The following is a 61,494-nucleotide window of genomic DNA, read 5'->3' as shown; positions in this document are numbered from 1 at the left end:
TAGAAGTATCTGTGAAAAATTAAAAAAAAAAAGAGTTGGGTAAAACTATACCAGCCCCCTGTAACCTGAAAGAAAGCAGGGATTGGCAAAGTTAATTCAAAGTGGATTGTAAGGTCCAAACATTTAACAGCATGAAGAAGATGTTATATAAAGATCAGAAGGATAATTTGTGAAGAAGATGCATAGTAACTCCCACTAACCTTTGGGCATCCACTCGTGTGACACCTGAGTCTAGCAGGGAAGGAGAGAGGTGAGCAGTTGCCCACGAGGGCGCCAGGGCCAGAAGGTCTAGGTTTGAATCCCTTCTCCAACTGCCTCTTAGCTGTGTGACGTGAAAACATGACTTCTCCGTGCCTTGCTTTGTTCATCTGTAAAATGGGTTAATAGTCCTTTTCTAGGTATATAAGTGGAAGAGTTAGTATGTATACAAAACTAAGAACGGTAACCAGCAGATTGTAATATTACTGTTTGTTATTCAACAAATGTGGGCTGTTTTTATTATACAGAAACAGTATTAGCAATAAAAGGAGAACTTTAACAGACATACTTGTAAAACTCTGGGGGGAGGAGTGTGGGAGTCAGTGTCAGTTATTTGACCTCCCTGAGCCTCAGTTTCTCCTTCTGTGATGTAGGTAACAAGGCTGCCTTACTCACAGTGGTGCTGGTGACATTCACAGACGTGTTTACAGCCTGCTCAGCACGCAGGACTCTGAGAAGTGTTTGTGAGCCATTTTGGAGGGGTAACCTTTGTCCTTTGATGGGGTCTGGATTTTTGTATGGCCTGAATTGAAAACTAACCAAGCATGACCGCAGAGTCACACGGTGTCTCCCTAGGCTGCGGTGGCTTCTGTGAGGGGAGGGGAGGGGAGTGGAGCAGAGGTGTTAGCTAGTGCATCAGGACCTGGGGTCATCGTTTCCAAGGGGGGCCGTTACCCCATTTAATCTCCAGGCTCCCCTGGGAGAGGGAGGTAACCCTTGACAGGTGAAGAGAGTGAGGCTCAGCCGGGAGTGTCTGGGGGCTTGCCTGGCTCCTAAGTGGCAGAAGGAACATTCAAGTCTGAGTGAGGGTCTGACCCCAAAGTCCAACATCCTTAAAGCCTCCTGCTCATACTAGAAGGTGTTTAGAGCAATGGGACAGCCCAGAAATAGTGTGTGCAACCTCTCAGGGGAAACTCTTGTGGTCAGCCGCCAGACCAGTCCACTGTAGTTGGCAGCAGTCGAGGGATGGGACACCAGCTTTGAGTGGAACATGCCGGCTTGACCTCGGGATGTCTCTCTCTGTCTCTCACACCCCCCACTGGACGTGAGGATTATGGGAGCTCGTGGGATGTGCCCGGTGCCCAGCAGGGGCTTGGTCAGTGTCCCTTTCCCCTCCAGCAGCCCCTGCCCAGTCCTCCCCGCCAGAACCCCGTCCTACCCCAGTGCCCTACGCTGCAAGTTTCTGAGGCATTTGGGTCACATGTTCCCCTTTCCTCCTCCAGGTGTGGCAGGTGTGCTTGTGGGACACCCGTTTGACACAGTCAAGGTGAGTCTGTCGTCACCATTTTCTTCTCAGGCCTTGAGAGGGACCGTCAGGGTTAGGGTGGCTGGAGGCTCCTTTCCAGTTACAACCTCAGGACGAAGTTCAAGGTCTTCCCTTGGGTTTTAGAATAAAGGTGGAGTAAGAGCTCTCCAGGATGCCCACGTGGCAGCTGCTTTTCCATGGGCCAAGTTGAATCTCCCTTGCAGGTTTGTCCTGTGTCTTTGGCTGAGCCACGTTGGGTTCATGGCCAAGTCCATCCTCGGGCTTGGCTGGCTGAGCCCAGGGTGCTGAGGAGCACGTTTCCTCCCACCCAGAGCGAGGACACCCACACTGTGCTGATGCAGAACTTCTCTAACGACTTCTTGAAAGAGAGTTCAGAGAGAAAATACAGAAAAATCCAAGCTTGCCAGTATTTCCCACTAACATGCTCTTCACAGGGTGGTATTGTCATTATTGAGAAAGTGAGCAGTTGTGTCCCAAGTGCCAATGTGCACCTGTGAGGTGTCTGTGGCCAGGGACCTAGGGAAGGTCCCTGGAGGGTCGGTCGCCCCTACTCGGGACCTCAGGCCCTGGGGCAGGTGCCCAGTCGGCAGGTTCCCCCTGGATGTGCCCCATGCCATGGTAAGTGGGAGTCCCGGGTCCCAGATGCTCCAGAACAGCAACCAAGAAATCCATGTCCTCCAGTTGGAAATTCCCAAATAAGTGTTCTCAAACTAGCCATGCCAGGACCGTTGCTTGCCGTTCCTCTGGGACCCAGGGCAAGCTGTAAGCAGCGGGCAAGAGGCCAGACCTGTTTGCTATGAACACTGAACTTGGCACCTTTTCTCGGTGGAGGGAGGACAGAGCCAAAAGCAAGACATGTCACCCCGAGCTGGGTCTCAGGTAGACTTTCTGTCTCCTCTTTTTTCAGTGAGCCCAGGTGTTAGTTGGCAGAGAAAATAACTTGTTATTTGGGGGCTGGCAGCCCCTCTGCCAGCCGGTTTGACACATGACCTTGAGCTAGTCACTCCACCTGTGGGCTCACATGTTCCCATCTGCAAAATGAGGGGTTGGGGGAGACTGTCAAGACCCCTCCTGGTGCCGGGTGTGCGACAGTGTAGTTTGTGTTGGATGAAACGCCAGCTCAGCAGGCAGGTCTGGGGAGGAGGCTGAAGGGCCAGGCTTTCCTGGCAGACAGCGGCCCCCGAGCTCCCTATACAGGCTTGCCAAGAGTGAGGCCCTGGCAGAGCCCGTGCGTGCAGCCTGCCCGCCATGCCCACACTCCGCCTAGCCAGGCTGCCCGTGACACCCACCCGCAGGCCGGAGCAGCCCAGGACAGCCTGGCGGTCTCCATGTTACGCTGTGTTTACATCTTGTGGTCACGTGCTGTGAATGCCTCTCACAGCTGTGTCCAGCCAAGAAGTGCCTTGGATTCACTTCCTGTGCCCAGCTGCTCGGAGGCTGGGCTTCTCTGAGCTACGCACCCGGGGCCTGGCCAGACCTCCCTCCGGCTCCCGCCTGGTCCTCATCCAGTCCCTGTCAGGCCGGGGAGCACCTGTGCGCTTTCGTCCCAGAGGCTCCTCGACCATCTCAGCTGCTGAGCACTTGGCCAGCACCTTTGGGAACACCCGGGTGCAGGACCCCTCCCCACCTCACCGGGTTTCTATCTCCCAGATCCTACTTCCCTGGCACCTGCAGGGTGGTCTTTGAAAAGATCCATTTGTGACTCTGTGACTTTTTTTTTTGGCCACTGTGGCCCGCCACCAGCATCACATCTGGGCAAACCTGCCTTAAAAAGCCGAGCTTTTTATTACGAAAGGGGAGAAAACCTGCCCCGGTTACCACCTCCTTGCCCCGCCAGTCCCACCCACTCGGAGCTCCCTACTGGCGCGCGGCGCGGTATAGTAAGGAGCGCCTTCCCCTGGCCCGATGCAGCGCCATGTCACCGATGGCCATGTCACCAATGGCCTAACTGCCCCACTGTCTTCTGTTACAGACGGTAAACATTCTCATTAAAAGACAATTGGCTCATGCCTGTAATCCTAGCACTCTGGGAGGCCGAGGTGGGAGGATCACTTGAGCTCAGGAGTTCAAGACCAGCCTGAGTAAGAGTGAGACCTCGTCTCTACTAAAAATAGAAAGAAATTAGCCAAACAACTAAAAATAGAAAAAAAAAAAAATTAGCCAGGCTTGGTGGCACATGCCTGTAGTCCCAGCTACTCGGGGGGGGGGGGGGGGGGTGAGGCAGGATTGCTTGAGCCCAGGAGTTTGAGGTTGCTGTGAGCTAGGCTGACGCCACAGCACTCTAGCCCAGGTAACAGAGTGAGACTCTGTCTCAAAAAAAAAAAAAAAGAAAAGAAAAAAGACAATTGGGAAATACTGGGGGGGGGGGGGGGAGCCAATTCTTCCCTCCCCCAGACAAGTCGGTGTTTACATTTGCACGTTGCCCTCAGAATCCACCCTCCACCCTGCCTTGTGATATTTTTAAAATATGTTGTAATCATCAGGTACATACACCTTTTTTTGTTGGCTCTCAATTACAAAAGTGTAGGCTGTAAAAAAATTTTAACCATAATAGATACATAAAATAAAAAGAAAAAAGCCAGTTCTTCATAGACCCTTTCCCCCGCCTTGCAGATGACTTCCGCTGCAAAACAGAAATGCACACAGACCACCCACTGTATTGTTTGCTCTTGGCATAAGTGGGGTTGGTTTACTTTTTGTTGTTGTTTCTTGATTTGTTTTGAGACAGAGTCTCACTCTGTCACCCTGGGTAGAGTGCAGTGGAGTCATCACAGCTCACTGCAACCTCCAACTCCGGGGCTCAAGCCATCCTCCTGCCTCAGCCTCCCTAGTGACTACAGGCATGTGCCACTATGCCTGGTTCTGCTATGGTTGTTTTTTATTTGGTTTTAGTTGACGTTTAACACATGTAGAAAAGCGCAGACAGACATCCTAGGCGTAAAGTCTGCAAATCAGCAGAAGCTGCCACCCAGGAGAAGCAGCCCATGGCCAGTCCCCTAGATGCCCCCACCCTCCTAGCAACTCCTCCCTCTCCTTCTCCCAAGGCTTCCACTGTCCAGGCTTCTAACACCATGGGCTCCTTGTGCTTGGCTTGAACTTAATATAATTGGAACTGTACCCTGGAATACATCAGGGGGACACCCGAGTCTATGTCAGTCTGCGCTGTCCTGCTTCACTGGACACTACAGTCAGGGACAAGTTGCTTTCCTCTGGGAGGGTGAGCTTTCATCTTGACCGATCGAAGCGGTGGCCCGCCATCCCAGGGCAGGGGAGGGGCAGGGTGGGAGGGGCTCGCCTCGGGGGCTCCGCGCCTAGATGTGATGTTGAAATTTTGTGTTGATTTAACCGCCTTTACTTTCTGAGCTAGGGGCTGTCTCCATCCATAGCAAAAGTGTAACTTTGTTGTAGATGAGCGTAAGCCTCACCCTGGAGAGCGCTAGTAAGTACAGCCCAGGTGAACCTCTTCTCCGTCTGTCCTTGCTGAACCAGACTCCTCCCCCCAATCCCCAGCGTTCCCTCTGTGACTGGCAGGGGACAGGGAGGGTGTGAGGCGAGCATGGGCCCAGCACAAGTCCCGGGATGGGGGCTTGGGTGGGGCTGGTCGAGAATAATCAGACCCCTCTGGACCGGGGGTCTCCGTGTGGGGGTTCCCCAGTCTCGTGGGGAGCTGGAAGCCTCCTGGGCTTATGAGCAAATGTCCACTCTCCCAGGGGTGGGTCCATTTCCATCAGTCCTCAAAGGAGATCCTGTCACCCCAAAATATTAAGAACCCCAGCTCTAGGTACCATAAGCCGTGGGCCATTGGGCCACAGTTCATCCCCCAGACTTGGTCCTCCAGAGTCCCAGAAAGCCAGGGCTTGTCACAGACCCAGGGTCAAAAGCGCAGTGGAGAGAGGCCTCTGCTCACTTTGGTGGCAGGCCCGGGCATTCAACAGTGTCTGGGACCTGCAAAGACAAAGACACTGCCCAGGTGACATCGAAAATCTGACCCAAGGAAGGGACAGCTCTGCCTCACATTGTTCTGCTAACACAGCCCTCTTAGTGCCAGTGTTGGGGGCTGCAGGAGGAACAGAAATGGCCCGACAGGGACCCCAGAACTTTGAAGGGAAAGTGAAACCCTCACATCACAAAAACTTCACCTGAGCCAGAGCTCACGTTGTTACATGTCGTTAAAGTTCAACAAGTGTTTTGCTTTTCTCCTCTGAAAAGCCACCCCCTGCCCTGTAAGTGCCGTCAGAGAGCCGGTTCTGTGGGTGAATCGCTGCAGGGTACACCTGCTGCCCGCGACAGCAGTGGCTACCAGCTGCTGAGGTCCTCAGGTGCAGAGATGGTACTTTTTGGTAACAAAACATTTTTCGTAAGTGCATTCACCAATACAAGATCCACCTATTCTGGTGGAGAGAACTGGAAGAGGTTCCAGAATCTGGGCTGAAGCCGGCTGTTCCCCTGCGAGGGCTCTCGCCTGCCAGAACCCCACCCTGCCCTCACCTCACCCACACCGCAGCTCAGGTCCCTGGAGAGGCTGCGCTGCAAAACTCCTCTGAGCCTCAGTCTTCCCCTCTTGGAAATGGGGGCAACGTACCCATCAAGGCAGGTTATTCCGATGTGAGAGGCTATTCCGAGATAGGGAGGGTGGAGCCCTCTCCGCTCCCCCGCTGCCAGGCACAGGGGTGCTCGCTTGTGGCCCTGGCTGTGATCATGATCTTCCCTGAGTCAGATCTGGAGAGCCAGCTCTTGAGATGGTGACATGACCTAGTTTACTGCCACCCCCATCACACCGAGTTCAGGAAGTAGCCCTCCTGCTCCACCAAGAGCAGAGATAAGCTCTCGGGCAACAAAGGGCTCTTTGACATGTTAAGAAGTTCTGGGCCACTGGGCTCAGAGGCGATTGGGCCTGACCAGTGTCCCAGGCCCCAGAGCTGCTGACATGATCCCCAAGGAGGCTGTCAGCTCTTCTCTATTAAGTCATGACCACTGTTCTCCCAAAAGGCTACAGGCAAAAACCAGGCAAGAGTTCCGTTGCCTCGATGCCAGCCCCTGACAGTTGCGTGGTGGACATTAGGTCGGGAGCTCCTCTGGCTCTGGTTTGGGACATTAGTCACTCAGCAGGATGACAAGTGTCACCTGGATGATGGGTTGGTCTCTGGAGGTAGTTCATGCCCCACTCTGAGTACATGGTGCAGCCACAATGAAAACGAAAGGCTTAACCTTGACTTGTCTGAGACCTTGGGGACCCTCTGCCCTGTCTCCAGCTGGCTGTCCCTGTAGCTGTTGGCCCACATACACCCCTCCCTGAGGAGGCATGGGTGGCTGGCCCTGCCACATCCTGGAATTCCGAACACCACAGAAAGCTACTTGGGTCCCTGCCTCACGCATCCGGCCGTGGGCCTCCTCGAGAGACCCTCCGGGCAGTTCTGAGCGCCGGGCCAGGGGAGCTGGGTGCTCCGGCCTGCCCACCTTTCACGGGGCCCTCTCCTTGCAGGTGCGGCTTCAGGTCCAGAGCGTGGAAAAGCCCCAGTACCGAGGCACCCTGCACTGCTTCCGGTCCATCATCAAGCAGGAGAGCGTGAGTGGCCTGGGTGGTTGGTGTGGAAGGGTGGGGAACCAGCCCCAGGCTGCCACCCTCTCCAGGCCAGAGAGCAGGAAAAGAAGGTGTCAGAAGGGTGACAAGGCGAATTAGGACATGGGTTGTGATAAAATTCTGCTTGCTCCTCAGGAGCACCTGGGGTGGTTGGGGGCTGCCCACCTGCACGGAGGGCTGAGGCGGTGGCCGGGCACCCTGGCGGCCCTGACGCACCTCTGTCCCGGCAGGTGCTGGGCCTGTACAAGGGCCTGGGCTCGCCCCTCATGGGGCTCACCTTCATCAACGCGGTCGTGTTCGGCGTGCAGGGCAACACGCTGCGGGCGCTGGGCCGCGACTCTCCGCTCAACCAGTTCCTGGCGGGCGCGGCGGCCGGCGCCATCCAGTGCGTCGTCTGCTGCCCGATGGAGCTGGCCAAGACGCGCCTGCAGCTGCAGGACGCGGGCGCGGCGCGCGCCTACCGGGGCTCCCTGGACTGCCTGGCGCAGACCTACCGGCGCGAGGGCCTGCGCGGCGTCAACCGGGGCATGGTGGCCACGCTGCTCCGCGAGACGCCCAGCTTCGGCGTCTACTTCCTCGCCTACGACGTGCTGACACGCGCGCTGGGCTGCGAGCCGGGCGACCGCCTGCTGGTGCCCAAACTGCTGCTGGCGGGCGGCACGGCGGGCATCGCGTCCTGGCTCTCCACCTACCCCGTGGACGTGGTCAAGTCGCGGCTGCAGGCCGACGGGCTGCGGGGCGCCCCGCGCTACCGCGGCATCCTCGACTGCGTGCGCCAGAGCTACCAGGCCGAGGGCTGGCGCGTCTTCACGCGGGGGCTGGCGTCCACGCTGCTGCGCGCCTTCCCGGTCAACGCTGCCACCTTCGCTACTGTCACCGTGGTGCTCACCTATGTGCGGGGCGAGGAGGCCCGGCCGGAGGGCGAGGCTGTGCCCGCTGCCCCGGCTGCTGCTGCGGCTGCGGCGCCCTCCCTGGCCCAGCCCTCCAGCCTGTGACGCCCGTCCCCCGACCTGCTTCCCCAGGCGGGGCTTTTCAGAAACCCGGCAATGGCGTGAATTGGCCCCTTAAGGGATTGCTCAGCTCAGGTGCCGTGGGCTGTGGATTCTATGAGACCTTGGTTGAATTTCGCTCATCAGCTGGGTGACCTTGGCGACGAACTTCACTCTGCTGGCCTCAGTGTTCTCATCTATGAAATGGGGACCCTCCCACATTGTGTAGTCAGGAAGCTCAGAGACGATTCCCCATGCCTGGCTGAGTCATGGCTCTGTGCCTGGAAACGTTACTGGGGTACCTCCACCCCACCCTGGCATCCTGGGCACCCCATCTGTGCTCCTGTCCTGCAGGCTGGTTCCCAGGGGTCTCTGATGAGCCACCAGCGGCTGCCCGGGGACTTGCTAACTCCCCAGACCCTCCTCCTGGCTGAGCTCCAGGGAGGCTTCTTGGCCACCTCCCTGATCTCTGTTAGGGACAGCGGGCAGCTGGGAGTGCCTCCTGGTGTCACAGGACTGGACGCTCTGCCAGTGCACCCCGGCTTCTCCATACGGCACTGCTCCATACTGCATGGCCGGCTGCTGCCCCTCCCACCGGAAGGAGGGTAGATCCGGAAGCCATGGGGTCTGCTGGAGGCTCCACATCAGCCGGGGGCCTGGGAGGGCAGCGTGCACAGGCCAGCGGGGGGTGGTCTCCGCAGTTAAATTGTGATACACCTGTGGCAAGGGGACATCCTTTCACCCTCTGGCCTCAGGTTGCCATCTGTAAAATGGCTGGGACATGGGCCAGCTGGTGGATGCCTGGGTCCTTGGCCCACCACCATCAGCCAGAGTCCCCAGGTTGTGCAGAGCGTTCAGAGAGAACAGCATGGATCCCCCCGCCCTGGGCTCCCACAGCTCAGACCACAAAGAAGCCAACGGTCAGGTGGTCCACTCCCCAGCAAAGTGCCCGGGGTCCCTGTGAGGGCACAGGGACGGCCAGTTGTACCTGCTGGGGCAGGAGAGGGCCCCAGCCTCAGCTTCCCGGGAAGGTGGCTCATCTCCCAGGAGGCAAGCCGCGCTCAGTGAGGACGAGCTCCAGCTCTGTGTAGTGTGATGTTACTGTACAGAAACCTCTGAGGGAATAAAATATTCTTTGGTTTTTTTAAGTGGTGAGGTTTCCTTTGTGCATTGTAGGGGAAGGCGCTTCACTCCCCACCCTCACCCTGGAGTCATAGGGGCTGGCTCGGTGGTCTGTGTGCCCTCGGATCCTGCGGCTTAGCCATGCGACCTGGGGCAGGTTACGGATACATCTGAGTGCCTCAGTTTCCTCATCTGCAAGGTGAGCTAAGGAAGGCTTCAGCCTGTAAACATGCCCAGCCATCCAGCAAGCGCCCCCATCCCAGCAATGGGAGGCCTGCGGTGAGGGGGACGGGGCGGGGAGGGGCCTGAAGCAGCCTCCTGCCCGAAGGAGGTCTGAGTGGAACGTCCGTCTCAGCCGCCTGGACCTAACCCAGCCTAAGAGGTCCAAGAGGGCTTCCTGGAGGAGGGCTTCCTGGAGGAGGGCTTCCTGGAGGTTTGCCAAAGGCAGGGGGGCCTCACTGCCCACCCCACCGAGTTTTGCTCTGCCTTCTGGAGTCAGCCCTGGGCACCCAGAGCCCCCGCAGCGACCAGCCAGGGAGGCTCTTTCCTTCCCAACTATTGAGCAAAAAAGCCCTGCCCGCTGACCAGGGAGGGGACCCCACCGTCCCCCAGGAGGGCCCCAGCTCCCTGGGCCAGTGCACCATGTTTAATCACAAGTGCCAGACTCTGACGTCGAGCTCATGCAGTGTCCAAGGGTAGGAGACCAGGAAGGGGCTGGCTGGTGACCTCCGGGGTCTCCTTGGCCTCTTTCTCCCCTGAAAGAAACCAGGGGACACTCTGGGAGTAGGAGACACACCCTGGCCTCAACCTGCTCCTCTACTAGCTGGGTGGCCTTGGCCAGACCCCTCACCTCTCTGAGCCTGGGTGGCTACATCTCTAAGCGACAGCCTGGGTGGGGCTTATGGCCACGACATCTTCAACATCCCATCACCCTCCATCTCCCACACCTGTGCTCTCTGGAAAGGTCCCAACATGACCCTTCCTGGGAACCAATGTAAGCAAAGTATCCACCCCTGCTGCTGCCTGCCCATCCCCCCCAGGGGCTCCGTCCTAGTGGGATGATAAACAGACAAACTCTCCAGAAGTGAGGAGTGCCGCCGCTGGCTCCCTGCCGCTTCTCCATTCAGTGACCTCTTAGTGGTAGCTCGAAACTGGCCACAGCGGGGCAAACCCTGGAGAAATCGGCAAATGCTACAAGTGGGTCCCCCACCCCCATCCTCACAGCCGATCGTTAAACATGGCCAACACATCTGGGAGGCAGGGAGCAGAGGGTTTTTTAAACAAGTTTATTTTCCATTTCATTTTCTCCCTAATTTGAATTAATTTTGTTTGGAATAACTGATATATGAAAGTGGTAAAAATAAGAATCCAAATAGAACCCAGGCTGTGCAGGGAAGAAGAAACCTGCCCACCTGCCGCCCTCCCCGGCCGCCCTCCCCGGAGTCAAGGACGGGCTCAGCACCTCCTGGGCACGCCCAGCACTGGGGACGCCCCACAGAGCGTGGCCCTGGGGCCGACTGACCTTCGCCTTCTTCACAGTTATCTTGGAGGTTGTATTATTAATAGTTTCCCAGGACTGCTGTAACAGAACACCACAAACGGTGTGGCTAAAACAACAGAAATTTATTCCCTTGAAGTCCTGGAGGACTGAAATCCAGGCGCAGGCAGCTTGGTTCCTTCTGGGGGCTCTTGAGGGATAAACCGTTCTTTGCATCTTCCAAGCTCCTGGTGGTAGCTGCCCCTCGGTGTATGACAGATCACTCCAGTCGCTGCCTCCGTCTTTGCCCGACCTTCTCCCTGAGGTCTGTCCCTGTGTCCTCTCTTTTTATGAGGACACCAGTCCTATTGGATTAAGGGCCCCTACTCCAGTATGACTTCATCTCAATTAAAAACATCTACGAAGGCCGGGCGCGGTGGCTCACGCCTGTAATCCTAGCACTCTGGGAGGCCGAGGTGGGCGGATCCTTTGAGCTCAGGAGTTCGAGACCAGCCTGAGCAAGAGCGAGACCCCATCTCTACTAAAAATAGAAAGAAATTATATGGACAGCTAAAACTATATATAGAAAAAATTAGCCGGGCATGGTGGTGCATGCCTGTAGTCCCAGCTACTCGGGAGGCTGAGACAGGAGGATTGCTTGAGCTCAGGAGTTTGAGGTTGCTGTGAGCTAGGCTGATGCCACGGCACTCTAGCCCGGGCAACAGAGAGAGACTCTGTCTCAAAAAAAAAAAAACAAAAAAAAACCCAAAAAAAACCATCTACGAAGACCCAGTTTCCAAGTAAGGTCAAATTCACAGCTGCCTGGGGTTAGGATTTCCACATATCTTTTGGGGGAACATAATTCGACCCACAACAGGGATTTTTTTCTTTCTTTTCCCTTTTTTTTTTTTTTTTTTGAGGCAGAGTTTTGCTCTGTCGGCCTGGCTAGAGTGCGGTGGCTACATGATAGCTCACTGCAACCTCCAAGTTCTGGGCTCAAGCCATGCTCCAGCCTCAGCCTCCCGAGTAGCCGGGACTATAAGCATGTGCCACCATGCTCGGCTAATATTTGTATTTTTGGTAGAGATGGAGGTCTCACTCTTGCTCAGGCTGGTCTCGAACTCCCGAGCTCAAGCCATCCTCCCGCCGTGGCCTCCCAGAGTGCTAGGATCACAGGCTTGAGCCACCTCACCGCCACCTCTCCTTCGCATCCAAATGCACCCCAAGCCACTATGCAGAGTTGGGAGTTTATTTTGTGTCTAGAGGCCATTGGCAGGTTTTACCCAGGGGAGTGACAGGGTCTGACTTCTGCTTTAAAGATCCCACAGAAGGTTAGGAGGCAGGCAGGGGTGGGAGGCAAAGGCCCCTGGGGGTGTCTGAGCCAAGGGGCATCTTGAGGCCAAGAATAGAGGGCCCCAGTGGTGTGTGGGCAAGATCACTCTGGGGAATAAAGGGCAGAAGAAGATGAAGGCCTTAGAGGTGTCAGGGGTGCAGTTAAGGGAGGCGAAACCATGTGGCAGAAGCCAGTCTGAGGAACTCTGCAGGGATCTGGAACCTTCTTTGAGGCTCCTTCCTTGACTCCTTAGAGGAAAGTGCTTTGAAAGGGCACTGCTGAGGCAGCCGTCTCTGGGATGGGATGGGGGGCTCAGAGCCTGGAGGGGCAGGGAGCAGGGGACAGCCCAGCGAGGGCTGGGTGGAGCTCTAGGCCTTGGCTCGGAGTCCAAGCAAAGCAACACATCCTCCTCCCATGCAGTTTGGGGGACACTTTTGAGTCTGAACCTGAGAGACTGTTTTGCCGATTTCTCTAGTGCCACCGCCGGCCCGTAGAAGCAGCCTCTGCCACCCCACCCCGGGTCTCACACACACTGGCTTCCCTCCTCTTTTCTTTTGGTCCCTTTGGACGTCAGGTGCTCGAGCGAAAGAAGCATGGGCCACGCCACCACCGGCCTGGGCCTTTAGTGAGGCATTTCTCATAACATGAAATGCAGCTGGGTGGGAGTGGTGGCTCGAGCCTGTAATCCCAGCACTCTGGGAGGCCTGGTAGGAGAATCCCTTGAGGTCAGGAGTTCAAGACCAGCCTGAACAAGAGTGAGACCCCATCTCTAAAAAAATAAAATAAAAATAAAATAAAATGAACCTAGGACTCCCTCGTCCCCCCTCAGCCCTCCCTACACGGTTCTTGTGATTGTAGGGATGGCTCAGCCCTTTGCACACCAGCCCCCCATCCTCTCAACAGCCCTACAAGGTCAGTGCTGGCACTCCCATTCTGCGCAGGAGGATGTCAGTGGGGGAGAGCCCCGTCCAAGGTCACACAGCCAGTTTGTGCTGGGGCTGCAGCCTTCACCGTGCCCATGCCATCCTTCACCCGGCAGCAGGATCAGCCTGGGCCAGCCCCCTAGCCTCCAGGTGGCCAATGGGCCAAACTCTGGCTGGAAGTGAGAGACACACCTGGAGTCACAGTTCAAGCACCAGAGGGGGATTTAGAGAGAGAGGGGACAGGACCAGGACCCACCATGTGCTCCTTGGGCTCAGCTTCCTTGCTGCTCACTCCTGACTGCATGGCACCCAGCTGCCCAGCGAGAGGCAGATGCACAACGCTGGGTCCAGAGCCCACTTCTCAGGGCCCTGGGAACGGCCTGGTGGGGCCAGTGTCCGTCCCAGCCAGAGATAGGGCAGAGGCTGCAGGGGGCTGGGCCTATTTCCCTGGGCCCCCTGGCTCCCCTCTGGCTTGACCTCTCCCAGGCCCGTGGGGAACGCCAGCCTCCTCGAGCCCACCTGGTCGCACCCTGTTCCCCATCTGAAATGGCGCTGCGCTGAAGCCCTCCCAGCCACGCTCTGCTGGGCTAGCTGACACCATGCAGGCTGTCATGCTCCATGAAGTTGGAGTGAAAGGTGAGTTCGGGAATTCTGGCTTGAATGTCCCCATGGATGGGGGGGACATTCTCTGCAGTGGGACACGGGCCAGGGAGCAGCCATAGGGGAACATGGTGAGCTCTCTTTAATGTGGTGACAGTGCTTGCTCTTTGCTTATCCCCCCAACTTCTACCTTAGCTCCAAGAGGGCCAGGGGGTGCAAAATCAGTCCACTGTAGAATGAATGAATGCATGAATGGGTAGACGGATGAAGGCAGAGGCCGGTTGGGTTTTTGCCAGGCAATACAAAGAAGGAAAAGGAAGGCAAGAATATAGGAGACTGGGTAGTCAGGACGAGGATGGTGGACGCAGCCCTCATTTGGGGGCTGGAGTGAGGCTGGGGGCCCTGGGAGGGCAGGAGGGGCCTCGGGACTCACCAGGCAGAGGATGGTGAAGGGGAACCCCACCGGCTGCCCTGTAGTATGAAGGTGAGAAAGAGAGGACCCCTGCCCGGCCCTCCCATCCAACCTGACACACTGAATGCCCTGTTTCCCCTGTCCAGGCCACCTGGGTCCTCAAGCGTCCTCCTGCCTGAGACCTGCTCCTCCGGCTCCCCTTTCTCACACCAGGTGCCCACTTCAGGGGCTCGCACCTCCCTCTGGTCTGGGGGTGCATCGGGCTCCCTCCCAACCCCAGACCATGCTCAGGGGGGCCTTCGGAGTGTGTCCCCTCTCCTGCATGGGCAGCACAGACGCACGCTTCTGTGTCCCTGTGACCGGCCCCCCATTGGCTGGGACCCCCCCCTACCTGGAGCCGGGTGAGCAGATGACCCCACATGCTGTGCCGGTGAGGAGGGTGAAGTGCCCACGGTCCCAGCACATCCATCTGGCCCACTTCCCAGGCCTTTCCAGTCCGGCCCCCTGCCGTGTCCCTCAAGGCCTTGAGCTGTCCTCCCTGCGACACGTGCTTCCTGCCCACTCCGCCGCCCCGAGCTGCAGGCCTCAGGGGTGCCTGTGGAGGGGGCACAGAGGCGAGAGACTTCTTGGGACCATCCCCCGCCTCGAGCGCACTGTGCGGAGAGGCGCTGTGATCTGGAGGGGTGAGGAGCAGCTCCTGCGAAGTGGGGGATGGAGGGAGGGAGGGGCCCAGGGAGGGTGGACAGCAGCCGGCACCAGGGAGCAGATGGGCTGGGGCTGGCACGTGAGAACGCACAGGAGAAAGCCAGACACAAGTGTCAGGCCAGCTATAACCTGTCACACCTCCTCTTCCTCCCCAGTCCCTGACTGCTTTACTCACAGCACTTAGCTTACCCACCTTTCATCGGAATGTCTCCTCTATTTGACATAACGCAAGCGCCACTGGGGCAATGTCATTAGAGCCTAAAACAGGGCGTGGCACATAACTGTATTTGTCCAACGAGTGAACCCAGGAATTCAGGATAGGAAAGCTCTGAAACGAAAACTGCAAGAAGGAGGTGAGAGACAGGACAGCAATCACTCAGGAAGGCTGTGATTGAGCTTTGAGGGTGGGAAAAACTGGATTTTCAGCAGGAAAGGGTGAGCCACTAAAGGCTAGAGGGCAGTGGTGAGACCCCGGTTAGATGTGTATGGTGGCTGATGTCCGCAAGGCCCGAGAGGAGCAGCTGAGGCCAGAAGGAACTGGGAGGCAGGTGGGCAATGGGGGAGCCCTGAGGGCCCCTTCCGTGGCCAAGAGGCATGTCCAGCTGGGGCAGAAAAACAGAGACAGGGAGGCCCATGTGCTGCTTTGAAAGGGGGCTGGAGGTGTATTCAGGCCAAGGGACCAATGGCAAGTGGAGTATAGTGGAACCCAGGCAGGCCTGGGTTTTGAATTCTGCTGCCTGGACTTTTGCAAGTAAACCTCTAAGCCTGTTTCCTCACCCACACTATGGTGATAACGCTACCTTGGTTCCTCAGGGTGCTTTGGAGGAGTAAATGAAGTGACATGGGACTCTGGTCACAGTTAGGTGCTCAATAAATATGAGTACAGCCAGGTGGAGATCTGGGCAAGTGCAAAGGAGAGATGCTGGTTCCGTTTTTATCCTGGGCTGCCTCCAGAAAGCAGCTCCAAAGCCCTCGGTTCCTTCCCATCTACAATCCACCAGTGCACACTTTGACCACGGCTCCTCCACAGCAGAGCTCTACTCGGCCACCTGGGCTCACGCAAGCCTGGGACTTCCCACCTCGGCAACGTTTTGTCAGCAGCCTCTTCTGTCACTAGCAAAAAGAAAAGTCACATGTATTTAAGAGTCTTGCTCCGCAGCACAGCACCTCAGGCACAAGGGCTCCAGCTAGGGGAGGAAAGTGCTGCGCTGCACTCTGCTTTTGGCCAAATCCTAAGTAGCTCTCGGTATGTATTACTGAGTTCTTATGAGAGGCCACCCCAGTTAGCAAGCTTGTCTTTTTGGCTCCGCAGCTTCCAGGGCTGACACAGAATCACAGGCTCAGCTGCCCAGGAACTTCATTTGGGCTGTGCTCGCACTTTCTGAAAAGTGGGTGAGGTTCTCCTTAAAACGCCTTCTGGCTCATCAGTCCAACTTGGAGCTGCAAGGCCACGTTAAGGAAGCATTTCTTGCAGGTGTGAGACCGAATCCGGAGGGTTTCCATTCCTGTGCACGAAGCAAAGCCACAGGGATCTGCCCCGGGTGGTTCTGGCAACCCTAGACCAGGCAAAGTTTATCACTGGCTTTGTAATGTGTAAGGAAGGGCAAAAGAAGCGGCTTAGAGGAGTGAGGAACAAACAAGAACCACAGGCATTAAAAAGCTTAACATTATGCATTTATTGTATTTTATAGAGCCATGTTACACATGCTTGGTGCTTCAAACTGAGTTATCAATGTTTTTCTGGATGCAAAGCCATCTGATGCTTGATGCGGATGCCTTAAACACTATAATATTTCTGCGTCTATGACCTATGAGCTAAGGAAAAACCAAGGACAATTCCAGAAATGGCAAAGAACACTTAAGAAAAAGATGTACATGAGACACAATGCTAAGTCCTTGAGTCAGGGCCTACAGAAATTACCAGAAAGTGAACAAAAACAGAATTTTTCTCACCATCTGTAGTAGGTTAACAGAGCCTCAGAACAGGTATGGCTGTTGCAGAGAAAAGGTTATCCTGTTTGGTACGGATGCCCGCCTCCCCTCCGTAACATATGAGACATCCCGCAGCCCCAAAGCAGCCAACAGAACAGACCACAGCAAGCTGCTCTCCCCACATACCCCAGCGCTGTTTCTTACAGTGGCTGAGTGTCTGATGAAGAGCAATTTGATCAAACTTGCCACTTTGTGGAAAATCAATCATTGTGCTTCAGATGAATGCGATGCCCCCCACACCGACCCTCTGCAGACTCCCAGAATAGCTGCGACCCAGGGGGCTGGATGCCCAGCATGGCCAGAGCCCTCCATTTGGCAGCTCTTGCCTTCCTGCACCCAGTTTGTGGGAGGTATGATCTGCCTGCTGACCTAAGGCCAATATACAAACATTCCTTTCCGGTTTTACTAAGGGGGGACCCGGCACTGTGCATCAACAACACGCCACCTCTCCCGCCCACCAAGTCTCCAAACAGTCCCAGCTCAAAGGTCCTCTCCAGCACCATACTGACCACTCAGGCCTGGGGCAGATGCCAGAAAGCCTCTTAGCCCTGTACCTGCCCTCCTGTGGGTGACAGGCCAGCCCTCTCCTGCCTGATGCCGCTTGTCTGAACGGCCTGCACTTAAACCATCTTCAGGCAACCAGGGCATCTGCCCACAATCTGAGCAGTAACAAGATAAATTCAAAGGTCGGTAATTTAGGATGAATGATACCTAGCCAGCCAACCAGTCAAATGACAAAGAGCGATCGGTGATTCTGAAAGCGCGGGGTACCTTCTGTAAAGTCAAAGAGCGGGCTATGAAGTGCACGACCAGACCGCAAGAAGTACACCTTCGACTTTCGGCTTCCTCCCCCACCTCTTGGGTTTGGGTGGAACGCACCTGCCAGGACCTCCTGGGCCTGAATTCTGAAGAAGCGCTACAATCACACTAATGCCAATGGAGCTGGGACAAAGGGACACAAGTGTCCCCTACAGCCCGGGGTCCAAGGCAGTCCAGTGACAGGCAAGGAGCTGGCTTCAGCAGGCCAGCAGAGCAGCCAGGAGGAAAGCTCATGGCACCGGCATGGCCATCAGGTACGCACCTGTGAGCAGCTTCAGCTCTTACTACTGTTTTGACCTCTGGGATCTTTGCTCACTCTGGTGGTCAGATGTCAAGAAAACAGAAGGAACTTAGGGAATTAAAGATTAACAAGGACTTCCTAAGCCACACTGATTCCAGATCACAGAGGAGTCTGAGACACAAGAAGTGATCCCTTCTCTCTGCCACAGCAGGAATGGGGGGTGGATAAAATTATTAGGTTTCCAATTCAAAAAACTTATTTTAGGGGGCCTGGTTTCCCTGTGCCGCAGATAAACTCTAGTCTGAGACCGATCCGAGGCACATTAAAATAGGTAAGTTTTGCTAGGCAGAGTATAAACAACGGATACCGGGGCAGCAGCAAAGCCACCTAAGAACTCTCAAACAACTTGCTGGGTAGGCTTCTTCCTGACTGAAGTGACTCACCTATTTGTAAAGAAATGAACTTGAACTCTGCTTAGAAACATGGGCAGGCAATGCGCATACTATTTAGCAAAATAAGTGACATTTAAAAGAACTTGTACATTAAACCAAATAGAAAAAAAAAATCTTGATTTTCCCCAAACCCTCAGGCCTTGAGTCTAGGCAAAGCATACAAACACCATATGAAACCAACAGCATGAGTTCAGGGTCACCTTGGAAAATAAATGTCACCCTGGGGTGACAGTTCTTTATATAAATATTATGCTCCCCCTTCTCAACCCCACTACCAAAAAGGAGGAAAATAATAAATTCAAAAATAGAAAACAACATCTTGTTAAGTGTAAACTTATCCTCTGGAGTTTTTATATTACATATGCTAGAAACATGCATTTATTTATTTCTGCTCAGATGTAAGAAAATATGTCTATCAGTATTACTTATAAATTAGATTAATCCTCAAGACAATGGACTCACTATTAGAACACCATTTCAAATTTTAGTAAATTACATCTTTAGCAAAATTATAAATTCTAACCACAAGCAAAATGGGTTTATGCTAAACCCAATGAGACTTCCCTCTACTTTTTATAGTGCTGCTCATTTATTAGTTTCCTACATTATTGTTGGAAATTCAGAGTGCTATGTCAACAAGGTACTTGGTACATCAAGTTTGCTTTGAATCCCAGATTAAACTCCTTACAGAAGTTAACTCTGCAGACTGAGAGAAAACATGTGAACAGAGAAAAGAGTCAAGGGGAGTGATGACTGTTCCACTCAGAGACAGAAAGGGACAGAAGAGATGACCAAAGGCATCCCCCAAGGGATCAAGGCACAGAGGAAGAGGGGCCTCCTTGCACCGGGAGCCTGGCTCCTGCACGTCATGGCATGGCTCCCAGGGCTGCTGGCAGGACTTCTCCACAGCACAGGTGTGCTCTGCTGTGGGCCCTCGGGCAGGGTCCTGAGGACAGTGCCAGGGCCAGGCTTCAGTGCAGCATAATGCTGGGCGAGGGCGATGCAGCTCTGGACTCCTGCTACAGGCACCAACTGGAGTGGCATTTCAGTACGGCCACACCGGGACTGCTCAACCTGACAGCAGGGAGGGCAGGTATGGGCATCAGTGGAATCCCACGTTCTCATCAGGGCACTCAGCTGTGAAGGGGACCTTCACCAGGGGCTTACCTCTCTCCTGACTGCCAGATACAGCAAAGCCTGGCTTATCCAGAGAACAGCTGGGGTCTTCCGATTAACTCAGTTCCATCAAACTACCAAAGGATAACAGATTCTGGACGAATAAAAAAAAGGGCCTCAAGTTATATTTTTCATTCATGATTCAAAAGGCACTTCAAAATTCCACAGAGCCACAGGGTCACCCCTCCTTCTGTACAGGACCAATGGAGAAGCTGTAAGAGATCGGGCTACATGTGTGAGCTGATGGTGTCCTGGCCATTTTGTAAATAAATCCGTTATTACCTAGTTTGTCATTTATCTTGCAGAGTTAAGCATACATAGCATAGGAAGACACACAGTATGTTTGCATTTTGAATAAATGGAATTTTGCTGTATCATGGCAGTTTATAAAATATTCTCACCAAGTCTGATATTTGACCCTAAGTAAAGTCCAAAATTATAATCGTGTATTTAAGAGGTCACAATGTGAGAGGTAAAGTACTCATTGAGCACAATCTCCAAATAATCTAATCACCTTGCTGATCTGCACCCAGTATCCATTTAGAAGCATAAAATTAAGCTACTGGCGCTCAATTGCCACATTTGCTAGCACTTAGTAAGGACTCCACTGGATGGAGGAGCAAAGGCTCTCAAACCCAGTAACCACCAACTGTAAGCACTTCCTGTTAGAGAGCCTGCTGGAGCTGCTCTAAAGGCAGCCCGGGTGATGGCCCCACTGCCAGCTAGCGCCTTACCTTGGGAGGCGTAAGGTGCTCGGGCAGAGGCACAGATGCTTCCCTCACATGCCTGCAGGGGGCGGGTCAGGTTAAAATCACATCCTGCCACCAACGGCCTGGTCTGGGGTACTCTGAGGTAGCTCCTTAACTCGGGATGCCTGTTACTTATTTGCTTTCAGAATTCAGGACATGTAAGAAGTATTAAAATATCCATGCATTGCTTTAACCACAAATCACTGTAACTGAGTGCAAAATAAAGGAAACTTGAGTTGCTTTATTTAGCTTCCAATTTCTGGGAGGCTCAAGAATTATAAGTATTCTGGACAACAGAAGAAAATAAGACTGTGCTTACAGATCTTTCTCTGCCATGTCCTTGCTTTAGGATCGCTGCTTTATTGTCGCCCTTTCTGTTACACGGATGTACACAGCAGGTGTTAAAGGTACAACACATTCTACAACTGAGCACCACTTTCTGTAACTGAACAGGCAAAGAAATTACACTGAACATCAGCATCTGGCAGTATTTTTTGGAAAAAAAAGTGACTAAAATGGGTTTAAATTGATTAACACTATTAAATCACATCTAATATTTGATACTACATGATTCAATACAGCTATACGATACAATTATACAAAATGTGTTAACATCAAAGAATACAACCAAAATTAAGATAGCAAACAAAACCTATATAACTTTTTTTTTTTTACAGGAAAATACTTTTGAAGTATGCATGTAACTGCCCATTCTTTTAAAGAAAATCTACTGCAAGCAAAGTTATCAACCTCCAGAAAAATCACACATAGCATTACTAAGCATATCCCCAAAAAGTGTACAATATGCACACTTGGAAAATACAAAATTAAAAAAATTGTAAGCAACAGGTGAGCTTCATATTTATAAGAATGTGAAAAGAAGTCCCATTTTGAGCACTGTTGTATAAAGAATTGTCTTTTGATGTGAAGTTCATGAATTGTCCTCCTGTGGGGACCACACTTTACAAAAACACCGTGTTTTTGAAACGAGATTACAGAGCAAGATAGAGCATCTTAGCAATGTCATCTTATTAAAGTTTTTTTTTAATTTTTACTACTTTATCAAAACATGTCCCTTAGGTGTGTAGGATTCATTTTTAAAATTCTTCCTAGAAATAATATACAAAGGAGAGGCATATTTATTCCCAATCACACTCCTGGAAGATGCTTCCCGGGGTCGAGAAGGGTCTTCTCTCTCTTCTTTTCACTGGTTGTTTTTGGCCTTAGCGTGTGTTAAGATGTGAGATTTCAGGTTAGTTGACTGGGCAAACTTCTTATTACAACCGTCGAAGGGGCACACATAGGGCCTGTCTCCGGTATGGATTCGCACATGCGTGCGCAAATTGAAGTCCAGTGAAAAGCGTTTCCCGCAGCCTTCGAATGTGCACTGTCGAGGAAAGACCAGAGATCAACCCACTCAGCAACTCTGACCAGACCGGGGAGTCAGTAGCTCACTGCTTCGGTAGAGAACAGCCTATTTATTTTACCAAACACATTTCCTCCCTGCCCCAGGTGAACTTTCTAGATTTACTCTAGAATTAGTGGCTAGGGATCTCTCACTCTACAGGTTGGACAACCCCTAAAACCCATGGATAGCCCTCCTGAATTGTTTAAACATAATGTAAGAGAAACCCCTTGGCAAAATGGTAAGAATTATCCCAAATATCGGGTTAAGGCCCTATTGTAAACATTTCGTAAATACTGCCAACAGTAAAACACAAATGATTAAGGAGGTTCCTGGTGCCACTTATCCAAAAAGAATCATGTTAGATTTACTGGCTGCACTGCTAGTTTGTTCACTATTATACGCTTAAAACAAGATAACAAGTATCTATACTTACTTTCATAAAATAAAATTTTAGAAATTACCTGTCAATTAGTAATTCATTATACTATTAACCACCAAAAATAAACTACTTCAATCCTACAGTGAATACACTAGAAATTTAGTTTTAGGTTTATGCCTGAACAATCCTGTTTTTCGCCTGCCATAAGTGCGCCCCCAAACACTGACACATTCTGTACCCAGTACCACAGACCATACCCGGGGAAGTCAAGAGGCCGGGCAGTGTTCCTTGTGGCTCAGCAGGAGACCACTTCTGTTTCTCATTAAGGAGCAATAATAAGACCCTGACTCTGGGCTGGCACCTCCTGTGCCGTCACCACACTGCCTGTGCCCGCCGTGTTCAGAAGGGCAAGGCAGTACGGAGGGGAGGAGGAGCTGGCTCTACCTGAAAGGGCTTCTCTCCAGTATGAACCAGTTGGTGTCGTTTTAGTTTTGAGCTCTCAACAAAAGCTTTGCCACATTCTGCACAGACGTGGACTCTGGGACCGTGGGTGTGCAGATGTTTTCTCATGGCAGAGTTATCCCTGAACATCTTTGTGCAGCCCTTAAACAGAGAAAGAAACTTAGTGTTTCACATTGCAAATTGTTAGAAAGGATTCAACCACTTAACAGCCTTTACTGACATATTTAAACAAAACAACCTCCCCACCCCCCATTTTAATTTTACTTCGTATTACAATAGAACATTAAATAATCTAAGACAAAAACAGACAGCGGAAAAGTACTTATCATTTAATGCAAACCCTTGTTTCACAGATGAGGAAACTGAGGCTTAGAGATGTCTTTAAGTAGACTTGCCCAAGGTCACACTACTAGTAGTAGCCCAACTGGGAGTAGAACCCAACACCCTGGCTTCCAGCTACCACAGCCGCCTCACCCAACTATGTCCCCCGAAATGAAGTAACAGAAGCACTGATAAATAAATGGAGTTAAAATGACGGTAGTCCACCACTACCTTTGGTGGGCCCCATATTCTGTGCTGCAACAATGGGCTGTCATTCTCCATCGCCTACTGTTCCCTCTTCTCTCTTTGCCTCTTTCCCCTTCTTGACAGAGAAAGAAGCAAGAGGGTCTCCAAGGAATGGCAACTACAGAAGAAATTTATTTTGTGAGACACTAGAAAAGGAAGAAGCAGGCAAACTGATACCAGTGCAAGGGGGGGAGGCAGATGGAGGTGTGGTGCTCGAGAGAAGCATATCCTTAACAATTTCTTCTGCAGTTGTTGCCCAATAATGGGGTGAATGGGGGAAATGATAAGACAGCATGACAGAAGGACAGCACAAGTCACCACTGGACAGCTTCACAGGCAGGAGGGGGAGCCACAGTTTTTTCACCTTGACCTCTAGGCTGAGTTTCCATTTAGAAAATGGAATTTTAAAATATTTAATTGGTATACGATATATACATGCATCGAAACATCACACTGTACCCCATAAATATGTATAGTTATTATGTGTCAATTGTTAAGTAACAGAAAACTTTTAAAAATTTAATTCGGAAAGAAGTATACAAAGAAGCTAGAGAGATGACAGGCACTTAAGGCTTAACTGTTTTCAAGTGCTTATCTTTGGCCCCAGTGAAAATCATTACATTTTAAAATCTCCACATAAAGAGCATTAAAAAAGAACACAAAGACTTGTGAATGCATAGTCGCCATGGGGGCAGTATCATGAGCTAAATTTATCCTTCTCCAATTACTGATTTTTAAAAATTATTTATTCCATTCATAATTCCTCCCCCTTTGTTTCTCTGTACCTATGTGATACTTTTGTTATTCTGTTAGTTTTACATCCAAGTTAAGTCTGAAAGTAGACCCCAACAAACACCTTAAAGTACCTTTCAGGTTACCTTTTTATTTTAAAGACTAGCTATATTTGAAAACAATTAAGTACCACTCTAGTAACGCACAATTAACAGGGTCAAATTTATTTTAAAAAAAATTGTGAAGGAAATTATAAAGTCTTTATTTAGCTTATTTTAGCAACATTCAAAATAATTTCCAGGCCGGGCGCGGTGGCTCACGCCTGTAATCCTAGCACTCTGGGAGGCCGAGGCGGGTGGATTGCTCAAGGTCAGGAGTTCGAGACCAGCCTGAGCGAGACCCCGTCTCTACTAAAAATAGAAAGACATTATATGGACACCTAAAAATCTATATAGAAAAAATTAGCCGGGCATAGTGGCGCATGCCTGTAGTCCCAGCTACTCGGGAGGCTGAGGCAGTAGGATCGCTTAAGCCCAGGAGTTTGAGGTTGCTGTGAGCTAAGCTGACGCCACGGCACTCACTCTAGCCTGGGCAACAAAGTGAGACTCTGTCTCAACAAAAAAAAAAAAAAAAAAAAAAAAAAAAAACAAAATAATTTCCAAATTCAATAACAAGCCTATGATTCCATAAAGGTCCAAGAGTGAGATACAACCCAATATCGTAAGGTTGACTTGTGCAAACTTCTTATAAAACTCTCTAAAGCTTCACTGACAGTTTAATGAACACTTTCCCCCTAGCATTACTTACTTTATGAGGGCAAGCTATTGTTCTTGGAGCATCGTCTTCTTTAATTTTTCTTGGCTTCATTCTTATCAAAAGAAAAAAAGAGAGAGACAGACAGATTTGTAGGAGTGGGTAGACTTAACTGGTATAAATCATATAGTCCCTAACATGCTTTCCTTACAGGTAACAAAATTAAAATCATAATATGCTTCCTTCCATAAGGAGAAAGGATGAGACAACTGACACTGAGTGCCAAGGACTGTGACGTAGCCTTCCCATTTTATAGATAAGGATGATGAAGCTCAGAAAGGGCGAGTTGCTGCCTACAGTCTCACAGCTGTAAGCTGGCGCAGCCTGCAATGGCACTGTGATCTGTGTGATTCAAATACTTGCTCTTTCCTCTAAACTCTTTAAAAACTACAAAAGATCTACAGCCTACACAACTACAGACAAATCTTCTAGCAGGAGGTAGGGCAAGGTATCCAAAAGCAGCTGCTGTGATGCTAAAGGTGCCTTAAAAGAGGAACAGCGAACATGGGAGTATCTTAAAAACACACATCTCTACATACCCACTTAAAAAAAATACAAAGTGGGTCCAATATGGGTCCATTTCGTACTGATACAAATGATCATTAAGATTTATCATTTTTAGGCCAGGTGTGGTGGCTCCCACCTATAATCCTAGCACTCTGGGAGGCCGATGGGGGAGGATCATTTGAGCTCAGGAGTTCAAGACCAGCCTGAGCAAGAGCGAGACCCTGTCTCTAATAAAAATAGAAAAAATCAGCCGGGCATGGTGGCGCATGCCTGTAGTCCCAGCTACTCTGGAGGCTGAGGCAGGAGGATCGCTTGAGCCCAGGAGTTTGAGGTTGCTGTGAGCTAGGCTGACACCACGGCACTCTAAACCCAGGCAACAGAGCAATCCTCTGTCTCAAAAAAACAAACAAAAAATATATATCATTTTAGCCAGGCATGGTGGCACATGCCTGTAGTGGTCCCAGCTACCCCAGAAGCTGAAGCAGGGGGACTGCCTGAACCCAGGAGTTTGAGGCTGTTGTGTGCCATCACTGCACTTGTGAACAGCCACTGCAATACAGCCTGGGAAACATAGTGAGAAGCTTGTCTCTTAAAAATATGTATCATTTTAAAGAAGGGTACAGAATAGTCCTTTTAAATGAAGATTTATATACATAAGCATAAAATGTATCTTGAAGGAAACACAACAAACCATTAGCACTGGTTACTTTGGGAAGGAGCCCCTAGTGGACAGGTGGGAACACCACATCCTCTATGTATTATTTAATTTTTATTATAGCATTGACTTTTAGCGGTGGGGTGGGAGATTACAGTTTCTCCAAAAATATGAGCATTTATTTTAAATGACAGAGATTTCTGACACTACTTCTGGCCATGGGCTTGGAAGCTCACATGTGTAACAAGAGTCCTGCTAACGTGGGCACAGTCTGGGAGAGCCCTATGGGAAATTACTACCTAGAGAGCCTGCTAATTTGGTAACTTACCTACCTACTATTTCCTCTGAACCAACCTTTGGTCTTTTGTCAAAACTTTCTCTCCAAATACTCCCTACAGATCTGTGTGTGGTAGAGGAGTGAGAAATTAAGAGCTCCTAGAAAAACTAGAGATGATTTATAACTTTGAAACAGATTTTCTTTTTGTTCCTAGCTTTGCCATCTCATACCCCTCCATATTTACTTTTAATAAACAACTAAGTCCGTGATTAACAGTAAGAGCTAATTTACAAAAGATTACATCTTAAAAAAAAATGATTATTTCTGTCATCTTTAAGTTAACAAAGGACCAAACAACAATGTCTTCCTTCACTGTGATCTGGGAAAAGGATTACCTGATCCACATTACTTTATAAAACCTGAACTTGTGAAATCACCTGGTTAAACTTTCCATGCCCTGGAAGAGTACAGGAGGAACAACGTATCTGGTAGCTATTACTCATCTCCATGGAGTTTGTTCAAGACTGTACTTGAGGCCGGGCGAGGTGGCTCACGCCTGTAATCCTAGCACTCTGGGAGGCCGAGGTGGGCGGATCGTTTGAGCTCAGGAGTTCGAGACCAGCCTGAGCAAGAGCGAGACCCCATCTCTACTAAAAATAGAAAGAAATTATATGGACAGCTAAAAAATATATATAGAAAAAATTAGCCGGGCATGGTGGCGCATGCCTGTAGTCCCAGCTACTCGGGAGGCTGAGACAAGAGGATCCCTTGAGCTCAGGAGTTTGAGGTTGCTGTGAGCTAGGCTGACGCCACGGCACTCACTCTAGCCTGGGCAACAGAGAGACTCTGTCTCAAAAAAAAAAAAAAAAAAAAAAAAAGACTGTACTTGACAATTTCTGCTTTAAATTCTACGAGAACATTTTTTAGTCTGGTATCCTCCCTCACCTTAACCCTGTGAATCCTCGTTCTTTCTTTCATATAGATGGATCACGGATTGAACATCCCTACTCCAAAAATGCAAAATCTAAAATGCTCCAAAATCTGAAACTATTTGAGCACTGGCATGACACCACAAGTGGAAAATTCCACATCTGACTTCATGTGACAGGTCGCAGTCAAAAGACAGTCAAAACTTTTGTTTCACACACAAAATTCTATGAATCTCATGTTTAGACTTAGGTCTAAACATGGTATCTCATTATGTATATGCAAAATTCCCAAATCCAAAATACAGCTGGTCCCAAGCATTTCAGATAAGGGATACTCAATCTCTATTACCACATTAAGTGAATATTTTCTAAGTGCCTTTTTTGTGTAACAGGGCTCTGATTAGCTTTTGTTATCCTAAATACCAGTAAATCCTTTTTCTTCTTCTTTTTTTTTAAAGCTCTTTTGGACTTGACTAGAGTTTTGGTCTAAGTTCACAAAACCAGGTAGGACAAAAGTTTGGTGCCACTGCGCCACCTGGAGTCGTTAGACCAGCTTGAAAAACAAGAGTGATTCATATGAAAGGTTTCTATTCCACTCAAATATTAATTTTAAAATGTACATTAAGAACTAAGTTTCGGCCGGGCGCGGTGGCTCACGCCTGTAATCCTAGCACTCTGGGAGGCCGAGGTGGGCGGATCGTTTGAGCTCAGGAGTTCGAGACCAGCCTGAGCAAGAGCAAGACCCCATCTCTACTAAAAATAGAAAGAAATTATATGGACAGCTAAAAATATATATAGAAAAAATTAGCCGGGCATGGTGGTGCATGCCTGTAGTCCCAGCTACTCGGGAGGCTGAGACAGGAGGATCGCTTGAGCCCAGGAGTTTGAGGTTGCTGTGAGCTAGGCTGACGCCACGGCACTCACTCTAGCCTGGGCAACAGAGTGAGACTCTGTCTCAAAAAAAAAAAAAAAAAAAAAAAAAAAGAACTAAGTTTCAAACTTTCAGATTAAGAAATTTTATTCTTTGATGATTCCACTGAAACATTCTATGTGCTTCCACAGTGGAGATGGCTATGTGATTGTTTGTCCAAATTCATAAAACGGTACATACCTAAATGAGGTGAATTTTACTGAATGTAAAATTATATCTTAATAAACCTGAATTAAGGAGGATTCTTCCCCCACCATACATTTTCTTAGATTTATTCCCAGGAACTCAATTTTTTAAAAGATATTTATCACGGAAAATTTCAAATATGCACAAAAGTAGAGAATAGTCTCATATACCATTTATCCAACTCTTAATTTTGTTATTGTAAGTGGTATTTTTTTCTTAAAATGGCATATTCAAAATGTGTGGTAGTCTTTAGAAATATCATCCTCCTTTCACAACTGTGTGGCAAATGTGGCTATATATATTGGTACATTTTACATTTTAATTGAATGCAAACAATGAAAAGGTCGTTTTTCAAAAAGTTCACTTAGGCTGAAAGCGTTTTATTTTGTGAGTAAAGACCAAAATCATACACCGCTACTATGAGTATCTTCTCAACCCTCCCAAACTATTCAGGGGTAACTAAGATTTGAATTTCCCATTCACTGTGATACTTTACAAAGCTCTTTTTGAACCCAGAGACAATGATGACAACAGCATAGACATTATGAACAAGACAGTATGGGATGTATGACTTGGAGCTGACTTCTACTAGCTGCATGACCTTGAGCAAACTACTTAACTTCTCAGCCTTGGTTTCTTACTCTGTAAAAAGGTATGCTACTTACTTTAGAGCTGCAAGGATTCAAAGCACTTGGGAAATGACAGCTATCATTACCACTGGCTACCTGTTAAATGGGCCTCACTAAAAAAGAGTGTTTTTTTAGGGCTTGGTGTAGGAATAGGGTTAGGCTATTAGGGTGAGAGTTAATGGTTAGGTTTATAGTTAGGGTAAGGGTGAAGGTGAGGGCTAGCATTAGGATTTAAGAGGTTAGGGTGTTAGGGTTAAGGCTGGGGCTAAAATTGAGTTCATTCTTTAAAAATATCATGCCAGTTGCGCTTAACACCCCAGATGGTTCTGGTGCTCCAAACCACCCTGTTGCCTAAAGGACTGAGGGACTGGAGAGAGTGGCACTAGTAAAGAAGCAGCCCTCAATGTATTACATGTGTAAGGAGGAGCCAGGTCCCCAACCACAGAAGTTTTCTATTCAAATAAAGGTGAGCAATATGCTCTCTATGCTGGATTTATAATATCTTATTCTGGCATATATGGGAGGAACACTGTGTAGATTAGAGCCCAGAACCCAAATTTGCAGGAACTTTCAGTCACAATTTTAGCAGAGCATTGTGTAAACCAAAAGTTTCAACTAACTGAAACCTCCAAATGTCCCAGGAGTACAGATAAAACATTTTTGGAGTGGTGATTCTTTAAAGAAAACAAGCCTCTTCCTTACAAAATAAGCTTAAGTTGAATTCCAGACCAGAACCACCAATTTTGACCTGTGCCGGTAGAGCAGAAGTTCCTATGCAATACAGCTACCATTTGCAAGCATGATTCACCTCTCTTCTTTATGCAAAGATGTTGCCTTAGCCAAATGAAACTAAGTTTGTTTAATCAACTATCTCTTAAATAGACAGCATACATTCATGGGATGATACTGAAGAGTTTTAAGGTATTTTCATCTCTAATCCTGTGAAAGATTCAGGGTGGATAGTTGACAACAACAACAAAACTAATTTGGGACGGGCCCAACCACTATTTATTTTAATCTTTCTAGACCAAAGGTTTTTCAAAGGTCTAACTTTAGTTAATGAAATAGGCACAAAGGGTGTCAATTTAACTGGGAAATAGAACTTCTCAAGTCCCACTCGCTGACCACTTTTTGAAGTATTTACCGAACAGACTTATCTGGAAAAAACAAAGTAACCCATAGTGCCACCTCCCCAATGGCATGACTTTCAAATGAAAGTCATTACTTCTTATACTTTGTCCACAATGTACCTGTAACTGATTTACTAAGCAGTCTAGGCTGAATGTGGCAGGAGCCTAAAATATTCTTTGGTCAGTTTCAAGTCCAGTTCAGCACGCCATCACTCCAGTACATGGAGAAGAGGGAAAAATAGCTAACACTCTATTCCCTAAGCCCACAGCTCAGGGCCTCCAATGCCACTCTGGGAGTCAGGGATGCAGGGGATGAGGAATAGAAGCCATCAGAGCAAGTTTTGTGGACCTTAAATCAGTGAAGAAGATGTGGTCTGGTCCCCAACAGTTTGAAACTCTTGGTGCCTCTTCATCTTCAGTCTTCAGAGTCCCAGTAACCAATTCTGAGGCCTCCAGAAAATCCTATTCAACTGTCACACATTCTCAAAATGTGAAGACCTAACAAAACAGGGCAACCTAGATCAAATATTTCTTGCTACCACCACCTCCAATTAAAGAGATTTGTTTAGATTAACAGGATCTTCAAGAGATACTACGTAGAATGAGGATGAGAATGAGCCCAACCCTTAATCCACCTCAGAGGGCCCAAACTCTGTATCTTTACTTTTTACACATTGTCAAGAGAGCAAGATTTCATTCTACTCCATACATAAACCCTTAACAGGCTGATTATAAAAGAAAATAAACACCATTTATATTCATATTGTGAGTAAATAAATACTGCTTACTGTAGGGTTAAACAGTGTGCTAGGATTACACTTCTTGTTCTACAAATCCAAAACAGTAGCTGCCAAGTCCCAAGGAGAGAATCTTCCTAAATTCAGGTCATGTGAGTCCTCTTCTCAGTATTGTCAAAATTATGCCCAATTTTTAGGCCATGGCTTTCTTAGTCCTAGCCCCTCAACCCTTTTCAGGAAAGTTCCTGATTACCTTTTCTTTTTCAGAAGACCATTTTCCACACTACCACATTTCTTACTCATTCTATCCACTACTGAATGACACTGACTGTTCTTGAAGAAATTCTTACAGCTGGCTGACTTACTATTCTAAATTGAATGTGTTTTCCAGCCTGCTGCACAGCTGTCCTCTTGGTTGTTTTTTACCAGAAGTCTTCCTTCTGATGTCCATCTTCATTTTGCTGTAGTATACCCTCAATCAACCTCTCAGAAAGGGTGCAACATAAAATGAATCCATAGGTCTCTAAAATTGTCATTTTCGTGCCCTTGTATTTGACTGACAGTTTTGCTGGATCAAGAATTCTATGTTCCAGCCTGAGCAAGAGCAAGACCCCGTCTCTACTAAAAATAGAAAGAAATTACATGGACAGCTAAAAATATATATAGAAAAATTAGCTGGGCATGGTGGCGCATGCCTGTAGTCCCAGCTACTCGGGAGGCTGAGGCAGGAGGATCGCTTAAGCCCAGGAGTTTGAGGTTGCTCTGAGCTAGGCTGATGCCACAGCACTCTAGTCCAGGCAACAGAGTGAGACTCTGTCTCAAAAAAAAAAAAAAAAAAAGAATTCTATGTTTACAACAACTTTTCCTCTCAATGTTTTATTGTCTCCTAATTACCTGTTGCTGTTGAAGAAAATTCTCATTCAGGTCTATCACTCTTTCATAGTTGGTCTGTCTCACTGGAAGCTTTCAGGTTCTGACATGTGCTCCTGGATTTTCTGTTCAGAGGATTGGGGACAAGCTCTCGTATCAGCTGCTCCAATTCTCCAGGGAGTGTGAACAATGCCAAGGGTCACTAACACCTAATTCTACTGCTCACTACCCCGAGTTTCCCTTTCTCTTCCAAACTTTGCTCTAGGCCGGGCGCGGTGGCTCACGCCTGTAATCCTAGCACTCTGGGAGGCCGAGGCGGGTGGATCGCTCGAGGTCAGGAGTTCGAGACCAGCCTGAGCAAGAGTGAGACCCCGTCTCTACTAAAAATAGAAAGAAATTATATGGACAACTAAAATATATATAGAAAAAAAATTAGCCGGGCACGGTGGCACATGTCTGTAGTCCCAGCCACTCGGGAGGCTGAGGCAGGAGGATCGCTTAAGCCCAGGAGTTTGAGGTTGCTGTGAGCTAGACTGACGCCACGGCACTCACTCTAGCCCGGGCAACAGAGTGAGACTCTGTCTCAAAAAAAAAACAAAAAAAACCCCACAAACTTTGCTCTAGTCCTTTCTCTGCCCCTCCACATATATAATAATATATATATTCACAATATATAATCTAAAGAGATTTTATTCCTCCCTCTCCTGTACCTTCTGGAAACTTCTTCACCAGCTGCTGTGATGCTGTACTTCCCTAAGTCTCCTCCTACTTGTCTCAATGATGCCTCTACTCTGTCACTGGTTCCTCTCACCCTACAAATACAAGGGTTTCCCCAAGATTTTATGCTGGGGTCTTTTCCTTCCAAAATCTCTCCCCTCAAAGAGATTACTTAACATTTTCATGCCTTTAGCCACTCCTTCCTTATCAGATGACTCTAGCCCTAACTTACTTTCTAAAAACACCTCAAGTCCAACATGGACGATTTATTAGCATCTCTAACCAAACACTGCCTGCTCTGAACCCTAAACCAGAGCTTTCTCCCAATTTTCCCTGTCACCTAAGGAGTGAAGCTTTTGTCAGTTTTGATTCTTCCTTTTTTGTCCCCCGACACCCCTCCAGACGTAGTCAATCCATTTCTAAATCTTTTCCATTGTCTCCTGCAATTTCTATCACATTTATTCTTTTACTAACTGACTACCACAATTCCAGCTCAGGCTTTCATTAGTTCTTGTTCAACTGACCTCTCCCACTTCCTGGTTGTACCTGCACCAATCCACCCTGGAGAGAGAGACAGCTGCAAAGTAATTCTCTCAAATTAAAGCCCCCTTCTCTACTGCTCAAAAACCTTTAGCAGCTGCCCACTGCATACTAAAAAGTCCACATGGGTTGGTCCCAGGATTCATGGACCTTAATGATCTGGTTCCAAATTACCTAATCATTTCCCTGCAAACACCCTAATTCCCAGGAAACCCCTCCATCCCTACCTATCAAAACTCTATGTTCTTCAGGCCCAACTTAAATGCCACCCCTCCATAAAGCTTTCCTTGATTCCTTTGTTCCATCTCCAAATCCTGAGTAGATAAGGAATAGCTGGCTGGTTTTAAGAATGTATGACAGCATTGAACACTGGCACAGTACTTGGCTCAATCTGTTCAAAAACCCTAACACCTCACTGCTGACTATGTACCCTACAGATTCAATTTTTATTTGTATTTTTCTGGGGAAGAAGGGCAGTTAATATTTGATTCACATAATTGTATCTGAAATGTGAATGGCAATAAAAGGTGGAATATGTCATCAAGAAGAGGACAGAGGCTTAACTTTGTTAAGCCCCTATGAATTAGAAATAAATCAATGCATATAGTCTCTAAAGCTGTAGTTTCACTGGAGAGAAGGAGAGAAGGAGAGAAGGATAAGAACCCTCTTCATCAAATCACAGTGGGATTCTTATGCCCACTGCACAAGTGGGGAAACAGGCTCCCGGTGGCAGCGGTTGCCCACCTTGTTTTCAGGAGGGCCAAGAGGGGCCTGGCAGGGAGGAAAGAAATGCCAGGGATTCCAGCTCTTTCCCTCCACCAGCAACCTCTCAAGAGAAAGAAAAATGGTGTCCTACTCTGTTCTTAGAATGTGCAAGATCACAAATATTTCTTTCTTCCTGTTCCTGCCCTTGCCTAAATTTCCTGGGCCAGTCTAGGTTCCATTCAATCCCAGGAATGGAAAGGCATTAGGTCTTTTGTTCCAGAGTTTATTAGTTCATTTCATTGCAAAACAAACAAACATCCAGTGGGTTCTGGTCTTCTTGACTGCTCACCTTGGACAGGCACAGGGGTCCCAGCCATAAATACCTGCCCTTTTCTTATAATGCCAGATTAATTTAACAAAATGCTAGAGGCTGAGCTGATGACATACCAAAATATGAACCGATGAAATCCTTTCCAGGGGTCAGCTGGGCAAATCTAGTACAGACCCAGGTCTCCTACAGCTTAGTTTAGTACCACACATCCAAGTTTAAAATGTACACAAAGAGGCCATGAGGTAGTGTAAGGATATCCATTTCAAAACAAATTATGTGAAATTTTATTTACTCATAAGCAATGCCAATTATGGAATTAAAGACTATTTGCCTCATCTTATTGTCTATAATGATCTAAAATGCTACCACTAACATTAATAGCATAGTTACTACTAAAAATAAAACTGACTGCTTTTGTTTTCACAAGTTTCTCTAGAGAAAGAATACAAACCACTATTGTGACTTAGGCACAAAACAGCACAGCTGGCAAGATTCAAGCACTTTCTATAATTAAAAGAAAGGAAAAGTTCTTATAACTTACCTAGCAAATTCTGCCAGTTGTTTGGGATCTGAGAGGTCAATGCCAGGTATTCCTCCAGGAGGAAGTTTCTTTCCTGTCATATACTCTGAATAATCAGGAGGCGAGTTCTCTCCAATGATCTGTTCTTCGACCACTGTCTCATGGTCAATATCTTTTTTTTCATCTAAAACACATCATGAGATTATCTTAGCTGAATAAATACATTTTAAAATTATAAAAACTGCTTTCACTACCAGGTTCTTAAATGGGTAATTAATAGCCACCTCGTCAATTTCTTAACCACCTACTCTTTGTCCTCAATCTCTTGAAATCCTGTTTCTGCTCAAAGGTCACCAAAATCTTCAATGCCAAATCCAATGGACCTTTATTTATACTAGCATTCTTCCCTAGCCTCTTGGGAGCAGTTCACTGTTAGTGTCACTGCAGCTCTCTGATTCTATCCCACTTCTCTGAGTGGCTTATTTTCAGCTTCTTGGCTTCTCCTCCTACTTGTCAGAGTTCTGCTTTTTATCCACCACATGCATTTCCTGGTAATTACCAACGCAGCAATGCTGATTCAAATCTGATTTCATAGCCTTTGCCTCTTAACCTCTTGTCTACTTCCCGCAGCCTCCTCCTCTCGTTTCCCCTCACTCTTTGGCCGACCTGTACTAGTCATTATCAAGTCCCTCACTGGTGTCATGGGCCACCCACCCTAACCTCATGGCCTTTACTCACACAATTTCCACTAACTATAACTTGTAATCATAGCTGTGATTTTCATCAGCCTCTCCCACTAGACTGTAAGCTCCACAAGGACAGACAGGTTGGTCAGTCTTAATTTCAAGTATTCCAAGAGCCTTGTTCAAAGTCTGCATGTTGCTGGCCCTCAATAAGTGTTCAAAGAATGTAGGGCATCTCTACTTGTATGTCTTACCACCATCTTAAATCCAACAGTTTGGGGAAAAAAAAAGCCGCATTGACCCTATACAATTAATCTCCTATATCGCAGACATCAAACCCTATTGATCAAGTGAGTAAGTTTTCTTTGTCCCACTGCCATCAACTTAGTTCTTACTATCTCAAAACTAAATGACTTTAGTAGTTCTTAGTTGTTTTTGACAATTCTGTTCTCTATTCTAGTAGTGATGCTGGAAAGGATAAACTGGTACAGAAAATATAGCCGAGATACTTTCACCCCTGGCGCAAGCCCTTCAACTGTGCTATAAATTACTCCAGTTTGGCTTTCTTTGGGTTCTAGGCTATCTGGTCCTATTTTCACAAATCTGATCTTACCTTCTATTTCTCTTTTGCATATGCCCTCTGTATTCCAACCAGCCAGTTTTTCCTCACAGGTTAATCCGCAAGTGCCTGACAGGAGGTATTCATTAAGTTTCCCTGCTTTGCTATCAATCAGCCCCCACCCCCCACCCCACCCCGAAATTCTGTAAGGGTTTGTTGACTCTATCACTCCAGGTGCAGATTCCTACCGTTTTTTTTGAACTCCTACGTTATTTCCTGATAAGACTGACAGACTCTAAAACTCTCCATTTTGAGTTTTTGTTGGCCTTGCCTCCTAAGCTAGAGTGGAAGTGCCCAAAGGCCAAAGACAGTAGTAGTCTTCTACTACCTTTGATACCTAAAGCAGAAAATAGGCACTCCAAAATTTTCAGTGCTAACTGAAATTTTCTGCTTCTTGATCAAATTGTCTGTTTCACCAAGAGCAATAACATATGATCTTCCAGAAGTGAAAACTGGCCTGTTCAACTCTTACCTCGAATTACCTTTCTACCAGTGTTCAAAAGCAAGACCAAAGACCAAACCAAACCCCTACAATTAATGTCACTACCCAAAGCTACATATACCTGTTTAGCACACAGCTTTGACATCAGAGCAAAGCTAGAGTATGAGAGTAAGATAAAGATAGAATGTAGATTCATTTGATTCAAGCAGCGTTATCAAATTCGATCACTCTCAGCAACAAGAAAACACAGAAAAAACAACAATTTAAAACTTTAAATGCCTCCCTATTTCCACTACTCTTCATTCTAAAAAACACTAGATAAGCCATTACAAGGAACCATATTTATTCCTTCATTTTACAGAGGAGAAAGTTGAGGCAGAGGGAGTTTAACACATTGACTGCCATGTGAGTTATATTTAACTCAGGCTAGTTTTAAGCCTGGGGCCTCTTGAAGCAAAACCCTGCAGTTGGTCCATGAAAGTTTTACTTGTTGATGTTCTCATTGTTACAATTAATGTTGACAATTTAGGCCAGGCGGTGGCTCACGCCTGTAATCCTAGCACTCTGGGAGGCCGAGGTGGGCGGATCCTTTGAGCTCAGGAGTTCGAGACCAGCCTGAGCAAGAGCAATACCCCATCTCTACTAAAAAATAGAAAGAAATTATATGGACAGCTAAAAATATATATAGAAAAAATTAGCCGGGCATGGTGGTGCATGCCTGTAGTCCCAGCTACTCGGGAGGCTGAGGCAGGAGGATCGCTTGAGCCCAGGAGTTTGAGGTTGCTGTGAGCTAGGCTGACGCCATGGCACTCACTCTAGCCTGGGAAACAGAGTGAGACTCTGTCTCAAAAAACAAACAAACAAACAAAAAAAAGTTGACAATTTAATTCTGAAAACATGGATAGCGCTGCATATAACTCACACACAGAAAACAATAAAAAAGAACAAATTAGAAAGGATTGTTTTGTTTTATAAAAGACTGTGGACCCAGGGAAAAAATTTTTTTCTGGTGTGGCAGTCAATGTGTTAAGTATCCTGCTCAGGGTTAACTAGCTAGTAAGTGTCAGATGTGAACCTGAAGTCTAATTCTAACTGTTAAGCTTAACTGTATGCTTAACAGCTAAGCTCGGCTGCCTCTTGTTTGGAATCCCAAAGAACACTGGAGGTAACACACTCAAGGTTATCCATTTACAGACAAGGAATATCTATCCATGGATGGATGAAGGGGGCCTTAGGAAAAAAGAGCTGGATATTAAAGAAAAGGGCAGGAAATGCAGTTACTAATCATAAGTTACAAAGCCACGACTCTGCACTGTATCTGAATTTTGTTTCATTCTCTTTCTCAGGGCTGCCTGTCCTCTATTGATGCCCCTTCACCTGCCAATCTTGCTGGCCTAGGCACAACTACTACCGCATCAAAACTTTCAAGTGGTACAGAAATACGCTGGTGGGCAAGGAAGCTATTTTTCTTCACTGATGTTCTATATTTCAGATGTAAGAATGATAGCAAGGTTGAGAATCACTGCTACTCTGAACAAGCTACTGATGAGGTGTCTTAGTCTATATGAGCTGCTACAACAAAAATAACACAGACTGGGTGGGTTAAACAACAAACATTTATTTCTGTTTGGAGGTTAAAGTTCAAGATCAGGATGCCAGCATGGTTTCCTTCTTGGTAAGGACCTACTCCCTAGTTTGCAGACAGCCATCTTCAACGCTGCATTCTCACATAGCAGAGAGAGGGCTAGAGAGCTCTTTGAGTTCAATTTTATGAGAGTATTAATCCTATTCAGTAGGGCTCCACCGCCAGACCTATTTACCTCTCAAAGTCCCTACACCCCTAATACCATCAGCTTGGGGGTTAGGATTTCAACATACGAATGGCGGTGGCGGGGGTGGGTGGGGACGACAAACATTCAGTCCACTGCAAGAGGGTACGTCTCATGTGCTGACAAAGAAAGGAGGTCAAACTCATGGCATAAAGGAATCATTTATTCCAAATTCAGCCTACCATCTTTTTTGTTTCTTTCATTTTTTTTTTTTTTTTTTTTGGTAAATAAAGTTTTACCGGAAACAGTCATGCTCATTTGTTTATGGCTGCTTTCCTGCTACAAGGGCACATGGAATTGATTAGAGACTGCATCAGTTTACAGAGACTAAATTATTCCTTGTATTAGTAGTTCAAAACATACTGAGGGGGCCTCCTATGCCTGGCACTGTTCTGGGCACTGGGAATAACAGCCAGATATAAGACAAAGTCTCTGCCCTTGTGGAACTTTTGAGTGAGAGAAGTCAAATGAGGAAATTCTTGAGGCTCAGTTCTTAGTACTAACATTCATGAATATTAAAAACCCAGAGGACCATCACAAAGATGATTAAGAATTAGAACAGAAACACACACACAAAATGTAAGAAATAAGCTTAAAGTAGAGGCTGACAAGATTTTATAACCTACATCAGGGGTTGGCTATAGCCAGTGGGCCAAATTCAACCTGCCATCTTTTTCTGTTTCTTTCATTTTCCATGCCTTCCTATTTTTTTTTTAAAAAAAAGTGTGGTAAAATATATGTTAACATAATATTTATCATCTTAACCATTGTATGATGCTGTGGCATTAAATACATTCACAATGTGTGTAACCATCTCCATGATCTATACCCAAAACTTTTTTCTTCATCCCCAACAAAACCTCTGTGCCCATTAAACAATAACTCTCCCTACCTGCCCAGCCCTTGCTAACCTGTCTGTAGTCTACTTTCTGTCACTACGAATTTCCCTATTCTAGGTACCTCATATAAGTAGAATCACACAATATTTGCTTTCTATGTCTGGCTTATTTCACTAAGCATAAATGTTTTCAAGGTCCCTCTATTACAGCACATTTCAAAATTTCAGCCCTTTTCATGGCTGAATAATATTCCTATCTACACATACCACATTTGTTTACCCATTCATTTGCTGATGGACACTTGGATTGTTTCCTCCTTTTAGGTATTGTGAATGACACTGATATAAACCTTGAGGGGCAAATATGCTGGCTATTTTTGTAAATAAAGTTTTACAGGAAACATGGTCATGCTCATTTGTTTATGACATTTCCTGCTACAAGGGCACATGGAGTTGATTAGTTACAGAGACCACATTACCCATAAAATCTAAAATGTTACTACTTGGCCTTTTATAGAAAAAGTTTGCTGATCTTTGATCTGTATGATGGGATTTTATGAAGAGAAAATAGGATTATTTGTCTAAAAGCTTGGGGGAAAAAGGAAAACAGGATTAAACCACACTGGAAATTTTTCTATTTGAAACAAGAAATGATTTCTGACAATGAAATTACCTAATGATGAGATTTATTACCAAGTAAGACATTTGTCAGCAGGTCTTTAAAGCAGGCTAGATTAAAACTATTTGGGGGCCAGGTGCGATGGCTCACTCCTATAATTCTAACACTCTGGGAGGCCAAGGTAGGATTGCTTGAGGCCAGGAATTCAAGATCAGCCTGAATAAGACCCAGCTCTACAAAAAATAGAAAAATTAGCCGGGCGTGGTGGCGAACACCTGTAGTCCCAGCTACTCAGGAGGTTGAGGCAGGAGAATTGCTTGAGCCCAGGAGTTTGAGGTTGTAGTAAGCTGTGATAATGCCACAGCACTCTAACCAGGGCAAGAGAGTGAGATGCTGTCTCAAAACAAAAACAAAAAACAAAAACTTCATTTGGGAAAAGGAATGAACACGGCTAGGTAATGAACCAGATGAATGAGGGAGGAATAAGGATGGCAAGTATGCCATCTAAGTTTCTTGTTTGCGTTTCTTGGAGGATGGTGGTGTCATTTGCTGAGATGGAGGAACATGGGGTAGAGAGATGATGTGCAGAAGATCTAGAGTTTCTCTTTGGTTTGAGATATCTGTGCAACATCTAATGGACAGAGCTCAAAGAGGCAACTCCATATGCAAGTGTGGGAGATAAAAAGAAATCTAGGTTGGACTCACTGGCATATAGACTGCATTCAAAGCCACAGAAATATGTAAGATTGTCTATTGAAAAAGAATCCAGACAGGAGAGGGCTGGTCACTTTCAATATTGAGAAAATGAGGAAGACTTTGCAAAGGATACTGCAAAGACAGGTCTAGAGGTAGAGAGACAACCAGTTCTGTCTAATGAGACAGGGCCACAGCAAATGCAAGTGGCTTACTGTGAAACCAGTCTGTCCCAAGCACAGAAAAAAAAAAAAAGGAGCTGCATGGTCTGTACATCATAATTTTAAAACCGTAATAAAACTGATTTAAAAATCAGTTTGCTTTTGATTATTACCATACACCTGCACTTCTAAACAATGTCAATGGTACAGTATTCTTGCCTAAAAAAAACTTTTGTTGGTCTAAGTTTCAAATAATTGCTGCAGTTAGTGTACGTTTTTTTTTTTTTTTTTTTTTTTTTGAGACAGAGTCTCACTCTGTTGCCCCGGCTTGAGTGCCGTGGCGTCAGCCTAGCTCACAGCAACCTCAAACTCCTGGGCTCAAGCGATCCTTCTGCCTCAGCCTCCCCAGAGTGCTAGGATTACAGGCGTGAGCCACCACGCCTGGCCCTGTATTGTTCTCTTAAGATACATTTAAGGCCAGGTGTGGTGGCTCACGCCTGTAATCCTAGCATTCTTGGGAGGCAGAGGCAGGGGGATTGCTCCAGGTCAGGAGTTTGAGACCAACCTGAGCAAGAGCGAGACCCTGTCTCTACTAAAAAAAAGAAAGAAAGAAAGAAAGAAATTAGCTGGACAACTAAAAATATATAGAAAATTTAGCCAGGCATGGTGGCACATGCCTGTAGTCCCAGCTACTTGGGAGGCTGAGGCAGAAGGCCTGCTAAGCCTAGCAGCAAATTGAGGTTTTTGTGAGCAGGCTGACACCACGGCTCTCTAGTCCAGGCAACAGAGCGAGACTCTGTCTCCCAAAAGAAAGAAAGAAAAAAAAAAAAAGATATATTTAAGCCTCATATTATCACATTTAGGATTTATTCCTTAATAAACAGTATATTTCTACATGGAAGTTAATTTGGAGAAGTTCACAGAAATTATAGAGTCATGAACCACTCACAACAGAATGTAAAGAAATAAACATTTATGTAGGGAAAAAAACATCAAACTGCAAAGATGACTACTACAAAAATGACAAAATAGAGTAGCTTCTATTACCAGAATAAATCAAAAGGACAATGTTTGACTGTCTGCCTCATCTTTACCAAAAACAGGACACATATTAAAGCAATAGATCCAACAATGTCAATGTTTTGCTATCATTTGGCCATTTTATCTGATTTTTGCAAAAGAAAATCTTCAGACAATTTTTACCAAATAGAAATTTCTGTAAAGAATGAATAATTTTGGCCGGGCGCGGTGGCTCACGCCTGTAATCCTAGCACTCTGGGAGGCCGAGGTGGGCGGATCGTTTGAGCTCAGGAGTTCGAGACCAGCCTGAGCAAGAGCGAGACCCCACCTCTACTAAAAAAAAATAGAAAGAAATTATATGGACAGCTAAAAATATATATATAGAAAAAATTAGCCGGGCATGGTGGCGCATGCCTGTAGTCCCAGCTACTCGGGAGGCTGAGACAGGAGGATCCCTTGAGCTCAGGAGTTTGAGGTTGCTGTGAGCTAGGCTGACGCCACGGCACTCACTCTAGCCTGGGCAACAGAGTGAGACTCTGTCTCAAAAAAAAAAAAAAAAAAAAAAAGAATGAATAATTTTTATTTATTACATTACAGACCATCTATACATAAGTTTCTCTCTTTGGTCAAAAAATAACTTGGTGAAAAGTACTAATCCATCTCTCCTTTTGTGCCATTAAAAAATTTTTTTACAGGCATAATAGGTATACAAAGTTCAATAAAGAAGATTTTTACTGTCTGCACTGCTTTTTATATTCCTTTCATGTCATAATTGCTACTGAAAAAGATCTGCTGTATAGAGGAGGGTGTTAACTGATCCACTCTGAATGTCAAGCATTCTGTGAATGCTACTGATCAACAGGGTCATAGTGAATACACATCTAGGTAAAGCATGTTCAGGAAGCAAAGTACCTAAATAAGCTTTAAAAATTGTTGTATATATACTCCTTGCTGGAGTTTCCCTTGAAGACAGGACTTAATTACCCCCTCATTGTTTCAAGGGACAGATTTAATTAAGCCCTTTTAGAAGTTTCATCACTGACAGGCAAGTGGTGGCTCACACTCCCAATCTCAGCACTTTGGGAGGCCAAGGCAGGAAGATTGCTTGAGCCCAAGGGTCCAAGACCAGCCTGGGCAACATAGCAAGACCATGTCTCTATAAACACAATTGGGCAAGGCAAATTAAAGCCAAATCTCAGAATTTCCATTTGGAAATAGCTGAGAATACAAGTCACCGATTCAAAGGGGTAGGGTGGCAGGGGGAGAATTGTCATGCTGGGAACGTCTAGCCAAAACTGTCGATTAGGTGATTCCAGTGCTTACCAACACCATGGCTAAATGCAAATAACTTAGGACAACCAGACCAAAGCTAAATAGCCTAAGATGGAAAGTATGGAGAAACAAATCTAGCCAATACCACCCATAAATGAGGCAGTACAACTAACTCATTCACACTAAAACAGTCTCTATTTTTGCATATGGTACTATTCAAAAGGTAAAAAAAAGGGTGAGTGGCTAGGATATGTGTGTGTGTGTGTGTGTGTGTGTGTGTATAAAGTAAGTCCTTGGCCCATTCTTATCTTCTAGCTGTTCAGTTTCCTTCTATGTAACCAAAGAATAATCACTCCCAGTCTAGCGTGAGTGGCAAAGCAAGAGACTCAAAACAATCTACAATCAAAAAGATATAACTAAGGAACTAAATGGAAAGGCTAGGAGCACTACAGGTCCAGTGAGGTAAAAAAATGGAGTCTCATCTGCCTTGCACACTCCATCCAAACTGGTTTTCTCACAGCATTTTTCGGTGCCTTATAAAAGGTACTTAATAAATACATAACTTTCCCCTCTAGCCCTCCTCTCATGACCTATCTAAGCTCAGTGCATTCTCCAAAAACCAGACCAAGATCTTGTTCCTTTGAGAGGCCTTTCATTCCCCTCCAGCCTCCACTCTCAACCTTGCCTGGTTTCCTCATTTATTAACAATAAGAATACCACCTATAAGGCCAAAACAAGATAACACGTTTAATGCCAACCACTATGTCTAGAGTGTGCAAATAACCTTTACTGTAACTTCCCCTCCCTCCTAGGTTTAAGGGGAACAGCGGGACTTATGCCCTGCATATATAACAGGGACTTGCCAAGTACCTGCAGACTGAAGTACACAGGGGATGATAGCATATGTATTAGTTTCCTGTTGCCACTGTACAGTGGTGGCTTAAAACACTAATTTATTATTCCCTTAGAGTTCAGGAGGCCAGAACCAGTTCCACAGAGCTAAAAAGTCATTGTGTGAGTGCCTTCTGGAGGCTCTAGGGAAGAACCTGGTCCTTTGGTTTTCGCACTTCTGCAGGCTCCAGCATTCCCGCAGCTCATGAACTTTTCTTCACATCACTCCAACCTCTTGCTTCTATCCTCACCTCTCCTACTTCCACTTCTGTAGTTAATCTCCCTCTGCCTTCCTCTTGTGATTACTTTTGGGGGTCATCTGGATAATCCAGGATACTCTCCCTATCTCAATCACACCTGCAAATAAGGTAACATCTACAGGTTCTAGGAGTTTGGATCTGGGTATCTTTAGAGCCATCATCCAACTCACCAGTGTGTTAATCATATAAGTTAATTATGATTTGTAAGGCAAACCTCGCTCACACAAAATGGCCACGCTCAAATTATTATTTTATTTCATTGATCCTAATAGATTTTTCTTCCTCCATTTTAGATCCCTAAAATTGGGACCTGAGTGATTTGGTGAAATAAGGTATTCTCCATCGGGCTTAATGATTCTACAGAATGTTGAACTTCTACACCAAGCATGTAAAGAACATTAAAAAATTATGAATCTTCAATTAGATTACATTTCAGGTTTTACATTTTTTAGACTGTATCTTTGGCAGCTCTCTAAGACTAAGACAACAGTGTGAAACCTGGAACTACAGCCTAGAAAAATGCCATGTTGCTGTGTAGGACCACTCAGTGGTCCCCTTTGTATACAAAGGAGTTCATTTTCAAATTCAGTCCTAAGAAAAGCTTAATGTCCTTAGAAGTTTTTCCCATCTAAGTATCAGATAAAGGTAATATAATTTCCTTTTTATCTTGATTGCCCAGAAGCTCATTAAGGCTGACCCTAAACCTTCCCTCTTCTCTCATCCCGACATTCTGTTTTCATCAATTTATATATTTACCTATTTATGTATGCATGTGTGTTTTGGCTACATTTTGTTTCTCCATACCTTCCATCTCAGGCCATTAACTTTGGTCTGGCCATTCCAGGTTACTTTTGGCAAAAACGACATTATCTATTCACCACTGCCATCACCCAAATCTTCATTGAAATGGGGGAGAGCTAAATATTTGGGATTCACTGCTAAGCAACAGGCAAAAAAAATCAGACATAGGCTGTTTCATGCTGGCAACTGTCACATTTCTTACTCCAAACAAAATCTTTAAGGTGAAGAAATTGAGCCTTAGAAATGCCACGTATCTAAAGAAGCAGAGGTAAGGGGCAGAACTGAGATTTAAATCTAGGACTGACTCTAAAGCCCAAGCAGCTTCTAAAACAGAACCTGTCTCCACTTCCTCCCCATCCCTAACACTTCTTTTCTACCTGTAAAGCAATAAACTAGAATAGTATTTTGGTCTATAAGCCACGATTCTGCCTTATAGCATAAACTCCATCCACTCGTTCACTGAATTATTTATCAAGAATTCCATTTTATTAGAAGTTCAACCCTCTCCTAGAGGAAACAGGGCCAAACTCCAACAGAACAGCTTCCTCTGTATGAGGAGGAGAATTTACATAAAAGAGTCCCTCACAGGTAACCATTCATGTAGTTTTATATTTAACCATATATGAAACCATTGCATAAAACTAACGTAACTGAATGGTTAAGAATGTTACTTAAGCTGAGCGCGGTGGCACATGCCTATAGTCCTAACTACTCAGGAGGCCGAGGGGGGAGGATCACTTGAGGCCAGGAGTTTGAGACTGTAGTACTCTATGATGGAGCCTCTAGTAGCCACCACACTCTAGCCTGGGCAGTATCACCAGACCCTGTTTTTTTGGGGGGGGGGGTTGGCGGGGGAAGAGTTTTACTCAAGAGAGTTCTTAATATCTCATTTGCCAAACTGGATAGAGGACAGATGCAGTGGTTCATGCCTATAATCCCAGCACTTAGGGAGGTCAAGGTGGCAGGAATGCTTTGAGGATAGGTTTAAGACCAGCCTGGGCAACACAGAAACCCCATCTCTACAAAGAATTTTTTAAAAAATTGGATAAAAAATTGTCTTCTACTGTCACATAGCAATCTGTAAAAGAACAGAATTTCTTCACTATAAAGACTGAATATGACTTTAAGGATCCTGCAGCCAGGCACGGTGGCTCACGCCTGTAATCCTAGCACTCTGGGAGGCCAAGGCGGGAGGATTGCTAGAGGTCAGGAGTTCGAGATCAGCCTGAGCAAGAGCGAGATCCCATCTCTACTAAAAATAGAAAAAAATTATATGGACAACTAAAAATATATATGGAAAAAACTAGCTGGGCATGGTGGCGCATGCCTGTAGTCTCAGCTACTTGGGAGGCTGAGACAGGAGGATTGCTTGAGCCCAGGAGTTTGAGGTTGCTGTGAGCTAGGCTGACGCCACGGCACTCTTGCCCAGGGGACAGAGCGAGACTTTGTCTCCAAAAAAAAAAAAAAGGATCCTGCTACTCCAACAACTAATTTTACAAAGATCCCAAGGTCAGAAGTTAAGACATGCCAAGATCAATGCCCCCTAGAGAGGAAATATGATGCTGTTATTAGTATGATTCCCAAAACCCACCAGGCATTCTGTTATTGATAATTAATTATGAAATTAACTGGAATGGGACCTACTAACACAAGATACTCAGAACTAGGAAATGATCCCCCTTATGTACTGTAATTAAAGTCCACCAAACATACGAAAGTACAAACCTATCCAACAGTCAACTAACTTCCACGATCTCTCTATGACTTCCTAATATTCTGCTAACAGTAATGAAATTGTTATCTTTGACATCCAAATCATGATTCAGATGAAAAATTTTTTAAAAAACAAGGTTTAAGTGTTTTTCCTGTATTACCATAGACTACAACTCATTGGTAAACAGAGTCTTGAAATAAAATTTTCACTTTTGCTTACTCTTCCTATTGAAGTAATAAGAACATAGAGAATAAATGGTCACCTGAACAGATCAAAAGTTAAACAAAAGAATACAGATATTAAGAAATGTTCACCGAAATAAATGTTTTTGCTAATAATCTGTTAGGCCCTAAGTTTCCCAGCCTTAAAACAGACTGACCTTGTTAAGCAAACTTCAAAAACAAAGAAAACAAATAGAAATGTGTTTTGTAAATATCCACGTGGGAGTCTGGCATGGGTGCTTTAAAAGAATTTACCCTCATCGAAAAGCCTAAAATAAAATGCTAGCTGGTAGGTAGGACAGGAGCCCTGACCTTTTCCTGATATGGATTTTTCTTTTCCCACTAGAGGGAGTCGCTGCTGGTAGTGGGAGGGGGAAAAGGAAAGGTCAACAACCTGGAGAGCCTGACAGCAGGAGAGAGGCTTTATCAGTAAGCTAACGCTTCCAGAGCTCCCAGATAAGGAGTCCGGATCCATAGTGACTTAGAACGCCCTATGTAGGTCATGAGGTTGAACTGATTACTTTGGAGGGCTTTTTCCATGTAAATTTATATTTATGGCATCTCTACTTGGTGATAAACAGCACAGTAGAAGGAAACGAAAACCCCACAGAGGAATGGCAAATGGTAACAACTAGTGATTTTCAGTAAACCTAAATTTTCAGAACACATAAAACTGAGAAAAACTTAATACATTCTGACTTTCAGTTTACTGATTTAATAGCATTGGATTTCTGGTCTTAAATGTTTTGTTTAATCCAGCTCAGAGCACTTGTATATTCAGTCTAACAGAAGATAGTTATTATTACTTTTGCCCCTCCCTCAGCAATTTATTTGCCCCACTCTCAGGAGGTCACAGCTCAGGTGAGGTCTGACTACACTCCATCTCAACAAGGTCCAAACAGGGGTTCTGCCTCAGGCATGAGGTTGTCTGGGCTACCAGCACTTGCTGGCAGGCGACAGGATGGGCTGTGGTCAGACCTCACCTGAAGCCCCAGCTGTCCCTGTATGCCATCCTCATAAGCTATGGGGAAGACAGTATGCACACAGCTGGCCCCCACCTCACAAAATATATTTGTAGAAATGGAAACAAGGTGGGGGCAGCTGCAGACACGCTGGCTTGACCTGCTGCATCCAGGTTTCCAGGCATCCACGTAGTTCATGTAGACTCGTGCGCTATTATGCACACCTACTCCTAATTAATTGCTTGAAGTAATTAAAATATCAACAGCCTTAGAGAAGGCCACAATTTCTAAACACCTGAAACCTCAGGATTTTAAAGCCACCTAGGTTTCTCTCAAAACCAAATATTTTAAATGCTCAGCTTTTATCGCTAGCTTCCCTATTCAACCCAGTGGCTTAGTTAAGTGGTTTAGTTTATAATTAGCTCTACAAAACACAAAATTACTCCTATATAATAGCTATGAATATCTAGGAAAATATATATAGTACTGTGCTCAAAATCTGTCAACATTGAAATGTTCGTTAATTATATGTAAGGGAAAAACCCAAAGTAAACACTGACTTAAAGCAACTGATTAAGAATGTTCAAAACACAGTTGAAGCTCAGCGTGGTATACACACATATATAAAGAAATAAGGTCCTGCCAGTTTATTTATACAAGTGAATATCATTCACTCATAAGAATGAAGTACATGCTACTACATGGATAAAACTTTAAAATATGCTAACCCAGACACAAAAGGCCATATATTGTATGATTCTATTTGTATAATATGTCCAAATAGGCAAATTCATAGACAGAGAAAGTAAATTAGTGGTCGCCAGGGGCCAGGAGGAGGGGTAATGTGCAGTGATTGCTAACAGGTACTAAGTTTCTTTTTGGGGTGATAAAAATGTTCTGGAATTAAAGTAGTGATTGTTGCACAACCTGATGAATACAGAAGAACTACTGCACTATGTGTATGAAAACAAATTTTTTTTAAAAAGAAAGAGAGGAAAAAAAAAAAACCAGATCTCTAAGGACCCTGGGAACCTCTAAGGCCTGAAACTACTCTACCATAAATCTGATTCCTTTTTTGCTGTTCCATTCAAAAGATCCCCATCACAGAGTGCTATTACTCTGTGGGAGATTTAAGGAAGATGGCATACAAGCAAAAGAAACCCAGAAAATTCAAATATTTGGTTTCCACAAAAATGCTGATGCCCACTAAACTGTTTAAAAAAAAAAAAAAAAAAGCATGAGGTGCTAACATATAACTAGAGCCTCAAGAATGCCCTGTACCTATGGATCATTTTTTTTTTTTTTTTTTTTTTTTTGAGACAGAGTCTCACTTTGTTGTCTGGGCTAGAGTGAGTGCCATGGCGTCAGCCTAGCTCACAGCAACCTCAAACTCCTGGGGGCTCAAGCAATCCTACTGCCTCAGCCTCCCGAGTAGCTGGGACTACAGGCATGCACCACCATGCCCTGCTAATTTTTTTTCTATATATATTTTAGTTGTCCATATAATTTCTTTCTATTTTTAGTAGAAGTGGGGTCTCGCTCTTGCTCAGGCTGGTCTCGAACTCCTGACCTCAAGCGATCCACCCGCCTTGGCCTCCCAGAGTGCTAGGATTACAGGCGTGAGCCACCGCGCCCAGCCCCTATGGATTATTTTTAAAAGGACTTCAGGTAAGTAAGTTTGGAGCTTATGCAACACTGTTACTTCACAGCTCACTCCATCTATTCTAGTGAAACTACAGTGTAGTTAACTCTCCTGCCTAGGATCAAATGAGAGCAAGTACCCAAAAGCAGTCAACACTGCCCACCATAGTGAACAGGTACATACAAATTTAGCTTAACCACTAGCCTGCTTTTTCACCTCTTCACTTGTGATTGATTATACTGATTATACCCTGTCATTTCAGTCAGAATTTGAACTTGGGACATGCATGGTTGAGCACGAACTCTTTAGCTTCTCTTTGGTAATATTAATAATTCCAAACCACAACAACAAGGAAGGGGGATAGTTTACCGCAAAACATGTCTGAGGAAACAGGCCACCCTATGTTATTGCCATCAAATATTTACAACCACCTTTATGTGAGGACTCTGAAACACAACAGACGACCAACACATTAAAGAAATGGACATTAAAACAACCCTTGCACAGAAGTAATGACCTTTAAATGCTGACTTAAGTGTGTATTAACTCCCATTAGTCAAGCCCCTCAGACTTTCTCCCACAATTGGCTTACTTGATCACACCACTTCATCAAGCAAAGCCATAACCCAACATACACCAAGTCTCTGGGTCTGGAAAAGTGGGTTAGCAATTTGGTAAGATAAAATGCAGAACATGTAAAATATGCTGGCTATCTAAACTACTTTAAAATCAGTATGACTACACTGTGAGAAAACATAAATTCAATTTTATGCAGTTACTGTATCGTTATCTAATTTCAAACATTATCCTGAATTCTGTAAATTCACCAATAGCTAATATCCCTTACCTTCCTCCATTGCTATAAAGGGAAAACCATGGCTTTTATTTCCAACATGAACCGTGTGTAATCACTCTGAGCCACCAAACCATATGAAAGATGTCTTTTGATACCCACTAAGCACTGAAGTAGTCATGTTTCGTTTAAACATACAGCTCCTGCTAAACTCAAACTACAAGGCACTCTGAATCAAGTGCCTGTTAACCACTTTCTACTAGATTTGGCAACACCTTGATCCCTTTGCTCAGGACTTTCTGAATCACAGACCCATCCAGCTTTAGTTATCTCATCTTTGAGCTTTCACTAGACAAAACCAAACCAGCTTTTCAGTCCAGCCTTTTCATCTTCTATTTCATTCATTCCTCTGAATTTTAACAATCTTAATACTCAAAGGTCACCATATTTTGAGCCTCCATCCAATTCTGAGAGTTTACGAAATAGCTTTAAAATAATCATGGGGGAACAGCTCTATCATTTAAATTTAGTCAACACAGGTGTTAGATTAACTATGTCAGGATTATTCTCAGTCTATTTAGCGTCCCACCAATTTAGCTCAGTAGCATATGAATATAGTAATAAGATACCGACATGAAAAAACCAGTAAATACTGACACACCAGATACTGACGTGAGAATAATAGCCTTTCCATAGTTCTAAAGCAAAAAGCAAACATTTTACACATGTAGATAAGATTCATTTTGCCCTAGATGGTTTTTCTGGCCTTCTTTAAAAGCAGTATTAAAATACTAAAATAAAAACCAAAACAAAACCGCTTTCTAGAATTCTTTTCACGGGGAAAATGACATAGATTTCCGTAAAATAAAAAGCATACCGAGGCTTAAAATTAAACTACCCGATTTTATTAACTCAGTGGCAAGCGTCCACAGTAGTGTAAACTAACCCAACCTATTTACAAACAGCCAAATACCAAAAAAAAAAAAAAAAAAAAAAAAAAAAGAAAGAAAATAAAAGAAAAACGCTTTCCAAAAACGTAAAGTAATAAGAATGATCGACTAAGATTCATGGGCCCTTTCCCCTAGGTACTGCTGGGGGTTGAAAGAGCGAGGAATTCGCTGGCAAGGCCGGTGACAGGCTCCAACTGCCGCTCAGAGCCTGCACACGCGAGCCCTACGTGCAACACCAAGTCCCGCCCCGCAGCAGACGACGACTCGGGGGGAGCGGGACTGCCGGGGCAGGGTCCAGCCGGGTCCTAGGTGGGTGGGGAGCAAAGGGCCGGGAGGCGCCCCCGCCCCCCTTCTGGAAGGTGCCTCCCGAGGACAGTTGGGAGTCCAGGGAAGTTGGGGGCGGGGCGGAAAGCGCGCGCCAGCGGCGCCCCCCAGAGGACGGTGGGGGAAAGGCAGCGCCGGGCGGTGGCGTGCGTCCCGGAGGCCGAGGTCCCGAGCCCGTGCGGGCCGCGGCCCACTCCAACGTCCGCCTGCGTCCCGCCCGGGCCCCTGGCGCGCGGCGGCCACCGCAACGGGCCGGCGGGAGAGTCCGTTGGTTCCGGCGCAGCGGGGCGGCAGCGCCGGCCCCTCCCCCGCCGCGCCTGCCCGTCCCCGCCCCGCGCGGCGCTTCCCCCTCTCGGAGAAACTACGCCATTGCGGCCTAGCCGGGCGGCGCCGCCCCTCCCCCGCGCGGGCCGGCCGCCATCTTCCCGGCCCGCCGCCGCCGCCGCCCGCCGCGCCCCCGCCGCCGCCGCCGCACGGCCCGCCATCTTTTGGGGCCGCCATACTTGCCCTGGCGAAGAAGATGGCGGCGCCCATCACACACATAAAACATGGCTTCCCTTCAAAACAAAAACATCCCGGGGCCGGGGCGCGCGGCCGGCGCTCACCTGAAGACCACATGGTGACCGAGAACTCGCCCTCCAGGGTCTTGATCTGCACCTGCTTCTGCTCCCACTTCTTGTTGCCCGGGTCGGCGCCGCCGCCGCCCGCCGCGCCGGCCCCGCCGCTGAGGTAACTCTTCTTGCCGCTCTTCTTGCCGCCGCCCTTCTTGACGCGGCCGCCGCCCGACGACGACGAGCCGCCGCCGCCGCTCTTGCCGGCCGCAGCCACGGTGACCAGCGTCTGCTCGATGTAGTCGTCGTCGCCGCCGGCCGGCGCGGGCACCGGGATGAGGATCTGGTCCTCGAAGCCGTCCTCGGCGCGCAGCCCGTCCGAGTCGTCGCCGCCCACCACCTCCTCGCGCGTCTGCACCAGGATCACCTCCTGGTGGTGGTGCACCTGGGTCGGGTCGTCGGTGACGAGCGGCTGCAGCGCGATCATGGGCGGGTGGTGGTGGTGGTGATGGTGGTGGTGGTGGTGGCCGGCGTGCCCGTGGCCGCCCCCGCCGCCGTGGTCGCCGCCACCGCCGTCCTCGTCGTCGTCCTCCTCCTCTTCCTCCTCGCCCACCACCGTGGTCTCGATGGTCTCCACCGGGATGGTCTCCACCTCGATCTCGTGCAGCTCCACGATCTCGGCCGGCATCTCCGAGCCGTCCGTGGCGATGTAGAGGGTGTCGCCCGAGGCCATGGCTGAGGGCTCCGCCGCCACGGCCGCGGCGGCCTCGGCTCCTCGGCTGCGGGCGGGCGGGCGAGGAGGCGGCCGGCCGTGGGGAAGGAAGGCACAGGGAGGAAGGCGGCGAGCGGGCGGGGGGAAAGGGGGCGGGCGGCGGGGGAGAAGGGGCGGGCGCGGCGGGCGCGGCGGCGGGGCTTCCCCGCCTCCCTCGCCTCGGTGCGCCCCGCGCTAGCTCGGCCGCTGCTCGTCCCGGCTCCCCGCCTCCCCTCGCCTCGCCTCAGCCGCCCGCCCTGGCCGCGCCTCCTCCCGCCCTCCGGGCCGGCGCTCCGCTTCCCCCTTCCTCCTGCGCCTCCGCCTCCTTCCACACAAATACCAACTCCTCAACCCGAGCCCAGATCTCGCCGCCGCCGCCGCCGCCACACTCCTCTCGGGCTCTGCCTCGCGAGACTTCCGCGCTGGCCTCGGCCAGCCCCACCTCTCTCCCACTCGCTCGCTCGCCTTCTCGCTCCTCCCTCTCGGCCAATCGATCTGCTCCGCTCGCCGCCGCGGCCCCGCCCACTCACCCGGGCTCCTCCCGGATTGGGGCCGGTGGGACAGGGGGTGGGGCGGCACTCACGCGCGCAGGTTGGCCTGCGGCGCGTGACGTCAGCACGCCGCCGCCGCCGCCTCCAGCTGATCCGTGTCGCGCGGCTCCCTCCCTCCGCGGTGCAACAGCCACAAAATCCGTCGCCTCAGGCCCGGGCCGGACTCGGGAGCGGGGCGTCGCCGTCGCAGCCGCCGCCTCCAGAGCCGGTGAGCGGTCCGCGCAGACCCGGGCGCCACGGGGACGGGAGACTGAGCAGAAGGGAGGGAGGGGCTTGCCGAGCGCCGGGCTGAAGTCGGTTGGTGGCCCGGGGGCCGTGCGGGGAGCGGCCGGCGTGCGCGGGGCGGCCCCGTCGCCTCAATAAAGTCTGCTTTGACGAGAAACGCCTGTGCTTCCTTTTTCGCGTCGGGCGGCGTTTGCTCTAGGCGCCTGGCTTCGGGCGGGCGATGGCCGCGGGGTGAGCGTGGAGGGCCAGGCGAACAAAGACAGCAGGCGGCCAGCCGAGGACCCTGTATCCCGGCGCCGGCGTCCCGCATCTCGCCGCGAGCGCCCGGCGTGGTCCCGGGACCGAGTGCAGGTGGGCGGTGCGCGGGGTGGGGCGGCTGCGGCTCGGCGGAAGCGCCGCGCGGAGCCCGGGTCCACCGTTAGGAGGATGTCCGTTATTCTTTTGTGACCCGCGGAAACCTGAGACGGAGCCGTTGAGTGCCTGTTTCCCCCGTAGATCTTTAGAGCTGCAGGGTCCTGGCGCCTCTTGTCTTGTGGCTTTGCTGTTTATGGCTTTCTAAAATTTCCTTCCGAGCTTTGTTTTCTTCGCTGTCCTGCCAGTCTTTGTTTCCTTTTCCCACCGTCTTCACCTGTTTCTCACTTTGTAGATGCTCCTCTTTCTACCCAGCAGGTTTTGCATTTGTCTCAATCATTGAAAATTCTACATTTTTTCTCCTATATTCACCATTATTCTTGAACAGAGCCTAGATTTTTTTCTGGCACGAATTGGCGAGTTAAACTTTCCTGAATAAGGTATATTGCAGTGACGTGTTTTTGCTCTTATCCATTCTTTTGGTCGAGCTGACAATTTGTTTAAAGCAAGGCAAATAAAGATTTTCTGGTTTTAAGAAAAACCATGACAAATTGAAAAGTTGGGAAGGTGTGTCTTTGTTGTACTCGTTTGGCCAATTTAACACCCGTATGAATTTGTTGTTGAATATTCTCAGCAATTTACTATTTTGGATTAGTGTTCATGCATTTGACGCTGCGGTTATTTTGAACTGTAATACATTAATCTTAGATCCAACTTGTTAAAATAAGCTGCCCTATTATTGGGAACATATTAAGGGAAAGTTTATATAGTCTAATTAAAAGGTGACTTTATAGATATAATTTACTCTCTACTTATTTCTAAGTGGCATTGGACTTGATTTTTGAGAGTATTAGCATAAAGAGTGAAAAATTAAATCATTTTCTCTTTGGGCTTTAAAACCTGAGTAATTCCCCTGGGAGTGCTGTACCCACACGGTTTGGCAAAGTCAAATCTGTTGAATTAAGTCATTTCTGGCTTTATAGTTTATAAACTTTGCATAAATATTTCATAAATGAAAAACAGTTGTGGGAGAATTTTTATGTGGCTTAATGCTTTTTAATTTCACTTTCTCCACTCTCTAGTAATTGATGGGGAAATGTCTTTGCAAGTAGTTAGTACTTCCCCATAGATACAAAACGAGCAAGAGAAATAGGGAAAGTGCTGCTCATTAGGCAGCTTGCTTCTGAGTCATAGATCAGTAGGCGTTACAGTCCAGTAATCAAATGGAGAAAGCCAAAAGAGTATAGCTGTTGGGAAGGGTGGCAGGTCAGAAAGCCCTAAGATGCTCTCTGATGCTATCCTAGCACCTGCTCCAGAAATAGCTTTAGAAACTTGCCCCAGAGCAGGTGACCTCTGTTCGGCAAGCCTTAAGTTTTCTGCAGTGGAAGATATTCTTGTCTTCCACTCTTTAGCTATGGGTATCTTATGACTAGACATGCAAAGACGTTGTGTTGTGTTGGCTCTAGCCTGCTTGCACTTGCTGCTAAAGGTGAAAATCAATTTAAAAGGACAGGTTAAATTGCAGTTTCAAAACCGTGGGATTCTAAGGGTGGGGCTGATTTCACTGCATTTATTCTGTTCTGTTTGGATAAAATACATTGGGGCAATGAGTGTTCTTTGTGAACTCCCAGAGTCCCTTTATTTTTGCAACAAGAGAAATGATTATTGTCACTTAAACTGTTATTTCTTTTACACCAATGTCTGCATGCTGTTATCCCCCCCCCCCCATCTGGGCAAAGGCCATGGCTGTATCTGTCACCTTAATGCCTCACACATGCTTTTTGATTCATGCAACAAAATAAAGTTAAAAACACCATGACAGGGGAGTTCTTTGTGATAGTGCTTGACCATTTCTTAGTCATTCAAATGTTTCAAAAGCTCCAACTTTCTACAAAGCTTCCAGTCTACTGGGAAAATGAATGTCAAAACTATAGAAGCAAGAATATTGAAAGCATCATAACAATTGTGCAGAGTTTTGTAGAATCTCCAAGAAATCGGAGCTCACTAGTGGCTGAGGAAATATGGTGACAAATATCCTTCGAGGAATATGTCCTTTGCCTAGCCGATGAGGACAGCAGCAGGGCAAAGATGTGGACTGTTAGCTGACAGCTCCTTTGGTACCTCCTCACCTTCATTTCCCAATGGTTGCTTTTCTGAAACTTCTGTTATATTCCCACACTTGGGTTTAAGAGCATGTAATTTAGGAAGGGATGCATGTGGGGAGAAGGAGGAGTGGAAGTGGGCCGAAGAATAAAGGATGTTAAAAGATGCCTGATACTTCTCATTCTTGCCTAGTCAAGATAGTATCTTCTCATTTACTGATTGTACGGAGGCTGATTGTTAAATCTGATTCTGCCACATTTCTATTTCTAACAGATTGGGATTGATTCAGGCAGTAAACTCATGTTAAATAATTTCCCTTACCACAAACTAATTTGGCTGCCTCATGAAATTGCTTTTTGATTTGTTCCAATGTCTAGTTCTTTTGGAGTTATTTCAAGTAGGAAGTTGGTGCTCTTCATCAGTTACAGTATTAAGACTGTTAGAGCTGGGCAGAGCATCTAGTCCAGTTTCTTCATTTTGTAGACAAGGGAACCAGCTGAGAGAGGACACTTGCTCAGGTTTACCTGGCAAGATGGTGAAGAATGTGGGGCTGAAGTGAACACTAGACTTTTCCTGCCATTTGTTAGGTTGCAAAAACCTCTAAGTTTGGGTGGTGGGACTCTGTTCTATTCAGATCCATGCTCAGTTTGCAATGAAATGTTTAGAAAAATCAGAGTGAAAATTCATATATATGCGTTTAGATTACTTGCCCCTAATTTGGATCCATACAAGTTAAATGAAAAACTAGTTTTGTATAATACAATTTTCCTTAATCATATAAGCTATAGGTATTGTTCTTGGTTGTGGAATCTTTGAAACCTGGACTATTAAAGGGATACTGTTTTCCCCACCATATCAGTACATGTATTAGATTTGGAGCTTAAATTATGGTGAAATGTTCCAACTGTGTGTTGATCAGTACATGTATTAGATTTGGAGCTTAAATTATGGTGAAATGTTCTAATTGTATGTTGATAGGTGAGGTCTCACGTCCGTAAAGCTAACACCATTTATTTCATTTTTTGTTCTTTTACAAGGTCATAGTCAAATTCTTTTTCTAAGGCCAAGTGGTTTATTTTAATGAATAAACCTGGTTATTACCTATAAATGTAGAGAAAGTTGAAATCTTTAGTATAATTTAGTATAATAATTAGTATAAAGATAATAAATTAGCGTCTGGTTTTTATTCTACTTTGCTAGTGCAGTGCCCTCCAGAGAAGACACTAAATCAACTTATTTGTACTTTATTTGTACTACAGTTGTTCCTACTACCTGCCCATCCAAGGAATGTGGAATGCACAATTGAACAGAATGAGTTGAAAATTCTTTTTTACATGGTAACTTTCGTAGCCATCCTTGTTTTCATGCGACACTTACTGCAATGTTGAAATGCAGGAAATTGACTTAACGTATTTGTGTGTAAGGCAGGTGACTAGGAAGAACTTTTCAGTGAGCAGTAACCTCTCTGATAGGGATTTTCTCTGTTTGTTAAAGAGGAGTGATGCCCCAGAGGGGATTAGGTGAACCCAGCTGCTCCCTCACCATTTGCCCAGAGCGTGCAATGCAAGGGACAGGTACAGAACAAGATATAAACAAGATAGATATGAGCAAGACAGGTGTGCCTGTCTTCATGGAGTCTGCAGGCCAGAGGGGAGATCAGCTGTGAACAGGCAGTGAGCAAATACTTATCTAATTTTCAGTTGTAGAAGTCCTAGGAAGAAGTGGAGAGTTTGGGGACAGAAGATCTATCCTAGCCTAGTAAGGTAAAAGGCTTCACGAGAAAGGGACATTTCAATTCTAACTTAAAAGTTGAACAGAACATGAAGTGCCTACCCAGCATGTGGCTTTTTTAATATTAATTACCATATGAAGGCCGGGCGCAGTGGCTCACGCCTGTAATCCTAGCACTCTGGGAGGCCGAGGTGGGCGGATTGTTTGAGCTCAGGAGTTCGAGACCAGCCTGAGCAAGAGCGAGACCCCACCTCTACTAAAAATAGAAAGAAATTATATGGACAGCTAAAAATACATATAGAAAAAATTAGCCGGGCATAGTGGCGCATGCCTGTAGTCCCAGCTACTCGGGAGGCTGAGACAGGAGGATCGCTTGAGCTCAGGAGTTTGAGGTTGCTGTGAGCTAGGCTGACGCCACGGCACTCACTCTAGCCTGGGCAACAGAGTGAGACTCTGTCTCAAAAAAAAAAAAAAAAAAAAAATTACCATATGAAAAGAGACTGGGTAAAATAAAAAAGATGGTAAATTTGTAAATATTTGGGATAAGCTTACAGCAATCAGTGTAAAAGGGCTATTTTTAGCCTTGGAAAATCAAATTAATACACAAGCTGCTACTGAAGGTGACTGACATTTTTTCAGCACTTGGTTATTAACATTAGATCTGGCTGAGCATGGTGGCGCCATGGCTCACACCTATAATCCTAGCACTCTGGGAGGCCAAGGCTGGAGGATCGCTTGAGCTCAGGAGTTCGAGACCAGCCTGAGCAAGAGCGAGACCCCACCTCTACTAAAAATAGAAAGAAATTATATGGACAGCTAAAAATACATATAGAAAAAATTAGCCGGGCATGGTGGCGCATGCCTGTAGTCCCAGCTACTCGGGAGGCTGAGACAGGAGGATCGCTTGAGCTCAGGAGTTTGAGGTTGCTGTGAGCTAGGCTGACGCCACGGCACTCACTCTAGCCTGGGCAACAGAGTGAGACTCTGTCTCAAAAAAAAAAAAAAAAAAAAAAATTACCATATGAAAAGAGACTGGGTAAAATAAAAAAGATGGTAAATTTGTAAATATTTGGGATAAGCTTACAGCAATCAGTGTAAAAGGGCTATTTTTAGCCTTGGAAAATCAAATTAATACACAAGCTGCTACTGAAGGTGACTGACATTTTTTCAGCACTTGGTTATTAACATTAGATCTGGCTGAGCATGGTGGCACCATGGCTCACACCTATAATCCTAGCACTCTGGGAGGCCAAGGCTGGAGGATCGCTTGAGCTCAGGAGTTCGAGACCAGCCTGAGCAAGAGCGAGACCCCATCTCTACTAAAAATAGAAAAAATTAGCTGGGCATGGTGGTGTGTATCCCAGCTACTTAGGAGGCTGAGGCAGGGGGATTGCTTTAGCCCAGGAGTTTGGGGTTGCTGTGAGCTAGGCTGATGCCACTGCACTCTAGCCCAAGTGGCAGCAAGACTTTGTCTCAAAAAAACCAAAAACATTAGTTCCTACTTTTAAAAATTTTTTTGTTTTTATGAGCCATTCCTTGTTCCAAGTTCCTTCTTGAACTTAGGGATTGGTAGTGGAAATCATTTTAGGGTTCCAGGCCTTGGAAGGTAGAGCAGCTTCGAAGGTACCTAGGGAGAGACTTAGCTGTGAAACTGGTAAGCAGGAAGAGTAGACTGTGGAGTCATAACAACTTGGGTTCAGGTCCTGGTTCTGCCATTTATCGTCTGTGAAACCATCAAAAAAGGCTTGTGACTTCTTAACTCTTCATTTCCTCGCTATAAAACAGGAATACCAGTCTTCAGCAGTTATAGAAATCAGTAACAGTGAGTAAAATGCCTGAATCAGGTGTGCAGATAATTATTAAGAAAGAGGACAAAGTGTTTGTATTTGCCAGAACTGGTTCTAGTTCCTTCTTAACCTCGTTCCCAGGTGACCTGGCTCCTGCTCACTCACATCTCAGCTTCTGTGTTTATGCTTTGCATCTGGGCAGTGCTGACTTGAAGACTAGTGCTTACAGACAGGACCCAGTGTTCACTTAGTTTCTTAGGGTAGGTAAGAATTCATTGCTAGCCAGACTTGGTGTGGTTTGTTTTTTTTTTTTTTTTTTGGAGACAGAGTCTCACTCTGTTGCCCGGGCTAGAGTGAGTGCCATGGCGTCAGCCTAGCTCACAGCAACCTCAAACTCCTGGACTCAAGCGATCCTACTGCCTCAGCCTCCCGAGTAGCTGGGACTACAGGCATGCGCCGCCACCACCACGCCTGGCTAATTTTTTCCTGTATATATTTTTAGTTGTCCAGGTAATTTCTTTCTATTTTTATTACAGACAGGGTCTTGCTCTTGCTCAGGCTGGTCTTGAACTCCTGAGCTCAAATGATCCTCCCGCCTCAGCCTCCCAGAGTGCTGGGATTACAGGCGTGAGCCACCGGGCCTGACTGATGGTGACTTTTTAACCTCGCTGAGATGGTGAATTACTGTCTGTTAGAAGTGAAATTAGATGACCTGTTTTAGTGTGTTCTGTGCCAGTAGGTTTCTCAACATTGGAGCTCGTTTTGGAAGTGTTTCTGTTAATATATCTATGATCCAGCTGCTGGTGCCTTACTGGTGTTTTTTCCTTTGTGACACAGAGGAGCTTTGGCCAGAGAGGGTAAACACAAGAAGACTTCACAAGGGCACCACAAGGTTTCAACAGCTGTCACTCAGGAAAAGAGCAACCCAGAAGTGGTGAGACGAGGAAAGAGGAAGATACATCCATCTTTTCTCTCCTATACGCTCCAGCGAACCACATTCCAGCACAGAGCTGCCACCAAACTTGCTTGGCGTTCTTTAGGGCACAGTTCTTTCCTTCCTTATGTCATGTGCAATTTTAAACTTGGGAATTAAAGGATCATGGGGGAGGGGGAGGGCATTATTATATTCCATTATATTCTAAATGGAGATATCCCATTTACCACCTGAAGAATGGATTAGGAGTGTCCCTGCACTATTTTGCTTAAATGGCATTGTCATTGTGGTAAGAATGCAATCTTGGATTGCCTAAATCTTTTCCTAGTGATTTTCTGACCAAATCATACCACAGGCAGTGCTAACCCTGACATGGTTTGAGGCTAATGCCGTCCCTTGAGAGCATGCTCTGTCCCCTCCCTCCTCGCCCTCACTAGTGTTCACTGAAGACCTGTGCTTTGTCTGCAGTCTTACTCTCTAACCTAAGCCACACCAGACCCTTAGTTGGCCGTAGTTCCCTCAGCCTCATTCTATTTTGACCTTTGCAACTCCAGTTACCTTCAGTTCCACCTCTTTTCAGCTGCCATGTCATTCCTAAGAGCAGCACCACATCTGGAATCTTGAACTCCCGATATCCTGTCCCCCCAGTTTCTCACACCTTCTTTCCCCTTATCCCTTTATTTTGGCCTGAGACCGTCAGTTTTATAATTTCTAATTTCTTTCTTCCTTTCCCAGACTAGAAGTCCATGGTGATCACCGGCCTCCTCAGCTGCACATACTGCTTATGTCTGATAGACCCTCACCTTTGGACCACCCCACTTCTGTCTCCATATTTCTGAAATTCCTGAGATCTACTGGAAGAAAAACCACTCATGTATGTAGACTTATCATGACTTAATTCCTAGTCTCCAGCATTAGCTGTGTGTTTAATGTCACTTGAAAATTCTTTTTACTTGTCTTAACTGAACCCCCCTTCCACCATTTGCCCAACAAATTCTCCAAATTACTTTCCTCAAAATTTTTACAAATGTACTTGCTTCCGTCTTCCCAGTCCTCTCCAGTAGCCCGATTCCATTGCCTCCCACTGTAAGAAAATTGAAGGGCTCAGAATTCATTTCCTCACGTGCCAGTTGTACCCATTTTCCTCTGCAAATTGACTGACAGAAAGCCCCTTCCGTTCCCAGGCCATGTGGTGCTGCTCTTGCCAAGCCACATTTCACCTGTGCTCTGCACCCCACCTCGCTCCTCAGGGTCCTTCCTTCATCACTTACCTTCTCTTGGGACCCTGCGATTTTCCCCTTGCTACTGGTTCTTCTCCGTCACATTAAGTCTCTCCTGGCCTTTAAAAAACAAGGCTCTCTTGACCTTGTGTCTCCCTTGAGCCATTGTCCTATTTCATGCCCAGCTAAGCATCCTGAGACCCCCATCTGTGTTTGTAGTCTTTACTTCATCTCCCTAAACCCCAGCTACTGTGTCTCCCATCAGCCTGCCAGACACTCCGTCAGCAACCTTGCGTTGTGCCCACATAGGTGCAGACTTTTCTGACCTTGTTTACTCGTCCCCTCACACTGGCCATCACCTGTCACTCCTTCCCTGGGCTTCCTGCCTTGGCTGTCTTAACTGCTCTTTCCTTTTCCCTGATCTCGCTGCTTCTG

The 61,494-nt window shown here is 46.9% G+C and overlaps 2 protein-coding genes across 5 annotated transcripts; one reads left to right on the top strand and one right to left on the bottom strand.

Moving 5' to 3' along the window:
- The first annotated feature begins 1,487 nt into the window (after positions 1-1,487).
- On the top strand, positions 1,488-9,106 carry SLC25A29 (solute carrier family 25 member 29). Of its 3 annotated transcripts, XM_069489748.1 has the most exons (4): positions 1,488-1,525; positions 4,893-4,964; positions 7,008-7,091; positions 7,337-9,106. In XM_069489748.1, the coding sequence occupies exon 4, from the start codon at positions 7,373-7,375 to the stop codon at positions 8,099-8,101; it is 729 nt and encodes a 242-aa protein (XP_069345849.1). In that variant the 5' UTR covers positions 1,488-1,525; positions 4,893-4,964; positions 7,008-7,091; positions 7,337-7,372; the 3' UTR covers positions 8,102-9,106. The 3 variants fall into 3 exon arrangements, with proteins under 3 accessions (XP_069345849.1, XP_069345843.1, XP_069345833.1); XM_069489742.1 differs by lacking the exon at positions 1,488-1,525 and having other exon boundaries at positions 4,561-4,964; XM_069489732.1 differs by lacking the exons at positions 1,488-1,525; positions 4,893-4,964 and having other exon boundaries at positions 5,798-7,091.
- A 7,217-nt stretch (positions 9,107-16,323) lies between these two features.
- On the bottom strand, positions 16,324-52,268 carry YY1 (YY1 transcription factor). Of its 2 annotated transcripts, XR_011235704.1 has the most exons (6): positions 51,461-52,268; positions 34,143-34,305; positions 24,452-24,512; positions 22,328-22,486; positions 20,416-21,483; positions 16,324-19,441 (listed from the first exon to the last, which is right to left on the bottom strand). XR_011235704.1 is itself a non-coding variant. In XM_069489715.1 (5 exons), exons 1-5 carry the CDS (start codon positions 52,137-52,139, stop codon positions 21,301-21,303), a joined length of 1,245 nt encoding a protein of 414 aa, XP_069345816.1. In that variant the 5' UTR covers positions 52,140-52,268; the 3' UTR covers positions 16,324-21,300. The 2 variants fall into 2 exon arrangements, 1 of the variants encoding a protein (XP_069345816.1); XM_069489715.1 differs by having other exon boundaries at positions 16,324-21,483.
- Positions 52,269-61,494: the final 9,226 nt, after the last annotated feature.

This window comes from Eulemur rufifrons, chromosome 2 (genome assembly GCF_041146395.1).
Source record: "Eulemur rufifrons isolate Redbay chromosome 2, OSU_ERuf_1, whole genome shotgun sequence".
Classification (NCBI taxonomy): Eukaryota; Metazoa; Chordata; class Mammalia; order Primates; family Lemuridae; genus Eulemur; species Eulemur rufifrons.
Note: the sequence above shows the minus strand (reverse complement) of the source record. Positions and strands in the feature narration are given on the sequence as shown.

What these genes read in the sequence shown, in the direction of transcription:
- SLC25A29 (XM_069489732.1), top strand. Translation starts at nt 6,828, where the DNA reads ATGGGTGGCTGGCCCTGCCACATCCTGGAATTCCGAACACCACAGAAA. An exon ending in CCATCATCAAGCAGGAGAGC is followed by an intron (nt 7,092 to 7,336) that starts GTGAGTGGCCTG and finishes CTGTCCCGGCAG; the next exon opens with GTGCTGGGCCTGTACAAGGG.
- YY1 (XM_069489715.1), bottom strand. Translation starts at nt 52,139, where the DNA reads ATGGCCTCGGGCGACACCCTCTACATCGCCACGGACGGCTCGGAGATG. An exon ending in GGTCACCATGTGGTCTTCAG is followed by an intron (nt 34,306 to 51,460) that starts GTGAGCGCCGGC and finishes GATGTGTTTTAG; the next exon opens with ATGAAAAAAAAGATATTGAC. An exon ending in CAACTGGCAGAATTTGCTAG is followed by an intron (nt 24,513 to 34,142) that starts GTAAGTTATAAG and finishes TCTTTTGATAAG; the next exon opens with AATGAAGCCAAGAAAAATTA.